At 40.5% G+C, this 60948-nt stretch overlaps 4 protein-coding genes across 5 annotated transcripts in view; 2 read left to right on the top strand and 2 right to left on the bottom strand.

Moving 5' to 3' along the window:
- Nucleotides 1-13464: 13464 nt before the first annotated feature.
- LOC134621207 (L-rhamnose-binding lectin SML-like) lies at nt 13465-17613 on the top strand (the record flags this gene model as incomplete). The annotated part of the gene is made up of 9 exons (XM_063467638.1): nt 13465-13537; nt 13746-13778; nt 13871-13921; nt 14596-14731; nt 15277-15383; nt 15477-15521; nt 15613-15745; nt 17232-17335; nt 17606-17613. Coding segments are annotated over 9 exons (690 nt in total), but the record flags the coding sequence as incomplete, so codon positions are not given.
- Nucleotides 17614-20636: 3023 nt separating this feature from the next.
- LOC134620608 (uncharacterized) lies at nt 20637-37626 on the bottom strand. The gene is made up of 14 exons (XM_063466827.1): nt 37254-37626; nt 36203-36643; nt 34800-35243; nt 29455-29862; nt 26974-27405; nt 26174-26575; nt 24249-24683; nt 23842-24096; nt 23503-23751; nt 23109-23366; nt 22732-23034; nt 22362-22631; nt 22157-22240; nt 20637-22010 (listed from the first exon to the last, which is right to left on the bottom strand). Exons 1-14 carry the CDS (start codon nt 37490-37492, stop codon nt 21944-21946), a joined length of 4287 nt encoding a protein of 1428 aa, XP_063322897.1. The 5' UTR covers nt 37493-37626; the 3' UTR covers nt 20637-21943.
- Nucleotides 37627-52556: 14930 nt separating this feature from the next.
- Nucleotides 52557-57593, top strand: ephx2 (epoxide hydrolase 2, cytoplasmic). The gene is made up of 18 exons (XM_063467375.1): nt 52557-52744; nt 53498-53576; nt 53656-53818; nt 54190-54380; nt 54475-54597; nt 54718-54789; nt 54874-54969; nt 55255-55333; nt 55609-55643; nt 55741-55767; nt 55842-55927; nt 56011-56122; nt 56207-56281; nt 56392-56434; nt 56541-56643; nt 56953-57022; nt 57277-57357; nt 57444-57593. The coding sequence occupies exons 1-18, from the start codon at nt 52641-52643 to the stop codon at nt 57588-57590; spliced, it is 1686 nt and encodes a 561-aa protein (XP_063323445.1). The 5' UTR covers nt 52557-52640; the 3' UTR covers nt 57591-57593.
- Nucleotides 57594-57946: 353 nt separating this feature from the next.
- The window catches only part of plaat1l (phospholipase A and acyltransferase 1-like), a 5782-nt gene continuing 2780 nt past the window's right edge, over nt 57947-60948 (bottom strand). The window contains exons 3-6 of one of the 2 annotated variants that reach the window (XM_063467377.1): nt 60668-60756; nt 58781-58945; nt 58626-58696; nt 57947-58042 (exon numbers count right to left, since the gene is read on the bottom strand). In XM_063467377.1, the coding sequence (XP_063323447.1) occupies nt 58631-58696; nt 58781-58945; nt 60668-60756 (320 nt within the window). In that variant the 3' untranslated portion in view covers nt 57947-58042; nt 58626-58630. The other variant, XM_063467376.1, reaches the window with a different exon arrangement.

Genomic DNA, 60948 nt, shown 5'->3' with positions numbered 1-60948 from the left:
AAATTTATTTTGAGCGAAGAAAAGCTAAATTTGAGTGAACAAAATTCATTGCTGCGTGCAAAAAATGTATTTCAGTGTTTGCTATTATCCACACACACAGACACACACAATAGCAGCCCCTCTCGCTCAGTTTTTGCATTTGCGCTTGCTCGCAATGTGTTGCTTGCGCTCTCAACATTTCTGCACGTGCGCGTTCAACTCTTTCTGTACACCGTTATATTTGTGCCACAAAACCAGCCAATCACAGACTTGGATGCAAAAAAATGTGATTGGCTGTTTTGGTCTCCAATCAGCTCGAAATGACGAAATGCAATATCCCAGAATCCATTTCGTCCAAAACTCAAACGAGGCAGTCTGTCCATCCTCTCCCTGCTCTCTCCTCTCCTCAGCCTCTCTTTGCTGCCTCCTCTCTGAGGTCTAGCAGCTTATCATCTCTATCCCTTCGCCTCTTTCTCCCTGTTGTGGGTGGCTCACTCTTCCTCATTGCTGTCGTTTTGGTCACCCACTGCTGTGCTTGGCCCTGGAGTGTCCTCAGGGAGAGAGGAAATTAGGACAGGAGGCTTAATGGAAGGCATCTGTCCTATCACCTCATCCATGAGGGCAAACCAGTGCCAAGTAGCAGCAGTGGGCTTCCCACACACACCCTCTCCTGAGCCTGGATACTTGCAATCCTAAAGGCAGAGGAAATCAAAAATGACAGTAGACAAATAAAAACAACACAACAACTCTTAGTAATTGCACATTTATTAACTTGTGTTCTTAAGAATTATCTTCTTGATAACACACATACGTACTTTGTATTTTTTTAAGTTATCCCATTTCTTCTGGCCTGCAAGGGGGTGACTTTCCCCTGCAGGCCCATCTTCTCCAGAATTGTCCTGATCACACACAACAAATAAGAGAAGAAAGGAAACCATGGCAACTATGTTAATCCCTAAATCCAAAAGTTTTCACAGCAGAACACCAGAGGAATACCGTCTGGACATCACAGGTTCTGTACAGCAGCTGTCCGTGAGTCATTTGGTACCGGGCCATGAGAGTTAAGGCTCCGGTGTGAAATTTATGGTTTTCAGGGTTTTTATTGTTAACTCGGTTTCCCTGAGTCTTTCCCTTGTTGTAGTTGTGTGTCTTATTTTGAAAGAAATATTTACACGTTACTGGAGAGCATTAAGCGGCAGAGAGGCGCATTTTCAGGAGGACGCTGCTAATAAAGTTACACAATTACACAGTACATTCACGTTTATTATTATATTTACAAAATACCACAGTTTTTGTCTTGGTAAGATCATTTTATGTGGTTGTATTTATCCGCGACACCTTAAAGGCTCCGTGTCTGACATAAACCGGTCTGTGACGCAAAAAAGGTTGGGGACCGCTGCTGTACAGCATGAGAGTTAATAGAACCGTATTCATATGAATATGATGTGTAAATTGATTTATTCTTGTACCTCCACGCCATAGCGGCCCAATTCTTCACCCCAGTGAAGAGGTGATCGTTTTCTCCTTGTTTTAATAAATTAAGCCGTTTGGTCTTTGTTCCCCACAACATATAACCAATTTGAAAAAATCAAAATTAGCTGTATGTAAGCGGCAATACATGAAAAATCGCAGGACCCGCGATACAAGCTGGTTTATGGTTATTTAAATTAAAAAAAAAAAACAAAAAACATGTCTATGCAGATGCCCAAAGCTTAGCAACACAACCGCTATAACAATTTAACTTTTGTACAACCAGATTTTCATATATTTACATTTGAAAGTGTTTTCCTCTCCCGCTTCGACCACCATCGTTATCAGAAAAAATCTCCTGTATGAGCCGCAATGAATCCTGGGATATGGTAGGACACGAAGGATACATCGGACCCATCCTTAAAATTTGGGGAAAAGTAGGATGCATTTGTCGCCACATTTTGAGCACTAATTCGGACAGCCTTCGTCGCGTTGCTGTGACGTCATTGCCTCCGAATATGGCATTGAAGCATCATTCCCCTGAATTTGGACACAACTAACCCTCAAATTCGTGGAAAAGTAGGACGCATTTGTCACCACATTTTGAGTAGTCTTTGGCTGTGTCCCAATCCAGCGACCGCACGCTTCGGAGTACGCATTTTGAGACCTATTACTTCACAGCGACGCGACGACAGCTGTCCCAATCCGAAGTGTACTCCAAATGCTAGTGATGTGTGGATCGATACTGAAATATTGATTCCTCCGATACCAGTCATTTATGTTCTAGAATCGATTCTAGAACATAAATGAAAACCGATCATATGTTGGCAAACCAACTTTACTAACTAGCTTAGTCAACAATCCAGCATTGAATGAATGTCTTCCTCCGGCTTAAATGGCTGATGACCAAATCTCTCACAGGTGTGGTAATCAACCCAGGTGCAGATAGGCTGAGACATGCCTTTGCAAAGCAAGGTGTGGCTAGAGACAACAGATAGAGAGGGGTAGAGAGACAGCGAGAGAGACTACACAGAAACTAAGGACCAGAAAAACGTCTGATTGTGTTTTTCCTGCGTGACAATCTGCTGTAGGCCAAAGTTTCAGAATTCAGGTTTGCTTATGTAAACTTGATTGCTTTATAGAAGTAAATCATAGTATATATCATATGTTAAGGTATATGTGTTTTTGTTATCATCCTGAGGGTTGAAGTCTTTTCCATAACTGCTCACCAGGTGATTTTTCTCCAGTTTACTTTTGCATTAGGGGAGCATGAGTGTTCTTTCTCTGTGTTACAAACCAAAAGTGAAACCAAAATAAGAAGGGAGCTGTGTAGTAGTGCACAGTTTCTGGGAACCAGTGTTGGCTTCAGTCACAAAAGACTGGGACCAAAGGTCAAATGTTTACCTTTAAAGTGCTGTCAGTCCTATACAAAGTTGTAACCCACACAAACCTGCTTCACCAACACTTAAAATCTCGACCATGACACCAGAATACCTGCAGCCTGCAAGCTGCCAGAGTCTGAAAGAGCTGCACAAACTAACCCACAATGTGATTATTTCCACTGGAACATCTGCCATCCTCTGAGCTCTGCTGTGTTTGGATCCAACTTTCTGTCCTCCAGGCAGAGAAGGAGGAGCAGATTCTTAAGATCCGGTCTTGTCACTGTGAGGATCTGGTGTCTCTATTGGGCCACTTTCCAAACAAGAAAGAGCTGGAGGACTGGATCTCTTCCAAGTCAAAGGAAATCAGCAGCACCGGGGACAAACTTACAAAGCTCAAGTTAGTAACATTTATGTAGAAAACAATGCTTTAAGATGGATCTTTCCCCAACACTGACCACTGTTACATTGTGGTTTTCATCTCAGAATGGACTTGGCATCAAATGAGCAGAACAAAAGCCACATTGCTGCTGAGCTGCTGAAGAAGGAGCTGCAGTTAGCCACAGATGAAGAGAGGTTCTTGAATGTTTGCAGCAGTCGAGATCTGGAGCAGGACATGAGCAACCTGCAGAGAGATCTGGGCGAGATATTCAAGACAAAAGGTAAATGGTCTCAAACAGGAAGAGTGGTAGCTTCTTTGGACCTGACCTGGTTGCTCAAAGCTTCTTGCGATCAGTTGTATGTGGGAACTATTTTCTTTCTACTGTCTTCATCCACCAACCAAAAGAATCCTGCAGCTATGTGACATTAGGTCATCTGGGAGGTGCAGCATGAACCTTTACATCCTGTCACGCTGTCAGAAGCTCTCGTCACAGTTGATGCACACTTCCTTCTGCAGAGGTAGTCAGAGAGGTAGAAAGAAAATAGTTTCTATTTACTCACAAAAATGTTAGTTTTTTGTCATGATACACTGCTTCTAAATTATTATTATTATTATTATTTATATGAAGCTCTGAGCACCACAGGACAAGCACCATTTAGAAGAGAACTGCTTCTTTAAGCATCCTAATGTAGTATCCATATGAATGAACATGATTCCTGTTTCCTTCTTTCTCCTTCTGTCCTGGTTTAGCTCTGCTAGCTGGAACTGAAGTGGTGTACACCCAGTTCATCAGCGAGCTGAGCGAGCAGAGGGAGCCCTGCTGCCCCGTGTGCCGGCGATCGTTTCCCTCAGAGTCTGAGGTGCAGGAAGTCATCAGAGACTTGCAGTCTAAACTACATCTGGTGCCAGAGAAACTGAAGATCACTGAGCAGGTCCTGGAGAGAACGGAGAGGAGGAGAGAGGAGATAGTGGCTCTCAGGCCTGTGAGGTACAGTGTCAGAGACGTTTGTGTCAAACCAACAGAAGTCCAGTCTGTCCTCATTTCTTTGTAAGCGATAAAAACAAAGGATCCACTGTCGATTCATTGATTTTTCTCTTTCATGTCTCTCAGGGAGGCCATTGTGCAGTTTCAGGAAAATGAGCTGCCAGCGTTGAGGAAGCAGCTGCAGACTGTAGACAGAAAAGCTGAGAGGCTGAAGGGTGATGAGGAGGAGCAGGAGGCTCTGCTCGCCGTCCTGAGGTCTGAGGAGGAAAAAGCCAAAGCCTGCCTCCAGGATCTTTCCCTCATGGAGTCATACCAGGTACCAAACATCTGTCTGTCTCAGTCTTTCTCAACACATGTGCATCTTCCTAACACAGACACAGCCAGGACCTGCACACAGCTGTCCTTTTTTCCATGACACAGAATCAAGTTTAGAAAATACATAAAAAGTGATGAGATCTGCATTTCCTTCTCTGTAGAGAGACCTTGAAGAGGTGGAAAGGAAAATCGATCAGCAGGCAGTCAAACTCCAGGAAGTAGACCTGGACAACACATTTCAGCAGCTCAATCAGGAGAAACAAGAAACTCGGGACCAGCTCGACACCAGTAAGATGACCAGCTCTGTTTCCAGCCCTGATTTTAACTCTGAGCCTCGATTTCTCCCATGTGCGCAGCACCTACAGGGGTCAAGGTGCATCTCACTGACCCTCCCAGAGAAAAGTCAGCTCAGTGAATGAAGACGTGCTCGTATCAATGACACTACAGCAGAGTGTGATCGAGACCTCTCAGACACATTTTAGACGTCTGATCACCAGAAAACTGCTCAATGGGTAAATGTGAGTGTTTGGTCTTCACCTCGTGTCTCCTCTGCAGATATCGAGTACATCGAAATCAGGTCTGAGGTGGAGGAGAGGTCAGAGGGGCGAAGGAGCTACAACTACAAAGTAGTGATGATGAGAGGAGATGCAGACGTGGATATGAGAGGGCACTGCAGTGCCGGTCAGAAGGTATTTAAAGGATTTTCTGTGTCAGCGCCTCCGTCACTTAAACTCTTGTTTAGTTGGATGGATTGATCCTGTTTGTGTTTAGGTGCTGGCATCCCTGATCATCCGGCTCGCTCTGGTAGAGGTCTTCTGTCTCGACTGTGGAATCCTGGCCCTGGATGAGCCCACCACCAACCTGGACTGGGAGAACATCGAGTCCCCGGCAAACGCTCTCATAGAGTCAGTACGTGCATACGATGTGTTACCCACCCTCTGATCTCAGCTGACCACCGAGCAGCATTGCATGATCCACAGTTCAAAATAATCCTTCATCTTACACTGGGTCTTAGTGCAACCTTTCAGTTCATCCTCTGTCTTAAACGAACTCTTTTAGGTCCTCCTCCTTTAAGCCAACTTTCCTCTGATTGGCTGGTTCGCACCAACAGACGGTTTTCACAGCAGGTGGGGCCTGATACCTGCTGTGTGCAGATATCTGCTCTCTAAAACAAAGTTTTGTGAGTAGAAAAAACTGCTCAGCTCAGTTTTACAAACGTGCCAGTTGAGCTTAAAGCTGGAGCAGGATTAGTTGAGTCCAAGCTGTATCTGTGCACACGCTGGATCAGCTTGCACAGCTCAGTGTGGGAGGATTTGACCGTGGTGCTTCAGGAGTCCTGCAGCAGCCCTCACCGTTCCACAAAAAGCCAGAGAAATCTAATATGTTTGTTCAGCCTAAAGCCGAACCTCTGACTTTGTGACTTTCCCTAAAGCAGCCGGTGGAGATAAAAGCTCACAGCTTCAAAGTATAAACTTATAATAAATGGATGAAGATCTCAAAGATAACCTGACATGACAAGCATTAAACACACGCAGCATGTTTCCAGAGCTTACAGAGTCGTATCTGTTGCATTATTCAGGGTGCTTCATGAATCCACTTCTCCATCTCCTCTGTCCTCTCCAGGATCATTAAAACTCGCTCTCAGCAGCGTCACTTCCAGCTGCTGATCATCACTCATGACGAGGACTTTGTGCAGCTGCTGGTTCGGTCCGGGTGCATCCAGCACTTCTACCGCATCAGCAAGAACCAGGACCAGAACTTAGAGATCACAAAGCACAGCACGGCCTTCCTGTCTGTGTGACACCTTTACACCTCAGCAGCTCTGAAATCACTTCATGGTTCACCCTCTCACACATGGCCACGTGAGCTGCTCACCCAGCATCAGGAGTAACTTTCGCTATCTCAGCTGATGACACCTCAGAAGGTGAAAGGCTGTGGACCAGGCCCGTGCAGGGAGGGGAAGGAGCTTGAGCACCTGCCCCTTTAAACATCTCTGCACAGCCCTGCTGTGGACTAGAGGACACAACCTGCTCACAGATCAGAGGCAACTCCACAGTTTATATTTATATTTCCACATTTCCTCTGAGAGGACAGTGTTCTCTTGTTAAATATTTTCATGGGACAAAGGGGCGTGAGTGGTGTGTGCACATATTTAGTTTTTTTTACATATTTTCCGGTTCCTCTAAAGGGCATCCAGGACTGTTTAGAACATCAGCAGCTGTTAAAGAACCAGATGTGACTCTATCTGTCAGAGTTAACTGTATGCATTAAATTATCTTAATGCATGAAGGAAATCCTTTTTCCTGTTAGGGTGGCTCCATTTTTAGTTTGTTTTATTTATATTTTTCTTCACTTTTGTTTCTTCCTTTACAAATATTTACTGCTGGACTTAGTAGAATAATGCACATTTGTCAGCACTCCCTCACATACACACCGCATGTAATACCGCCAACACTCAGTTCAGTGCTTCAGTATTATTCTAGTCTTCTGTTAAATCAGGAAGAAGAAACCTGTAACAGGTGATGTCTGAGAGGTTTTCATGGTAACAAAGACTAAATGGCTGCTTTTTGATGCTTTGATGAAAGCTCTTTGGCTCACACTGCAGCAGGTGCTGGTGTTTTTATAGGACAGCTGAGGGGTCACCTGCTATTGAAGGCATGTTTGAACTGTGTGAATGTGACACATCACTTTATTCAGGTTTGTGTAAACATAAATTTATTTTATTTATAACCTCATCATAAATAACACTGTATGCAGTCTATTTAACAACATCAAAAATAAATTACTATTAAAAAACAGAAAGAAACTCATTGTTACTACATCTGATCTGATAATTCGATCATTATGAGAACAGCAGCTTTCTCCCCTCTAGCGGACACAAGTGGAAACTACAAAAAACAGTAAAGGTTGAAAAGATCAAAAAATCACGCACAAACACTAATTCCTTTTAGCGATTTTTATATATGCAAGTTGTTTTCAACCAAAGTACTACAGCTCGGCTGTTTTTAACATTAATGTGTGACGATGGGCTGAAGATATTAATAAGAGAGGCTATTTTATGTGGAAAACTTGTCTATTGGCAGGCTAAGCTAGGTTTGGCCAACTACTGTAAGCTAACTCAAAGACTCAGAGAATAACAGTAGAAGCCGAGCTGTAACTAGTACTAGCGAGCTTCACTGCTACCTCAGATTACTTTGTGTAGCAGTGTTAGTAAAGTTTAAAGGCTGACTTCATGTACGAGGATCAGAACGGGAGTTTCCCTGCCCTCTAGTGGACACATGCTGGAACTGCAACGTAATGGTCACGGTGGAGGAATTACACATAGAAATAACATCTCAGAACAACTTCCAAGCTAAAGGAGTTACACAACACCAGCAGCAACCAAACTTCTTCCAGCTCTTCAGTTTTTGGTGTCAAGTTCTTTTCAGCAAACTGTGGCTTCTGTGGCAGGAATTTCACAGCCTGCGCAGTTAAGTTCAAAGAGAAATGTCTGAAGAACAGACGGATGACAATGTTGATTTCAAACCCTGAAAAATATCAGGCTTTGTGATTATGTTTTTTTTTTAAACTTTAAAACAAATTCTTTTCCTTCATAAATTTTATTACACTAAATTCTAATTTCAGCACCATGGACAGCACGCTCAGTTTTCACAATGATCTCATGAGCTGTGATCGCACACGTGACTGTTTTTAGTGGTGGACCTGAGCAAGTTCAGCTGTACATGAGCTCCAGATCACAAAGTGAAAAGATGTATGTTTTCTGAATACAAAAATATTACATACACAATGTCTTCACAGTCCTACATCAGAGCCTGACAGTCACTGAACCCTGTTTCCATTATTATGACTCTCTCTGCCAGACTGCATCACAGGCCGACATGTAACGTACATGTGTGGGAACTTTATTTATAAGCTTTTCTGGTCACAGTGAACAAACTGTGCCTGTCCTCTTAGTAAATTACCTGCAACTGGATATCACCTGTTAGTTTGTGACCTTGCTCTAAATTGTGTGGCTTTTGACTGATTGTGCATGTCATATAGAAATGAACTGAGTGGGCTTGTAGTGTATACCTGTAGTAAGATAGCTCAGACTGGTCAGAGTCTGCTTTTAATGGTTGAGGGTTTGATCAGTGATCAGCTAACATACATGCTCCCACCATACAGATAGAGGAGAGGACACTATGGTAGATGATTACATGCATGCTGAACTGGCTTTGGCCTCAGTTCTTCCTGTTTCAGAGGACGTCATGAGTGTTACTTTGTTACACACAGTGGTTTTCATGCACTGATTCTGGTTTAGTTTATTTTGAATCTCACACGGAAAACAACACTGAGCTGTTTATATCACACAGCTCTGTCTGCTGGATGTTTATGCTCATCAGTTTATCAGCAATGTCTTTCTCATCAGGCATTTCAAAATAAAAGAAGACAGATGGTAGTTACGGGCAGAAACCACTAGAGGGGGTGTTTTCTCCTGATTAAACAGATGCTGGAGTGTCTGTGTTGAAATGAGCCAATAAATACTGACAGTAATGGATTATCCACAGTTTATTTTAAAAAGAACAAATATTCAAACAGAATGATTTCAAACTTATAAAAAACAACACAGACGGTAAAATACTCACAGACTGTTTTGAAAGCAGAAAGGCCACAAATAACAAAAACACATATATTCCAGCATCAGGCTTATCAACCAGGAGCTTCAGAACAAGAACAGCAGTAAGAGTGGTGATTACATGTAGAGGTAAATGTCTGATTTTTTACAGTAATAGGGTGGAAAACTTTAGTGGTGTTTATTCTTGAAGACATGTCCTTCAGCATGTAGCCCAGAAAGCACAATAAAGGTGATATTTGCTTTGAGCCTCACAGGAAGCATCGACCTGCAGCAAACACCTTTTTTCTTCAGAAGGAGAAACGTAATGGAGAAAAATGAGGACCAAAACTTTGACCCAGAGTTTCTATAAAAAATCCAGGAAGGTTTGTAGTTACCTGAACTTTACTCAAGAAGGATGAGGTCAGGTCCTCGTCCTGGCTTTCACTGAGAACAGCCTGCAGCTGCTCAAAACTCTCTGTGCTCAGACTGCAGATGAAAAATAAACCAGTTCTTCATCTGCAGAGAAAATGTTTATTTGAAGAGTTTCAGTCAGTTTCAGAGCTCATCACAGCACAGAAACACCTTTAGTGACAGTTACAAATGATCTTCTTATGGCCTCTGACAGTGGACTCATCTCTGTGCTCTGTGACCTCAGTGCAGCGCTCGATACTGTTGACCATAATATCCTATTACAGTGATTAGAGCATGCTGTAGGTATTAAAAGTGCTGCACTGCAGTGGTTTGAATCACATCTATCTAATAGACTCTAATAGACTGGGGAGGGTTTAGGAGAGGTGTGCTCACAGGTTGGTGCCACACGCTTGGCCCTTCTGGCAGCTGTAAATAAACTCAGTGGCAGTGCATCTGATAGCACACTAACTATCCAGCTTGTTGGCAAAGTTAAACTTAAAGATGTTCAAAGGATGGCTGAAGTGCAAACAAGTGCAGGACTGTTTTGCCCACCATGTGGGCATTCCCAGTAGCTCTGGCGTTGTATAAAGACAATGGCTATAAGATGCCTGATCGCTGAAACTGAAACAGTTAGTGTTGTTGGCTCCTTCATCAGAACTTTCACATGCTCTGGTTTTTGCCGTCACCTCACCTTTGTCTCTTCTCTGCGCAGGAATTGTGCTTGTGTCTGAGTGAGCTACTGAGAGAGTTTTCCCCTGTGCATAGAAAATTTGTTGGTCTGTTTATACTGGAGCCCTGGACCCACTAACTAACACTCCTCCTTTTATCAGCCTCATTCTTTATCACACTGTAAATAAACACGCTGTAACTGACCTTTCTGAATCCTGCATTTTGAGGCCTGTTTGCACCGTTGACTATGGCAGCAAAGAAGCATCAAATTAACATCTTAAACCCAGCAACATTACATTTTATGATTTTTATGATTTATCACAGCTGGTTAATAATTCAGTATAACTATGGATAACTTTGTGTTGTTTGAAAAGTAACATTTGAAGAATTCATGTTGTGTGTTTGGTGCATGGGTACATACAGCTGGAGGTTTCAAGTCCAATCCAGTCAAACTGTCTCACATTGAGAACTTACAATGAATAGTTCAGTAATAAATATCTTTATAAATGACCATTATTAGAATACTTGCTGGAATACTTACCAGCATGCTTCGTATATTGTTGCAGTATCTGGGTTCAAATTAGTGTCTCTTCACCCAGGTGACCTCCAGCCAAAGTTATCAGAGGCCACAAAGATGCTGGCTCAGAGTTACTGAAAATGATGCATGCTTACTGTGTGTGTGCTTGCGTGTGTGTGTGTGGTTTGCAAGGATCTGATTTACTGAAAATGATGCATGCTACTATGTGTGTGTGTGTGTGTGTGTGTGTGTGTGTGTGTGTGTGTGTGTGTGTGTGTGTGTGTGTGTGTGTGTGTGTGTGCGTGTGTGTTTGTGTGTGTGTGTGTGTGCGGTTGTTCACCTGTATCTGTCCTTAGCTTATCTGGTGTTATCAGGTATTTTTTGCCTAATTTGTTTTTCTGTTTCATAACTTGCTTTTCTGTCTTATCTCATGGCTGATGTCTGACAAAATTATATATTTATACATTATACATAACAAGTTGCCCAGATTTTTCAAATCATTAAGCACTTACAGTGAAGCGTTTCCAGTGTTTCTTCATTCATCAACACCATGTACTGACCCCTCCAAAGCATACTAGCAACTGACTAGAAAGTCTGCCATTTGTTGGCATAGACCTTTGATAAGAATGAAGCTGCTGGAACAAACTTTATGTTTTGTATCTCCTTGGGAAATGATATTAAAGGCCAACAAAGCAGCCACCTCAAGTTTTTTTTTTTTTCAGAGATATTCCAGATGTTGTCACTGATTTAAGATTTGTTTAAATAGAGGTGTGTTTGGGCCCATTGGCTTGTTCAGGTTAAGGGTGATCAGGTGTAACCATGATCTGTTCACACAGAAGGCCTTCTTAATATTTCACAAAATTAAAATCCACAGATGTCTTCATTACTTGCTAATGCTAGCTCGATTTCTACACAAGGCGCAGATTGAAACAGATCTCAGAGCAGTGACAGGAAAACCAATAGTTTATGCACAATGCACATTTGCTAACAAGAAACAAAAAGCTGCTGGCTTCTCAGTTTGACAAGCTCCAACTGTTGTTAACAGGACACAGACACACCCATGAAACTCAAACAAGCTAATGAGTTTAGTGGAATGACGGGCATGCAGGGTAAACCCTGCTTCCAGAGACAACAGCCAAATGTGGCCACAAGATGGCAGTATTTCAAAAGATGGTTGCAAATAGGCATTACAGAAGCTTCATGGCAGAAGACTGTTAGAGAAGAAAGGAGAGAGGTCACTTTCACTTTAGTACTCTTTAATTAATTTTTGTTTTTAAGTTTCACTATTTTTATGTTTCAGCAGCAAGGCATACTTGCCTTGCATGCTCTGACCGAATGCCACTGGTATCTGGCATTGCTAGCTGTGCTACATGCAGTTGTCCCAGATCTGGTAAAATTAAGAAAATATTGAAAAAGATTAAACACAAATTCAGTTAAATTTAAAAAACAAAAACAGATTAAGGGCCAGATTTACTGAACAATGCCAAATAGTGTGTGAGCACAATCCCCAAATGGTGCTGATATATGTGGTCAGATTTACACAATCCAATGTCACGGCAAAGCGTGTAATGGACATGCCGGTCCACTGTGTCCATTTCATGCTTTTCATGCTTTCATGCTTTCATGCCTCTCCAAAATGTGGAATGGACACTCATGCAGAAGTTGCAGTACCAGCAGGGGGAGCTAATATATTTAAAGTCAAGAAGTTGCTAGTGACCAAAGCAGGTATGAAGTAAATTCCAGTGTCCTTCTACATCAGAAATGATTAAGTTAGGTGGCTTATATGTATTTACATGTAAATGTGTTAGTAATGTCGGTTTAAACACTTTCCCATAATTATTCCTGTTTGCTTTAATTAAAATATCTCCCTCTAGTGGTACTGCAGTTTACTGCAACTTCTGCATGCATGTCCATTCCATGCTTTGGAGGGGCAAAACTTTGCCACGATACTGAGTTTGAATTACAAGGGATTTACAAGATTTGCGTTGGTTTCTAAACACAGTGTAGTCAGTTAGGTTCAATATCAAGCGCAATAAATAAAATGTTTGTTTTTTTTCATTAAATGTCAGCGTAATTAACTGTAAATTTCATGTCACAAGGGTTATTTAGTTTGTGTGCTTGATTTAAGTAACCTGCTCCCTATATTTTGCACACCTAGAAAAGGGAACTCCCAGAAACGCATATGCAGCAGGGTCAGTTGAAATAATCTCTGAATTCCCACCTCTTACATGCAATCTCGTCACATCACTCAGTTGTAAATACAGACTGCATTTTTTTGTTTTTAATGCTAAAACCCGTGTTAGTAAATCTGACCCTCATTAGATACAATAGTGCAACATAATGGTTGGCTGATGTTAGCTCAGACACAGCATGCAGCAGGAGCTGTGTGCAAACATGAGCAACACTAGAGTTCATTTAAAATCCGGGATTTCTTTATTAAATAAAGGTTTTCTGAATTACACAAAAGTTTAATGTTTGCTGCACTTACAACTAAAAATCAAACAATTGCAGCTTTAACCTTTAAATTCTCCAAAAATGTGTATTTATCATACTGAACCACCTAATTTCCCTCAGGCAGAAGCTCCTGTATGTGACAAATATGGATACAGGTGATGAATCAGAACTGTAGTATAACATTTTTTTATTTTTGTGTAAATTGATCAAACTTCTGGGGTCACTGCCTGACCACTTGTGTAGACTTTGATCCAGATGAAAGTTTGCTTGAGATAAAAGTGCACTGTGATTCATCCACATGCATAAATACACAGTGTGTCTACTGCAGCCACCAGTCTCACTGTGTCCTCTGTAAGCATGCTGCACTTCAGCACCGCGCTCTGTGAGTATGCTGATCAGTTTAAATATTTACTGATGCTGTTTTCTTACTAAATAATTCATTTGATGGTTTAATGAAGACAGAAGAACAGATGATAGAATTTAATTTATTTAAGACCAGCACAGAAATTCATTTCTAACTTTATACAGATTTTCATATTTAACTAAAATTTATGAGCACTCCCTCTGTTTTCTTTTTCTTCTTTTTCCAGTGTTGGCAGCAGCCTGTCTGGTTGTTAGCACAGGTAAATATCTGTTTGTGTGTTTTTACAAGTATACTTACATTTTCACATGTTTGTCTTTTTGTTAAACCAATGCTTCCATATGTGTTTTAAAGCTGCACACAAAGCTACCACATGTGGGAACCATGTTCACCGTCTGAGCTGTGGTAAGTTTTCCTACAGCTGTTTGTCCTCAACATTTTGGAGAATATTCAGGCCTCAGTTTTGTCTTTAATCTGATCCAGACATTTGAATTTGATGCTCAGGATGCACTTTTTTTTTTTTTAGGTTAAATTAATTACCCATTTGTATAGAGCCAAGCAAATAACGTAAACTATACCACAGACCCCAAAAAGTTGATTCTGTTCGTCTGGATGTTGCGTTTTCAGTGGAAGAAACGTCGCCACTCATCTAACTGACTTCTTCAGTCTCAGCTGACTGCAGGTTTCTCCAACCTTATGAACAGTACATTTGCACAATGAGTGAAACTAGCACCACCGGTGAACAATGGGCTGTATCATGACCATTGATCAACAACCACTGATCAAAGACCACCAATCAATGACATTTGATCACTGATCTGTGGCAATAAGTTTCTTTTCTTATCACCAGTTTGGAGTAAGATTTGAAAAACTGTGTTTATAATTTTTTTTTTACACAGAAATTAAATCAGCTTGAGAAAACAAATTTACAGTAATGTTGGTACTTATACAGACCCAAATGATATTCCGTTGATAGTGAGACCTTTGCGGGCTGCTGGGGATTTGCAGACTTTTCCCAGTTGTTGAGTGAGCCTTGCTCCTTTGTTTGTTTCTGATTTCTTGCCTCTGTGGTCTAACAGAAACCGGAGTGATCCTTGTGCAGGAATCCCTGTACGGACGTGCAGACACGCAGACATGTGCTGGAGGAAAAGCTGAAAGTGAGGTCACTAACACTGAGTGCTCTCTGCAGGGCGCTGATGACATCATTAAGACTAGGTATACATCTTGAATAAGCCTGCCTTTATGTCTAATATGAATGTCACTGAACTGATGCACTTTTGTAGTCATTTGTTTTTATGGTGATGCAGCATGTAAACAAGTCTGTATATAAAAAACAGAAGTAGCCTCCACCCATGAAAAGTGAAGCACTCTTGTTGAGTGCTTGCTCAGAGGGGGTCGTCTGGTTGTTGGGTTTTTCTCTGTAAAATATAAAGCACCATGAGGCCACTGTTGTTGTGATTTGTTGCTATATAAATAAAACTGAATCAAACTGAATTATATTGAACTGAAAAAATGCCTTCTTTCAATTGGCCAGCAGAGAGCGACTCCATGTTCAGGTGTAGTTGTAGAAAATAACCTGATGAATCAATGAATGATTTTGTTTTGGTTAGTTAAAAACAAGAAAGAAAGTAAAAAAGGACTTTTGTTATGGTTGTTATCAGGATGAGAAGCATACGGTCCTAAGCCGTGACTGTAAAACCTCCTTCAGCTCTGTTATGATTTCTCCCGGTCCTAAGTGCTCTTTCTGTCTATTTCTGCAGGTGTAATGGCAAGAAGGTGTGTGAAGTCACCCCGGCTATCTTTACAACAGATCCCTGCAGCGAGACGTTTAAGTACCTGGAGACCAGCTACTCCTGTGTGCCAGCAAGTGAGTCACATGTCTGCTTTACAGAGTGATACATCAAGCATCAGTTTAGCTTCATAAGTGCTCGAGCTAATCTGACTCCTGTTACTTTGACAGCTCACCTCATAACATGCGAGCATTCCCTGGCACATCTGAAATGCGGTAAAATCCCATATGATGTGACACACTTAAACAGACGACCAGCTTCCTTTTCCAGCAACAGTCTGACATAATGCTCTTCTCTCTTTGACAGATGATGGGCAAGTTATACATGTCTACCAAGCTGATTTTGGGCGTCGTGATCCAAACATATGCTCCTTCCGACGGGATAACCAGCGGCTCCAAAATGTCAAGTGTTCACTTCCCACTGACAAGGTTGCTGAACGGTACAGTGACCTTCTCTTTGTACACTATGTTTTAATATTATTCTCTTGGTAATGACAGAATAAATTTTAATGATTACATCCAGTAAAACAAACAAACAAACAAACAAAACACACAGAGATTTTAAATATTGACACTTTGACAAATATTATCAAAGACTGATAAAAGAAAAAAAATGTCACATCAGAGCACTTTGCTCTCAGACTGCGGGTTTACTTGTGGTTTCTAGAGTACTTAAAATTAGAGCTTTCAGCTTTCAGGCCCCTCTTCTGTGGAACCAGCTCCTAGCTTGGATTCAGAAGACAGACACTATCTCTACTTTTAAGCTAAGCCTTAAACGTTCCTTCTTGATAAAGCTTTTAGTTAGGGCTGGGTCAGGTGAAGTTGAAGCCCCTCTTGGTTATGCTGGAATAGGACTAGGCTGCAGGCAGCTTCCAATGATGCCCCGAGTGTTTCCTCCTCATTCATCTCTTATGACTCCCTGTGAGTTTACACACCACTGCTGTATTTAATCATTAGTTATTAATGAACTCTGGCTGTATATATATATAGTTTGTCTTTTGTCCTGTCTCCCTCCTGTCACCCCCGACTGGTCACAGCAGATGGCTGCCCTTCCCTGAGCCTGGTTCTGCCTTATGTTTGTTATAGTTAAAAGGGAGTTTTTCCTTCCCACTGTCGCCAATGGCTTCCCTTCCAGTATTGCAGTCTTTACCTTACAATACAAAACTTCTTGAGGCGACTAGTTTTGGGTGTTTGGGACATTAAAAACAAAAATTAAAGCGAATATTGAAAATACAGAAAATTCATAGTGAGGAAATGTTTTAACAAATATACATATCTGTACCAGATACAGTAGAAGTAAAAAATTAACATAACTTAGAAATACTTACTTGGAGTAGCATGCAACTACTGCATCTCTGTAAAGTACTGAAGTGAATGTACTAAGGCTACATCCACACATGCCCATATAGTTCAGTAATTATAACTTTTTCTATCCATTTTGGCCTTTCGTCCGCATATAAATGTAGTTTTGGATCACTGAGAAACACAAAATCTGCTGTCAGAGTGAAGATTTTCAAATACTCAGTTTCTTTGTTGAGACCTGGAAGACGAAAATGGAGATGTTGTCTTGTAAAGTAAATGTTGTGCACTTTATGACAGCACAATGTGCACTTTTGATTATATGTTATAATATTTCTCCCAGGTTAGGGTTACATCACCACCTGTTGCTTTGACATGCTCTCGACAGGACTTGAGGTTTTTTGTATTTTCTCATAGTTGGAGATATTTTTCAAAACAAACTCAGAAAAATACCACTTTTTTAAAAAATACCTGTGTACGTGTGGATGTGGCTTATATTACACTGTGCCACTGGTCATATCCGTCCTCTCCTGTCATGTAGCTGGAGCGTATCTCCTTACAGTTAAACCTGGACTGTGGATTTATTTGTTCCTCTGCACGTGCGCTCACATTGCTCTGCATCCACAGTTGTAATGGGAGAAACAGCTGCAGCATGAGAGCAGCTCCCTCAGTGTTCGGTGACTCTTGCCCCAACACCTACAAGTACCTGGAGCTGACTTACACCTGTCGCAGTAAGTAGCTCGACAGAGAATATCACATGATGTGTGATACAAGGAGAGGAAAAAAGAAAAGTGATATTGAGACACAGCTTCTCAAACATTCATTAATATTACCAATAACATGCTGCATCCCTGAAATGTAGAACAAGGCTAATGCTTTCATCTGATTAGTGTCAATTTAATCCATTCTTGAGTTTAACTGTGACAGAATATTAAGACAGCTGAACATTTCATACTGTTAAATATTCCATCTGATCTCATGTGTTTCATGTTCTTTTGCAGGTCCTTAAGAAGACTACATATACTGCAATGAGAGTATCTCAAACAGAATAAAATTCATTAAATCTGAAAAAAAGTAGATGTCTCTTTGTGACTGTGAGTCATGGATGTTTCAGTTTTCTATTTCAGGTTTATTTTTTATGTGCAGGGATGCAAACGTTCATCAGTCCAGCAAATGCTGTTTCATTTATTTATAACACTGACTCATGTTGGGACCCTGCAGAAGTCACCTGTACACAATCTGAAAGAAAAAATCATGAAGTAAAAAACGAGCTGTTTCCACATTTGAACTATGACTGTAGTTGTAGTAGCACTCTGACAACTGAATTATCTCAGCAGGAGCAGAATTGCTGTGTTTCTGATTTCACCTTTAGTGTCACACATTTGTGTTAATCCCTCACAGCCTTCAAACAAAAGCTCTTGTTAGGATGGAACACACACACACACACACACACACACACACACACACACACACACACACACACACACACACACACACACACTACAGATAAATCAAGCTGGATTCACCTATGATGACTATGCAGTCTTGAGGATCTTGATTAGGGGAAAATCTGTATTGATAATGGAAACCAGTAACACTGACTGAACCAGTGAAGATTTCAAGGGAGCAAAGTTTGACCCTATCAAGAGGTTATGTTAGAGGCTGAGGAATTTGACTGAGAAATCACTAAAGCACTAAAAATAATAAGAAAGGTGGTAAAAGGAGACTGACAAAGCAACAACCGCAATCTCACGTCATTTACTGCTTAAAGGAGTTCTGCACACTGAACTTTTCTATTCTAGCACAACAATTACAATATAATTCAGCTTCAAAGGGCTGAGTTTACTCATTTGATGATGGATTTTATTGGTTTTTACCAAAAAGCTGGAATAGTTTGTCTTCCAAAAAATTATTTTTGATTTCTGACTGAACAAAATGGAGTCAGTGTCCAGGAGTCCAAGATCTCCAGCAGGGTGAGTGGACACATTATAAGGGTTCTACTAGATGTTTAAGCTACAGTTATAACTTGTGAACCAAAGCCTAACTTTTTAAATACAGAATACATTTTCCTTATGAATTGATTTTAGCTCTGCAAATATTTATGCTGTTATTTTACACTCCACTGATTAAAAATAGACACCTTTTATGAATAAGATTGATGGCACAGGGGCATGATGGGAAATATATTACCTGTACTTCCTGACCTTGATCTCTGTCATATGTACAAAATGCCCAAGGACCTGTTGGCAGGATCAATACAACACCAGGACTCTGAGCAGTGTTGTAGCACAAGGACAAAGTTCTGATGGTTGAATGGTTTGTGATTTTGTAAAGGACTGAAACATTGTTACCACCTAAATCTAGAAAATATATCCTCCTACTGTAATGTGTGTGTGTGTGTGTGTGTGTGTGTGTGTGTGTGTGTGTGTGTGTGTGTGTGTGTGTGTGTGTGTGTGTGTGTGTGTGTGTGTGAGATACATCTAGAAGCACGTCCATTAGAAACGATTGCTGATTGAGGATCTCTATAAAAGACTTTGGTTGTTGGTACATCCAGTGAGGCTATGAGGACCTGTGGTTAATGGACTTACTGACATACAGTTGTCTTTGTGTTATCCTAGCACGGCTGGATCTGTTTCTGGCTTGTGATAGCCTGGTTGAAGAAGATAATGTGAGGTTATAGTATAAACTGACAGCAGTTGCTGTCCATGGTGCTCACCAAAGGCTGCAATGATGCTATTCATATTACTGATTATTGCTATAAATTATTTTTGCACTTAAAATGTGTGTTTGAGGGAAAGGGAGAAAATGTGAGATTCTGTGTTTGCTCAAGTAGAACGTGGCAGTAAAGGCCAGCAGAACATCTTGGTGTTCATCACAGAGTTTTTAAGTCTGAGACAGGGATATAGACTAATATCACTCTTTCTAGCTACACACTTTACTGTGTGTGTGAGGTGTTAGTGTTTGTACACTCGACAGGAAACTTCTAACATGTGTCCACATTATTCTGCAGATTCTTTCCTTCGGCCACTGTTCAGGGGCTGAAATCAGCTTACAAAAGAGCATTAGTTATGATTCTGCCATGAAATCAGGTTTGTTTCACTTCAGTACTTTGAATAATTTTCCAGAATGTTTGACCTTTTGAGCCTGACATGGAATATGCTGTGTTGGTTATGTTACAGGCCCCACTATGGTGGGCGCGTAGCCAGATTACGATCCTGTAAAACAGGACAGAAAGTGAACACAGGAGACACGCTGCCGTTCGCCTGGTCAGTCTTGCCAGAATGGAAAACTTACGGCAGCTATGCACCCGACTCAGTTCCCAAAGCACGCTGCTGCCCCCTACTGTCCAAAGTGTTATACACTCTCCTGGCAACAGGAAACTTACATGACATTGTGGATTTAAATTACACCAATAAACCAGCAAAATAAAACATGCATAATAATCTCCATATATCACGACACTTAACTCACAACTGTGACCACATATCTGTGTGGATCACAGTTACATGGCATCACTGTAATGCAAATAAATGATTGTAAACAAAGGTTGTAAAAAATATAGAACTGAAAAGTGATTTTAAAGTATAGCAAGAAGACTAAAGTAACAGTAAAAGTGAAAAATTATAACTGTACAGGGGGCTTAAAGGTAAATTAGGGTCTTCCTGTTGGTGTCCTTTGGTATGTGTGGCCAAGCGATCCAAAAGCTTAATGCTCTGATGTTACACTGTCAAAGAGAAAATGATGTGATGTGACTTTGTGGTTGTTTAGGAGATCCTGGTTCCTCTGTGTGACTGTGCCAGCTGTACTGACACATCCGAGTCTGCTGGATATTTGATCTAAATGAGACTGACATACTCGCTAAGTATTTCCTGAATGATACAATCTCCCCATCCCTCTCAAACTGGCATTTTGTTTCTGTACAAATTTCCTGAATTACTGATGCTGTATAATGACTGACTTTGTATAACTACAATCACTGAAACAGAATCATGTTGATTACAGACATCCGAACTTTTATTATTTATTCCCCGAGTCTATATGAAGCTCTACATTAATATGGTAAAAAAAAAAAAAAAGTTACATTTAAAAACCTGAAATGCATTAAAGGATAAATTCTTGCATAGTGTTTTTGTACACTCCTGTACACTTTACACAACATGCCTCATCCACACATTCATACAGGCACTTTCTCTGTGCTTAACTTGAGGTTAGTATCTTGACTGAGGATATCTGGCATGGAGGCTGGAGCAGCCAGGGATCAAACCAGCAATCTTTATATTAGTAGTTGACCTGCTCTACCCCCTGAGCTACAGCCACCCCTCATTATAAATGAGGGCCATTAATGAGGAAAATTTCATAACAGTGTCACATTAAGAGGACAGAAAATGATCATTACCACGTGTATCTCTTAACATGAAATACAAGCTAAAAATGATTTACATGTTTATGATCATTTCTTCCAGTTATGTTAAAGTACCAAACATGGTTTTATCCTGATTGCTCACTTATTGCATCATAACTCTGAGACATCATTATAGAGTCTCTCTACTTTGTCCTGTCTGAAACATGTAGACCAGAATAAATACCGTTATCACAAAAGTACAAATAATAAATATGACCGACTCCCTGCACTGATAAAACAGTGATGGCTTCTGTGTTTTGTCTCAATAATATTATAACAGAATCACAATTATTACAGAAATATCAGATATGTAAACATCAAGATGATCATCTGTCAAGTTTCAGCAGGGCCAATATGCAGGACTCTCAGGTTTAACAGGTAAATACAAAAGTGGGCAAAGTAAGGGAGTGAGACACAGCTGAAACCAATCAGGACAAGCAAACATAAATACAAGGCACAGAGACAAATGACTATCAAAATAAAACAGGAAGTAACTGCATGGGGAAATAAAGACTTGAAATCCAAAAGATTAGACCGAGAATGCAAAACTCAAAATTGTGGGTCTAAGACACAGGACTGTGACATCATCACATGACCAATTAGACATCTGACCTCAATCAAAGAAAAATCTGCAGTAGCTCAGAAACAAAAGAAACAGTGGGAAATTGAAACAAACACTGTTGGCTGCTCTTTGTCTCCATATAAACTGTCTTCAAGTCATTGTAGAAAAAAGAAACAAAAAATTAAGATGGTCTTCAAAACTCATCTGATCTAATGTCAATGTGTCGTACACTGCGACATTACACTGAGTCCATGAACACAGTATCAGTGCTCCCACTCCATCCAATATTTTCATGTAATGATGACAAGAACAGAGGAAACCAGTGAATCCCTGATGATGATGATGTTCATGATGACGATGATGATGATGAGTGCTTCACCAGACCTCAAACTGCTTGTGTTCCTTGAAGGCTGCTCTGTGCACGATGTTGTTGCTGTAGAGTCTAGAAAGATACCAAAGCAAAGAGAGCAGACGTCACTCATTCACACAGAACAACATGAATCCATGTGAGCTCAGACTGTGAATGATTCCTCTGAGAGTCTGAGGAGAAACTCCTTCACTGATGGGGACTGATTCATGTTGGCTCACCGCACACAGTCGATGGAGGGGTTGATGGAGAGCAGCTGCAGTAACGCATCAGTCGAAGCATCAGTGATCTGATTGTGACTCAGACTGTAACACAAACACAACAAGTGGCTCTAAGTGATCGCTGCACATTATATTATTGTAGTGTGTGTGAACAGGCTGATGGTTATTGGAGCCTCCCAGAGAAGGATCAGTGTGTGACACTCACTCCAGGACTTGGACTTTGTGCAGATGTGTGATGAGAGGGAGCAGCAGCTGGTCAGTGAGCTGACAGTGACTGAGGTCCAGCTCTGTCAGCCCTTCACACGAGTCCAGCATCTGGACCAAAGCCCCACAGGCCCTCTGATCCAGCGTGCTGTGACTGAGATCCAGCTCTCCACCCAGGGCTCTACACAGAGACACCGCCCTTCTCACTGTGTCCCTCTCACTGTTCACAGGAACCAGAGACAGCAGCTGGAGGAGGACAGTTTTACTGACTCTAAACAGGACAAACAGAGCAAAGAGAAACTGTCAGGATGCATCAACACCAGTGTGAACGAGCTTCTCTCTGGTTTAGAGTCTTCAGTGGTCTTTCCCACCTGAGGCGGACCCTGTGGAGGACAGGAAACAGCAGGTCCAGCACGCTGTCCTCCACCTCACAGTCTCGCAGGTCGAGCTGTGTGTCCCGGCTGCTGTGTGTCAGGATGGTGGAGACGGCCCTGCAGTCATCAGCAGTCAGATTCAGAGGCTCAGGCTGATCCTCCTCTGGTAGCTCCACACAGGAGGAGCAGGACAGATCCAAGCTGTGCTGCAGAGTCCTCAGCAGGCCTAACGCTGCCTCCTGCTGGACGACACAGGCAGCACAGCAGTGGATGAACCTCAGCAGCTGATTCCTGTCAACACTGCAAAGAAAACACATGCAGAAATGAACCAGCTGATGACTCTGAGTTGAGAGAAACGAGCTCTAATATCTGACCTGAGATGAGAAACTTTGTCCAGCATGAAGAGGATGGACTCTACTCCCTCTGCTGGTATGGAGGTCCACAGGAGGTTCAGTTTGACTCCGTCTCCGTGTTTGAGGATGAAGATCAGAGCGGCACAGTCCACTGAGTCCAGCTCTCTGCTGCTCAGGTTGATCACATGACCAAGTGACCTCAGTAAACTGGGTGCAGCGTGACTGTCATGAGCTCTGAAGAGCTCTCTGATGGAGCTCATCACAAAGCTGGGACTGGGCCTGAAAACAAACAGTTTATTTCTAACTTTGTTTAAAGGATCCATAAACTGCTGATTAAAGATGAGACAGCATTTCAAATCCTCCTGATTAAACAGCAGAAACTGTGTTTGGTAAAAGATCAAACTACATTCAGCACCTTTTAAACACAATCCTGTCCAGAAAGGGAAGCAGACGTGTGGTTTCCTCCTGTAAGAAGAGGTTCTTCCTCAGGTCCACAGTGATGGTCTGAGCTGACGACTGCTGCAGCAGATAGTGAAGAAGCTCCCAGTTCAGACAGCAGGAGGTCAGGTCTCCACCAACCTTACTCAAGACGGACAACGTCAAGTCCTTATCCTGGATTTCATGGAGGAGACACAGAAGCTGCTGGAAGCTCTCTTCACTCAGTCTGCAAAAAATAAAGAGAGAGAAAAACAAGTTAATCTGTTTTTAAAAACTACATTTTATTTGGACTGTGATGTTCAGGAAAGACATTTACTTGACTGTTAGAGGACCATCATGGAGCAGCAGTGTAATGAGACCCTGAGCAGGGATGCAGGTCTCAGTCAGGTCTAACCGTCCGACTGTCCAGTATCTCAGCAGGGAAGCCAAACTACTGACAGCCCTCAACAATACTCTGTGTGATGGTCGGGCTTTCTTAGGCACAAGAGAAAGCTCTTCAACAGCCAGCGGACAGACCACTCTGCCTCTTCTTACCCACTGAAACAGGAGCAAGGACATGTCGATGGAAAGTCTGAAGATCAAAAGAGACAAAAGAGCAGAAATGATGAACACCAAGAACTAAAGATTCAAAGTGAACAGTAGATAAATGGTTTTTATAAGAACAAGAGAGAATCATGATTTCACTTCCTGTGAAGCTGTTTCCAGAACATCAGTTTCATTTACCTGAGTTGTGAGATATAAGGCAGACACTGAAGGAAACTCCTCAATTCACGCTCTTCATCTGACCAAGCTATGAGACTCAGTTGTTTCTTCTCTGATTGGAGTTTCAGCACTTCCAGGAGGATGGAGGTCTTTCTCTCTGAGAGGTTTATGGACCAGACTGCAGGAGCTGACTGGAAAACTGACTGTAATGATGGAAGGACACTCAAGCCTGTTTTAGTCTCACAGTCCTTCACGTTGGTGTATAGATTTAGCAGGAAATCACACTGATAGTCATCATCCACATATCTCTCATTAAACGGGAATGTTTGATATGTGCACACTGATGATAACAGCTCCAGTATCTTCTCTCCTGTCTGCTGTTCTCTATCTGCTGCTGCACAGAACAGATTCACAAAGAACCTGACTGCTTCTTCATCTGACATCTCAGGATCAACACTGGAACAACAAGAAGAAATATTTACACATATGTAGGTCATCTGAGCAGCAATGAAAAGCCAATAACATATCACATAACAAATACCAGTTTAAACTTATACCAATATTCTGATTTTTCATGGGGCATTGCAGCCTTTCTTCATGAATTTTACAATGACTGAGTTATTGTCATTAAATTAGTGTTCTGATTATTAGTAAGTTTACTTTTTACTAAATACATGAGATTGTAAATTCATTATACCTATAAAAATAACAACCAAAATCAGCACTCTGCTAAGAACAGTGTGTAATTTGGTTGTTGTTCTTTAATCCATAATAACAGCTCACTTTCATGAACTCATACATGTATATAAAATACAGTATTAGACTTCAAAGCAACACACAACTGACAAAGTCCAACACAGCGGTGAACACGTTTCCGTATGAAATGGAGTAAAGTTACATTTAACTGACATATAATCCTGTGTGGATGAAATCACAGTGGGTAAATATAATACTGGTGACAGTGATATATATAATTATTTAAAAGAGTAATGCAGCCAGGTGGAAGGTCGGTACTATGGGACATGCCACTGGCTGGCGCTGTTTCTTTTGGGGTACCCCTGGGAGCGCAAGGGATGATGGGGATCTACAGAGACATTCACAGAAGTGCTAGCTTGCATTGGTGTAACATCGGTGTTCAACGCTGTGTTTTCACTGCATGGTCTGTTTAAGCGCAAAGGGTGGAATAGTTAAGGCACCAGGTGATGCTGTGACTGACTTCGCTAATCATCTCAGGGGGAGCTGTACTCTCTTTTTCTGCTGGATTAATGCACTGTATGTATTTGAGTTCACACCTGTATTGTAATATTTTCATGTGTAAGAGGGAAAATGTACTGTGGTTAACTGTTTAATTTTGGCTCTGTAATTTAGCAGGAGAAGCCACTAGAGTTATTTTTGCACTGCTAAGTTTGTTTTGTTTCTGGATGGGTTTATATCAGTCACACATTGACATTAGACATCTTTGGGTTCCAGACCCTGAAAAGTTGGGATAATACCAGTGCACAAAACTGTTACTTGATGAGAACTGTGTGTAGCAATTTTATTTCCTTATTTTTACAACCTTTCATCTGGACGCTTACTTTATAATTCAGATTAAAAGAACCCCAAAGATAATCTGTGTTTTGGGCTGGTTAATTTAGCCAGGCTACAGTTAAATAATATTTAGATTTGCAGGTCTTAAAATATTGTTGTTATATCTTTTTTTCCCAGAATTTATCTGTTCTTATATAAAGCTAATCATGTAAAGTAGAAAAAGAGTGAAGACCTATATGATTAAATATTAATCAAGGCAGATAAAATAGAAGGACGAGGGTCTAATTACATGTGTGTTATTAGCTATGATGATTTCAGATTAGATTAACAAAAAAAAATGCTTAAATACATTATTAGACTGTAAATTAAAAATTGCTTTCAAAGTCACCTGGTAACTAAGCATTAGTTTCATTTACCTGAGCTGTGAGATATAAGGCAGACACTGCAGGAAACTCCTCACTTCACTCTCTTCAAGTGAGCAGCCTGTCAGCTCCACCTGTTTCTTCTCTGGTTGGAGTTTCAGCACTTCCAGGAGGATGGAGGTCTTTCTCTCTGAGAGGTTTATGGACCAGACTGCAGGAGCTGACTGGAAAACTGACTGTAATGATGGAAGGACACTCAAGCCTGTTTTGATCTCATAAGAGTACAGGTCCATCAGGAAATCACACCATTTCTCTTTAAGGGGCAATCGTTCATATCTGCACACTGATGATAACAGCTCCAGTATCTTCTCTCCTGTCTGCTGTTCTCTCTCTGCTGCTGCACAGAACAGATTCACAAAGGTTGTAACTTCTTCATCTCGCCTCCGAGAAGCAACACTGGAACAATGAGAGGGAAACATTTAGTGATGCTAACTGTCTGCTAACTGCTTCCGTCAAAAGTTCTCTGATGACTCAGCAGTTGTTGGCCTCATCACCAATGGGGCCAACAAAAAGACAGAGAGCAGAGAACTGACTGAGGACTTTGTCGATTGGTGCCAGTGGAATTGCCTCCAGAAGCATCTGGGGCAATAAACTGGACTGGACTAACAATACAAAGGCCATGGACACAGACATAAATAATATTATTAAAATTAAAGTGAAAGCCATATATATGGTATCCTAAAACAAATCAGCCAGGAAACCAGGAAAGTCTGGCAAAATATAAAGAAATGAGGGATTGATCCCAGTCTTTCACAAAACCATAGAGTTAACCATTTAAAATACAGTTCATTTACCTGAGCTGTGAGATGTAAGGCAGACATTCAAGGAAACTCCTCACTTCACTCTCTTCATGTGAGCAGCCTGTCAGTTTAACTTGTTTCTTCTCTGGTTGGAGTTTCAGCACTTCCAGGAGGATGGAGGTCTTTCTTATTGAGAGGTTTATGAACCAGACTGCAGGAGCTGACTGGAAAACTGACTGTAATGATGGAAGGACACTCAAGCCTGTTTCAATCTCACAGTCCTTCACATGGGAGTACAGATCCAACAGGAAATCACACTGATATTGAAGATCTATATATGTGTCATTAACAGGGAATGTTTGATATCTGCACACTGATGATAACAGCTCCAGTATCTTCTCTCCTGTCTGCTGTTCTCTCTCTGCTGCTGCACAGAACAGATTCCCAAAAAACCTTCCTCCTTCATCTGCCCATAAAGTAAAAAAACTGGAACAAGAAAAAGGAAAAAAAAAGAGTAGTGATATTATTATTCCATGAAAACACATGGCACATTTTTAATGTAGTGACAGTATCCCCACAGTTCAGTGATTGTATATTAGTAGAGTTTTTCCTCATGGATGAGACTGCTGCTTTCTTGCACCATTAGGGTTGAAAACTGGGTCATGATTGTCATTTGTGTGTATGCTGCATATGATACAGAGCACCCAGCTCTTTAAATTATACATTTGGTATGCCCTCTATCTTGTGACTATTATACTGGTGACTTTAACTCTTATATTTAATTAAATATAAATACATAAAAATACTGTAGTTTTACCTTTGAATCCCTCTTGGTAAAGCATCTCGCGTAGATAAAGTCATGGTATAAATATAATAATGATGATAAGTAAATATTACAATTTAAACTAGTACAACAATGGTTTTATGGAAAAAAATTATTACTTAATGTTGCAGAAATAATTATGGAACCATCAACCAAAATATCACAGAACTTTGCTGTTTTTATAACTACTGAATTTAAAATGTTTGAGGCACAGCCTAATTAAAAATATTCTCCATTATATTGGTTTCAGCTTTCTCTTCACCACGGAAATGATTCTGCGATCAACGACCACTGTTGTCGTCCGTGAAAGTCCAGGTCTTTTTGCTGAGTTCAACAGTGCTTTCTTTTCTTCAGGATGTACCAAACCGTAGGTTTCTTTCACCACTCCTAATATTGTAACAATTTCTCAGATGGGTTTTTTCTCTTGTCACAGATTAAGAATGGCTTGTTTCACCTGCATGGAGAGCTCATTTGACTGCAGGCAATCTACTGAGAGCCAAATCTTTCACATGCAAGCAACTCAAATCAGCTCCGGGACTTTTATCTTCTTAATTCATAATTACATAACAAAGAAACCTGCCCATGAAATAACCTTGGAATCAATTGTCCAATTACTTTTGGTCCCTTTAAACAGAGGGTGGCACATGTTAAAGAGCTGAAACGCCTAAACCCTTCATCCAGTTTGAATGTGGATTTCCTCAAATGAAAACTGAGAGTTTACACATTATGTCCATGTCCATAATGCAACTATAATTGGGATATGTTTCAGTAAACATGTAAAAAAAAAAAAAAAATGTGTCAGTGTCCAAATATATTTGGACATAACTGTATTTCTCACGTTGTCTTTGGTTAAAGCATGTTTATTTGTTGGCTTTAGTTTGTCTTTTCTTCTTATGGACATTCTACTGTGGGCTTCATATCAACAGTTATTACAGGTGCATTTTCATTTCACTTTTGCCTGTCTTCCAATCTGCATTTGGGTAATTATACTGCAAAACACTATAGTAGTCTAGTACTCTGGCTAGTAATGCACCCAGCAATCACTTATGGGAAGCCACTTGAGCACTTGGAGCCCTGAACATACAGAAGCAATGTTGACAATTTGGGGGGAGGCTTCAGAAAAGTTCTGATTTATTTACCTTTGGCAAGAGTAGATGAGGGACTGCAACTACCTTGGACTCTACTCTCTACCCATTGGTCACAGCTGCCACTTCGTCTGAGAGGAAATGGCGTTGTCACATTCCTCACCTAAGGTCACTGTTGCAGCCAGCCCGAGCCTTGTCCAAGCTGTTGTTTCTATGTCTAAATCTAAGCTGGCTCCATAGAGACTGTTTATCGTGTCCCTGAGTCTGAGTGTCCTAAGCCACCCAAGCCAGCTGACCCCAAAGCTGAGCATATGTTTTCCAAACATGTGCATTTCGACTGCGAGACTGCCTCCTTGCAGAAATGGAAATTACACAATGATTTAAGAATGTTTTCTCAGCATTGAGTGATTCTATATGAATCTAATCTATCTGGAAAAAAGAACTGCCATTAATTAAAATAAATGTTTTATTTTGAACTAGGTATTATCAAGCCAGAATCTTTGGGTATTTAAAAAATAGCTTTGTGCCCTGAAAGTGTTTCCATTCCATAATTGCCATAGTTTTTGTGGTTCTCTCAGAGCAGCTCTGCTGATGCAGAATTCAACATGTAAAGTAGAATTAATTTACCTGAGCTGTGAGATATAAGGCAGACATTCAAGGAAACTCCTCACTTCACTCTCTTCATGTGAGCAGCCTGTCAGCTTCACTTGTTTCTTCTCTGGTTGGAGTTTCAGCACTTCCAGGAGGATGGAGGTCTTTCTCTCTGAGAGGTTTATGAACCAGACTGCAGGAGCTGACTGGAAAACTGACTGTAATGATGGTAAGATGCTCACGCCTGTTTTGGTCTCATAAGAGCACAGGTCCATAAGAAAATCACACCATTTCTCTTTAAGAGGAAATCTTTCATATGTGCACACTGATGATAACAGCTCCAGTATCTCCTCTCCTGTCTGCTGTTCTCCCTCTGCTGCTGCACAGAACAGATTCCCAAAGAACTTAGCTTCTTCACAAAAATCTGAATTCTCAGGATCAACACTGAAACATCAAAAAAACAAACATTTAGTGGAGATTTGATCTGAGCTGCATAAATACAACCACACACTACTGATGGACTCCATCTTGTCCATGTGTGTCCTGTATATAATGAAAGTCCATTTTAAAGCCATCTTCCATCAGAGCAGCTGAACATTGTTTTTAGACTGTTACTGACTCACAATTCAATTAAATTCAGTTTTATTTATATAGCGCCAAATCACAACAACAGTCGCCTCAAGGCGTTTTATATTGTACAGTAGATCGTACAATAATAGATACAGAGAAAAACCCAACAATCATATGACCCCCTATGAGCAAGCACTTTGGCGACAGTGGGAAGGAAAAACTCCCTTTTAACAGGAAGAAACCTCCGGCAGAACCAGGCTCAGGGAGGGGCGGCCATCTGCTGCGACCGGTTGGGGTGAAAGAAGGAAAACAGGATGAAAGACATGCTGTGGAAGAGAGACAGAGATTAATAACAGATATGATTCAATGCAGAGAGGTCTATTAACACATACTGAGTGAGAAAGGTGACTGCAAAGGAAAAACTCAATGCATCATGGGAATCCCCCGGCAGCCTACGTCTATTGCAGCATAACTAAGGGAGGATTCAGGGTCACCTGGTCCAGCCCTAACTATATGCTTTAGCAAAAAGGAAAGTTTTAAGCCTAATCTTAAAAGTAGAGATAGTGTCTGTCTCCTGAATCCAAACTGGAAGCTGGTTCCACAGAAGAGGGGCCTGAAAACTGAAGGCTCTCCCTCCCATTCTACTTTTAAATACTCTAGGAACAACAAGTAAGCCTGCAGTGTGAGAGCGAAGTGCTCTAACACAAACACTAATCCTGTATGTGAAATCACTGCGCACTGAACTGTAGCTGTTTGTGGTTTGTGAGGAACATGAGTGGAACAACAACACTTCATATCTTGTACAACAGTAGCTTCACCTTCCTGCTGAAATGACATGTGTAACTCAGTTTCTGAATTAAGTTGGAAGGGGTGTTTACTATTTTAACTTGTGCATTCATTGATGCCTTATAATTTCCTTTTTCAATCACTGGATTGTTAAACTGAAACAGTTAGTTGTAACCTTGGCCTCGACTGCATTGTGCTCTGCCTGTGCTGTTGCAGATTTTGACCGTCTATTTCCCTATGCACAGTTTTTTGGAATTTCTCCTGTGGTGTCATGAGCCTGACCCTGAGTGTGAAAGAGTGAGAGCACTGTGGACTTTGGACACTTTGGATCCCCTGCCCAGAGTGCCTTTTCCCCCTGCACATTGTTGAGATTGTTGTAAATATTTTTGGCACTGTAAATAAACACATTGTTGAGCTCCTCCAACTGTACGTCTGAATCCACCCACTTGTTAGCCTTGACACTAAGGCTACGTTCACACTGCAGGTCTTAATGCTCAATTCCGATTTTTTGATCAAATCCAATTTTTTTCTCTGCTTGTTCACACTACAAATAAAATGTGACAGCAAACGCGGTCTAGTGTGAACCCTCAAAGCGGCCTGCATGCGCAAAAGACGACGTCACACACAACGCGCTCTGTTTAGACTCAGACCAAACAGTATTGTTTAACTGATGGCCCTTAATATAAAGACTTGTTTTGGACTTTATGTTTCCCAATTTTGCTTTAAGTTATAAAGTTATTTTGTTATTTACATATGGCCTAATAATTATCCTTATTGCTGTTTTAGAGAGGAGCGGTGCTTCAAAGGATAGTTGCAGATTTCTGTCAGAATCTGCAGATTATACAGTACAAATAAAATGTTCACGTTTCTCCAACGTTGTCTTCCCAACAGTTTCACTAACATCTACACGGGATGGCCAGGAAGTGTTCACGATGTCTTCTCCGGCGCTGATAATTGGCGTCTGTCTTGTGTCAGTGACGTAAAAGACGGATTTAATGCGACATGACCGTTCAAACAGCAGTCGCTTTCTAAAACATCAGATATGTATCGGATTCAGTACCACATACGAAAGTGACCCAGATCGGATTTGAAAATATCGGATTTGAGCTGTTCACACTGTCATACCATGATCGGATATGGGTCGCACAGGGTCAAAAAAGTCAGATTTGATCAGTGTTGGGCAAGTTACTTTGAAAAAGTAATTCAATTATAGTTACTAGTTACTTCTTCAAAAAAGTAACTGAGTTACAATATTCTAAAAGTAATTAATTACTTGAAAAGTAACTATTGCATTACTTTAAAAAAAAACGTTTAACCCTCTTGGGTCCAGGGTATAATTGGCCATTTTTAACTACTTTTGATTTTCCCTCCACATTTTACCTTTAAAAACTGTTTACTTTGCCTTGTTTGGTATCATCCTTTTCAGCACAACCTCACGTGCCTGAATTTACAGTCATGTTTTCATGTTGACATACTGTATTAACACAATTGATCTAAAATCAGACAAAAACCATAACATCAGAGTAGAAAAAGCTATATTTTTTACTGTAACAACTATAAACATCTTTAATGAATCATATTTCATAACTTTAAATGCAACTATAAATTGTCAATTTTAAAATCCTATGCACAAGTTTTGCAAACAACAAAGTTATTTGCATCCATTTACCTTTTACCCTTTTTTAAAATAACCATTTCAAACTATTTACAGAACAATCAGCTGTTCTTCAATAAGATGCCACACAAATTATTTGTGCCACTCCAAAAACATAATGTCTGTCCACTATAAAGGAGAACATCACAGCCTGATACCTGCAGGTCTGACAGCAGCAGGTGTATCACTCCTGTTTCTACCTGGAGACAGCAGTCGCCTCATTGTTCTGACACACAACACAAAACTATCCACAACACTACACACTAACTACACAAGACAACACATTAACTACACACTCCAAACATACTAAACATCACAAATCTCTCACATCTCAAAACTCGCTCTCTCTTTTTCTGCTCTCTCTCTCTCTCTCTCTTTCTCTCGCCATCACTCCTAAAACTTCCCCCTGTTTTTTTTTTGCTCATAAGCAGAGAGTGCTTGCTAGCACTAACGTGACGAAACTATAGGGCTTTGGAGCGTGATGTCACGGGAGCGGGGCCACGCCCCCTCACGCCATGACAGTAGGCCAAAGAAAGCACACGGAAGCGTCAGCTATGGTTCGTACGTGCTGTGTTGCAACGTTAGATCACACGATAAGGAAGGCAAGAAGCTGGAAAATGGGCTCTCTTTTCATCGTTTCCCCTCCTGGAGGCAACGGGAGGGATCTCATGTATCCGATATTACTAAACGAAGACGTCAGGCTTGGATTGCAGCGGTCAGACGCGGATATCGAGTTCTCTGCCAACCCCAATTTTTTGTTGGTTTGCTCGCGGCATTTTCTTTACGGTGAGTTCTAAATAAATTCATATCTCTCTTAATAGGCTTTTAGTGTTATTTTGAAAGCGCTGAGGTCATAGATAATTAGATAAAACATCCTAATGTGTGATGCTGCAGAACCACGTAATGTTGACGGAGTAGCGTATTATTTGGCATTATTGCAGGCAAACCAGCATATGAAATATGAAACAGAAAAGAAAAGTATGTTTATTTTTTTTATTCAAAATCTGTTCACATGTACTTAGCAAGTACATACACATGAAATGCAAACTATTTACATGGCAACGCACAGCTGGCAACCCCTGGCTGTATCTTGGTCATATGGTCAACGCACTCACAACGTGGAGGCTTAAAAACGGCCAAATCTTGTACCCAACCGTTTGTGAATTAGATGTGCGCCTCCAGGAATTTATAATTCCGAAAATGATTCGCCGTGTATGCGCTGACTCCACAGACAAGGTACGCGAAGATATCGGGATAGGACAACGGCGGTAGGCCGTCTGGGTTTCCACTCCACTGCCTTTTTTCATACGGGTCCACATTACCGATGCACGCTATTTTTTCCATGTACCGTTTCTTGGCGTGTGGGCGTAGTCGGTCGCGATACAGCCCTTTGTCGTTTGCGCTGATTTTAAGCGTGGTTCTGGCAGTCCTGCTATCAACACAGTGTGTTTGTTTTGATTTGTGGCCTTCTGACATGGCGCCGCAATCCCACAATGCACTGCGGCGTGACGTCAACTCCAAAGCCCTATTGAGGGAAAAACGCCGCGTATATATTGTTTATCATGACTCTGGTTTTACGTGGCCTATCAACACAATTTAAAAACTGGTATATATCACCTTGTTACTTTGTCTTTAAGTGGTCATGTGATTGGCTTACCACGACTACTTTATTCTTCCTCAGTCAAACAGCAGCACTCATGCGATTGTTTTGCCCCTTTAGCTCCAGGTCTTGTGCTAGAAAGTGATCGTGATTGCCGTCCGCCGTGCGCGCACAGCTGCTTAAAGCTGTAGCGTATGTACTTACGTAGTCAGCTACTTCCGTGCAACTGATATAAGATGCAGTAAGCTGAACACAGCTTCAACCGTCTGTTTGTTGAAAAATAGTAACGGACTGCATTTTCTTGTTAGTAACTGTAACGGCGTTGTAACGATAGGAATAGTAATTAGTTAGATTACTCGTTACTGAAAAAAGTAACGCCGTTATTCCCATCACTGGATTTGATGCGCTTTCGCCTGCAGTGTGAACGTAGACTTTCAGGCTGTGTTAAAAAGGTTGTTAGAATTTTACAAACTGTTTCTGCCCTCTATGCTGCATTTCTATGTGTGTTTGCACATGTTTCAGCTGAAGAAAAGGTCTAATAAACACAGTTGTTTACAGGGCACAATGTTTCCCTCTTAAATAAGGGAAGAACTGAAATAAAACTGAAATATGGCAACATACAAATGAAGTCACAAATATCGTTTCAATAATGATGAAAAAAATATCACTATTGGATTTTGTAAAAATAATTTTTGGATTTGTTTAGCTTAAAATATTCCAGCAATGCATTTCTGAACAGATATGTAGTAATAGAAACGATGATTTATTTACCTGAGCTGTGAGATATAAGGCAGACACTGGAGGAAACTCCTCACTTCACTCTCTTCACATGAGCAACCTGTCAGCTCCACATGTTTCTTCTCTGGTTGGAGTTTCAGCACTTCCAGGAGGATGGAGGTCTTTCTCTCTGAGAGGTTTATGGACCAGACTGCAGGAGCTGACTGGAAAACTGACTGTAATGATGGAAGGACACTCAAGCCTGTTTTAGTCTCACAGTCCTTCACATGGGAGTACAGATCCAATAGAAAGTCAGACTGATATTCATTTTCTTCAACACCCATGTCTCTGTTATTTAGAGGGAATGTTTCAAAGCTGCATGCTGATGATAACAGCTCCAGTATCTTCTCTCCTGTCTGCTTTTCCCTCTCTGCTGCTGCACAGAACAGATTCCCAAAGAAGCTGGCTTCTTTATAAAATTCTACTGGAGGATGAACACTGGAACAATGAGAAGGAAACACTTAGTGATGATTTGATGTTAGCTACATAAATACAACCTACTTATGGACTCCATCTTGTTCATATTTCTAACTGTATTCCTTACTCATAACTGTAGTGAGAAGTTCTTTGTGGTAAGTATTTCACTTTGGAGTAGTGCTTGTAAATACAACCACTTCTCCAAATCTCCTCTAACCTTATAATAAGGGGTGCCTGTAGCCCACTGTCTAGTCTCTCATGGCATTTTGCTCTCATCTTGGTTGCAGATGGCAGTGACGGGCACAGGTATGTGGAAAATGGAGATAATATCTGTAGATTAGCTTTCAGAGCACATCTGGGGATTCCTTTACTAGTGTTTGTGGACCAGGTTTATTTTCCCTGGTGGTTGCTTCATTGTTTAATTCTTAATAATGGTAGTTATACTACCAATAAAAAGCACACAGGCTTATTATTGACAAGGCAATGGTGTTGCAAATTAATTACAAAACTTGTGCTGTAGAAGTTAAACCGCAGGGTAAGAACAATAACATTCAGTTAATTGTTGCTTGATTATTATTATTATTCACTACCACAATGTAATTAAAATAGCAGTAATCAAAATAGCAGTTCAGGCAACCAAAAAATTCATACAATGATGGGCCACTTGGTTAAGCAATCTGCAGGGACGAGCGACCAAAGGTGCTACCAGTTATTCACTGAATGAGCCTCACTACAATCATCAAAACAGTGTCTTGTACTTGTGCAGTAGTGCTTTCATACACACACTTGAATGTCGAGGGAGGACTCACCAAGGGTTGTTAGTTTCAATCGTTATGCAAATGTACTGTATTCAGCTGCAGTCAGCTGAGACTGAAGAAGTCACTTGGATGAGTGATGAAATATTTCGCCCACAAAAAAGCTACATCAAGACAGACAGAATCAGCTTTTGAGATTAATGATGTAAAGTAGAATTTATTTACCTAAGCTGTGAGATATAAGGCAGACATTCAAGGAAACTCTTTACTTCACTCTCTTCATGTGAGCAGCCTCTCAGCTCCACTTGTTTCTTCTCTGGTTGGAGTTTCAGCACTTCCAGGAGGATGGGGGTCTTTCTCTCTGAGAAGTTTATGGACCAGACTGCAGGAGCTGACTGGAAAACTGACTGTAATGATGGAAGGACACTTAAGCCTGTTTTGGTCTCATAGTCCTTCATATGGGAGTACAGATCCAACAAGAAGTCACACTGATATTCATCAGAAATGTCTCTGTCATTAAAAGGGAATGTTTGATATGCGCACACTGATGATAACAGCTCCAGTATCTTTTCTCCTGTCTGCTGTTCTCTCTCTGCTGCTGCACAGAACAGATTAATCAAGGTTCTTTTGGTTCCTTCATAAAGATCTGACCACCAAGGAACAACACTGGAACAATAAGAAGGAAACATTTAGTGATGATTTGATCTGAGCTGCATAAATATGACCACACTGCCAAACTGGCTATTCTGTTATTCACTTTTGAAAGGTGTCATTTATTGAATTGGAGGATTGAAGTCTGAAGAAACAAGACATATTGGCAGTTTAACAATTGATTCATTTAATAAACAGGTGCTTCAGTAGCACCTCGCAGAACCATACACAACGACAGCAACCTGGTACCTCCTCCTGGTTGGGCTGGTCACCAGCTTGGTCACACACTGCCTTGGGATGGCATAACATTCTTGCAAGTCAGCCAATGTAGCTGTGTTGTTGACTCTGCCATGAACAGAATACCTAAGCTGATCCCTCAAGTGTTCAACCCACAAAGCATTTTCCTTACTTGTAATACACAGGCTTTCCAACAGTATGAGATTTATAGCTAAGAAGCAAACAAAGAAATAATCAACTAAAGATAAAATTTCTTACTTTTTGTGCTGCATTTATATGAATACTTAAACCGTACAATAATACCAGACTTTTTGGCTTAAACTACATCTATAAATCATTTTCAAAGCATCTGATGTAGCATTAATGATGCAAAGTACAATTTGCTTACCCGAGTTTTGAGATATAAGGCAGACATTCAAGGAAATTCCTCACTTCACTCTCTTCATGTGAGCAGCCTGTCAGCTTCACTTGTTTCTTGTCTGGTTGGAGTTTCAGCACTTCCAGGAGGATGGAGGTCTTTTTCAGAGAGAGGTTTATGGACCAGACTGCAGGAGCTGACTGGAAAACTGACTGTAATGAATGAAGAATACTCGATCCTGTTTTGGTCTCATAAGAGTACAGATCCATAAGAAAATCACACAATTTCTGTTTGACAGGAAATCCTTTGTATCTGCACACTGATGATAACAGCTCCAGTATCTTCTCTCCTGTCTGCTGTTCTCTCTCTGCTGCTGCACAGAACAGATTCACAAAGAACCTGATTTCTTCATCTAACTTCCACGGAATAACACTGGAACAAAAAGGAAGAAACATTTTGAGCCTGCGGTCAATGAGTAACTTCAAGCAGCTATATAAAGTTTATGGAGATGCATTTTAGAGTCTTTGGCAATTTTAGCATATGTGAGAGCACTACAAAACTTTGAAAACTCACTCTGATATATTATACTATTGTCTAGGTGTAATGATTCTACTCTGATTCCTTCCCAAATATCTGACCTCACACACCCACCCTTTGGATGAAGATTATTTCTGCCATTTGTATATGTGATGTCAATCTTTCTGTCTCTACCCAGAGTTCATGACCATAGATGAGGGTTGGGATGTAAATTGACCAGTAAATTGACAGCTTTGCTTTTACACTCAATATGTCTGATGTGTCAATCTCCCTCTTGCCTCACTCATGATCAAGACCCCAAGATACTTGAAATCCATTTGGGGCAACAAAACGTCTCTAACCAACAGTGGAAGCTCCACTCCTTTCCAACCAAGAACCATGGCCTCAAATTTCGGGATGCTTCTCATTCTCACTACTTTATACTTGGCTTAAAACCACTCTACTGCAAACCATCTAATGAAGCCAACAGAACCACAACATCTGCAAAACGCAGAAATAAGATCCACTTCTAGGTAAGTGACCTCCACCTAGCCTCCTTGTAGGTGGCTAGGTGGACGACCCAGTAGTCCAACACCCAGTAGAAATTATTCTGACTTTTTGCTGGCAATCAAGCGCTTACTGTGGCTGTGCAGGTACTGAAAAGCTCATAACAACAGGCCTGATAGCCTGTACTGCTAAAGCACCCAATAAAGGAATCCCAGAGGAACAGTTTAATGCCTTCTCTAAGTCCACCAAATACATGTGGACTGCTTGAACAAACTCACATGTCCCTTCAAGAGGATGAAGAGTTGGTCCATTGTTCCAAAATCAGAACGAAAACTCTACTGTTCCTCCTAAAACCAAGGTGAAGAGGCACTGGCTCAGATCTCTGCATGATGTCCACCAAAAGTCTTGTTCCATGGTGTCATTGAACTCATTCCACAAGTTTTTCCTTCAGTTACTGTTGAAGTCATACTCCAGCAGTAGCTGTCAGTTGCCTCTGCAGTCCCACAGGCTGACCAAGCTTGTTAAGACTCTTTCTTCAGCTTGACCGCTCCCTTCAGGAGTCCACCATCTGGTTTGAGGCCTTCCAATAGCCTCCAGTTCTCTAATTTTCTTTAACAAAATATTTTGACTTGTTTTGGAGCAGCCATTTTAATGGTGTAGGCAGGATTATGATCTAAGATATTTAAAAGTATCAGCACAAAAAGAGATCTTCCATAACATTAATTTCTAATTTTGCCAGCTCCTTCCAATACTGTTGAAACCTGGCCGCATAACCGTACAATCGTTTCTTTAAGTTAACTTATGTGTTTTACTGGCTTGTGACCCCGTGATAACGTAAAAAAGTATCTCAAACGCTGTTCCCAAATTCTTTTTTTTCTTTTATGTCACCTACTTAGTCTACTTTGCACGTCATAAGTAGGATGAACATGCCGCTGCACGTCACTGCCATATGAGCGATCAAGACTCATGCTTGCCCTTTTATTTATGAATATTTCAAAAGTCTATTAATATCAAAGTCCCACAACACTATCACCCATGCATTGCTTGCGATGGTTCCACAAAAACTTTTGTGTTTGGTATTTTTATTTATCAGCTCAACTTGGTAAACTGCATTTGTCCAGTTATAAGTTCATAATATGTACAAGTCAATACAAGTATTGACAATTATTCTATGGTTCTTATGAAAATCAAATAGTGGCTGCAAAAAATATAACTTGGAGAGCTTTTATGTAGAGTTAATCATGTAAAGTGCAGTACATTTACCTGAGCTGTGAGATATAAGGCAGACACTGGAGTAAACTCTTCACTTCACTCTCTTCATGTGAGCAGTCTGTCAGCTCCACTTGTTTCTTCTCTGGTTGGAGTTTCAGCACTTCCAGGAGGATGGAGGTCTTTCTCTCTGAGAGGTTTATGGACCAGACTGCAGGAGCTGACTGGAAAACTGACTGTAATGATGGAAGGACACTCAAGCCTGTTTTATTCTCATAAGAGTACAGGTCCATAAGAAAATCACACCATTTCCATTTCAGAGGGAATGTTTTGTATATGCACACTGATGATAACAGTTCCAGTATCTTCTCTCCTGTCTGCTGCTCTCTCTCTGCTGCTGCACAGAACAGATTCCCAAAGAACCTGGTTTCTTTATCTGAACAGCTAGGGTCAACACTGGAACAATGAGAAGGAAACATTTAGTGAGTATTTGATCTGAGCTTCATAAATCCAACCACACACTACTGATAGACTGCATCTTGTAATGAACAGACATCCCAACAGTGTCTCAACTTCCCAAGAGTTCTCAGGAGGAACAAATTGGAAGAGAAGCTATTGCTGATGTTCAACCGCTCCACCACATAGAGTATGCTGACATACTCAGTCTCTGTGTGACATGCCACATAATAGGACATTGACCCTTTAGTCTTTTTTCACTTGTCTCCATTATTTTACCAATAAGTACTTTGTTCATAATCACTTTGATCCTTTGTTCGTATGAGGGCTGTTTGCTTGTTGCCAGCTCTGAGCCCTGGATAGCTTTCTCTTTAGTCACTTTTCTTTTGTTAGTTTCCTTAAAATGGCCATTCAGGCAGTTCAAAAAACGTTGAGCTGGGTAAGTGATTTAAACTAAGTTTCAGTCCATCAGCTAGCTTAAAATTGACCCTCTAAAAATGGTGGATGATGTAAAACACAACGTCAGGAGCTCATTTTTCTCATAATCCATCACATTTCACAGATTGTTCTACTGTATGATGTTAGTTTGTTTGTAAGTTGTATTGCAAAAGCTCAAGACAAACTGTTATATTCAGGATAAATTAATTACTTTTCACTAAAAATCTGTAGGAGAGGTTGTGGTTCTTATGAAAATCAAAAAGTGGTTGCAAAAAACTATAATTTGGAGAGATTTTATGTAGAGTTAATCATGTAAAGTACAATTCATTTACCTGAGCTGTGAGATATAAGGCAGACACTGCAGGAAACTCCTCACTTCACTCTCTTCATGTGAGCAGCCTGTCAGCTTCACTTGTTTCTTCTCTGGTTGGAGTTTCAGCACTTCCAGGAGGATGGAGGTCTTTCTCTCTAAGAGGTTTATGGACCAAACTGCAGGAGTTGACTGAAAACACGGCCTCAGTGTTTCAAAGTTAACTGAAAATCCTCTGCTTTTAATATGTTGATATAAATCAAGAAGGATGTTTTCTAACTCAGTTTTAACAAGAAACAATGAAAGAAGCTTCTTCGCAACGTTGTAAAATTTTGCTCCGTTATAAAGTGCTGCTTTCAGGCATAAATCCATGAACAGATTCTCCTGCTCCTTCTCCAGTGTCCCATGGTATTTCTCCTGGCTCCAAAAAACTGGACATCTGAAGCTGAATAAGAGAATTTAAGAACTGATCAGACACATTTCTGTTGCACATTCTGTAAAACCTGAATGTATTCAGCACAAATCTTGATACATTACATGCTAGTGCTACACATATAGACTTGTTGTGCACAATGTCTGTGATTCCAAAGGAGAAGAATAAAAAAAAGACATCAGAATTTTAAATTCAACAAGATAAACACCAGCCTGGGGCCTGTCGGATTCTGTATCATGGAATTATTAACTTAATTAGACTCCTTACGGGAATGGAGAATGGATGGAAGGATGAATGAGTGGTTGGATAGATGGACGGGCTCCTTAGATTGAGCACTAGAAGGACTCAACTTTAAATGAGTTGTTCAACTATTCTGCTAAAATGTTAAATTCTGATATATTGTTGTTAAAAAAGTCACAAACAGAGGTATTTTAACTTTACCATCAAAAGACTGGATAAAACCAAGCAGACTATTTAATATGCAAGAGCCAAAGCTACATACCTGAGTGAGCTGATGAATGGCAAAGCCTCTAACAGAGACTCACACAGACTCTGACAGGCAGGAGTTTCTCTGTCCCAGTAGAGGCAGACATTAACCTTTGTAGACATCCACTGCATGACTTCTGCAGCTCTTTCAAACAGCTGCTTTTCACCTTGAGTTGGAAGGTGTAACTGATTTTCATCAAGACTGAGTAAGGTTACGAAGTCCATCTGCTCTTCGCTGAGAAGGAAAGCTTTCCAAAGCTGTTGAGGCAGAAGGTCACACCTGTAATTGAAAGAAGAGATCATTATGAAACTAACCAGCATTAAAGTTCTCACTATGTGTTGAAACCAAAAAAAAAGAAAAACAACCAAATTCATACCACTCAACATTTTCAAGGCATCCAAAGAGCTGTCTCATTCCTTGTTCTAATATCATCACGTCCTCGAGGTTCAGCCTTATTTTTCTTTCCTTTGACTGAGTGACCACATATGCCACAGCACAGCAAGGGTAAGGATCCAGACTCTCTCCACTGAGATCAAGATGGTAGTCCAGTTTGTCTAGAAGGTAGATGCATGCTTCAGGACTCTGGGACTCATACAAGCACTGGCATAAGAACAGTATGTCAACATGGAGCCCACTGTCCTCAGTATCAGCCTCTTCTTGCTCACACAGATGAGGAAAAAATATGTTTATCAGCTCCTTGAAGAACCAGTTAGATGTATTCTTCAGGTCCTGATCTGGAATCAGATGCTTCATCAAACTTGGGCTCTTCTCATTCAACAGTCGACACATGAAGGGGATCAGATGTTTCATGTGTTTCTTCTCCTCTGTGAGGCACTGCTGAAAAACATCTCTGATTTTATCAGGATTCTTCAGGAGCCACAGTGCTGCAAAAAACTCCTGCACTGTGTAATGGAGAAATGCATATGTGGTTATCGTTTCAGTCACGGCCTCCTTGATGAGAAGTGGTTTCAGGAAGGACAGGACACAGCTGTCTTTACAGGTCAGGTTTGTCAGGTTCACAGATTTTTGTTGAGTTGCAAGAAAAGCAGCTTCAGCCAGAGACAGAATTTCTTCTGTCTTGGTTTTGATGAAGGAATTTAGATCTTTTTTCTTTGTTTTGCTGTTTATCTGAAGGCAGAATCGAACAATATTGATGTAGATCTCAGTTATTGTACATGGCTGTGGTACATGTTTTGATGAAAAACAAGCAGCCACCATCAGTGCATACATGGGGACATGACAAAGAGTTATCAGTTCCAAGTTACTCAAAACTTTCTTCTGATCTTCACCGAGTGTTGCAGATAAGTATGTTTTTATAGTCTGCTCACTAAAGCCTTTCACCTCCACTCTGTAAAAGTCCCCAGAAAACAAGTCTTCATCCTCATCATCTGGTCTGCATGTTATGATGATCTTTGCAAGAGGCAGTAGGTCTTTGTTCAGAAGTTTCTCCACCACTGATGAAGAGAGATCTGTCAGTCCATCAAAAATGATTGTCACGTTATCAGAGTGTCTCTTTATATCCTGTAAGACCTCATCTTTGCCTTCATCTGGTTCACTGAACACAGTGAAAAGCAGATCCTCCAAGTTTTTACATTCATGATGTGTGCTTTCTCCCTCATGTCAAAGTAAAACATGTAATCAAGCTCACCGCTTTCCCTTTCTGCCCAGAGTCTCAGCATTTCATGAGTCAGCGCTGTCTTTCCAATTCCAGGTTTTCCAACCAAGAGTATGTTTTTATCCATTTTCAGCAGCTCACAGAGAGAAATGTCTGGTTTCTCTTCAGGGATGTATGTCTTCAGCTTTTTAGGGCGACTCAGCTTGGTTTTCTTTTTCTTCAGTTTCTTTATTTTAGTTGGAGAAGCATTGCTCTGTGTTTCCAATATAAGAGAAATGTACAACAGGTCAGGCTTCTTGTTTTCTTCAAACAGGTTTTTACTTGCTGCCCAAAAGTCATTTAATATTTTCTTTACTTTTAATTTTAACTTTTCCTGATATCTGTGGCATGGCCTCGGTCCTACAAAACAGAAATAAACAAATTTACAACCTTAATTTTAAAAAGCTGGAACACTAAGTAAAATGTAAACAAAAAAACGAAATGCAATGATTGGCACAGCTCAAAATTTTTTTATTTACAGTAGAACATATACCTAAAGAAGTGGCTGGTGAGTGTATCTAATGAAGTAGCTGGTGTTCAACTGATCTACTGGGATTTTCACAGCCTAGCTGAGTCCATTGCTTTATGAAGATAGTGATGGCTGCGTCCAGTGAGAATACACAGCATGTCAAATAAAGTAACTGGTTTGACTATGGCAAGTAGTTCACCGTACTCAAATAGTCTCCACAGTCAGAACCCAATCCAACAAAGTACCTTTGGGCTGTCCAGAGCTGGGAGATTTACATCATGGACGTACAGCTGACAAATCTGCAGCAACTATGTGATGGCATCATGTCAAAATGGACCAAAATATCTATGGAATGTTTCGAGCACCTTGTTGAATCTGTGCCACAAAGAGGCAGTTTTGAAGACAAAAGGAGAGACTGAAAATGATAAATTTGTTATTTTTAGCTCATCTTGATTTGACAGCAATGACAGTCTCAACAGGTGCATTTTTCCCCATTGTGTAGCATCCCCTCTTCTTTAAACAACACTGAACATAGATTTTTGGGAACTAAGGAGACCAGTTGCTGAACTTTTGTAGGGGGAATGTTGTCCCATTTGTGTCTGATGTAGGATTCTATGTACTCAGTCCTGGGTCTTCTTTGTCATATCTTTGGTTTCATGTACCAACTGTTTTAAGCTGGCGAAAGGTTTGGACTGCAGACCAGCCAGCTCAGCACCAAAACTCTTCTACCACAAAGCCATCAATGTAACTGCAGCCGTCTTCAGTTTAGCATCTTATTGCCAAAATATGCAAGGCCTTCCCTGAAAAGGTTGTCGTCTGGATGTGGGCATATGCTGCTCTAAAACCTATATATACACCTTTCAGCACTGATGGTGCCTTCCCAGATGTGCAAGGTGCCAATTCGATAGGCACTGAAGCATCTCCATACTATCAAAGATACAGGCTCCTTAAGTGAGAACTGATAACAAGGACATGATGTCCATGATGACCAAAAAGAATTTCACCTTTCAATTCTTCTAACCTCAGAATGGTTTTGCACCCTGCCTCAGTCCATAAATTTGCTTTTGTCCCAAAGAAGACAGCAGCATTTCTCTTTGTGTTCAAATATGGTTTCTTTGCATGATAGAGCATTAATTGCCATTTGTGGACGGCATGGAGAACTGTGTTCACAGGCAGTGATATGTAGAAGTATTTCTGAGTGCATGCAGGCATTTCCATGACAGAATCATGCCCGTTTTTAATCCAGTGCTGCCTGAGGACAAAAAACGATAAAGTTTTTCGGCCTTGACCCTTGCATATATAGATTTTCTGAATCATTGCATTATGCACTGCAGATGATGAGATATTCAATGTCTTTATGGTTTTAGGTTAAGGAACATTATCCTAAAACTGTTCCAGATTTAGTGGTAAAATCTTTCTCCAGCTGTTTGTTTTAGCATCACTTACTTTTCCAGGATATATTTACTTATTTTCAACATTTGGTATCTTTTCTGTTTTCTGTGTTTAGTTGTGAATAAAATCAGTTTTTATAAGATTTGCAAATCTTATTAATCTTAAAATTAATTACACTTTACCTAGCATCTCAACTTTTTTTGGAATTGGGGTTATACTATGAATTAAATGGAGTTGTCTTGCAAACTCATAAATACATATTTCCACTGGCACATTTTTATAGAATTAGTGCATTGAAGAAACTAAATAATGAAAAATGTAACAAGTGACAACCAGACTTTTGTCCCAAAATACCTTGTAAGTAGTTCCTGTCCATTTGTGGTTCTTCCTTGAAAGAAAAGCAGCTGATCCAGTGGTGCAGGTCAAACTTGGTCTCTGTGGAAGTTTCATTCTTTTTCTCAGAAAGAAAAGGAAGCCTCCCTAAAGTCCTCTTCCTCGTCATGTCTATAATCTTGAGTAACTCATAGCAGGCTTCTTCGCCTTTCTTAATGACTGAGTCCAGTATTATTCTTCTTTTGTCTTCATTAGTTTTCTCTGCCTGTATTAAGCTGACCTCTTCCTCACCAAGAACCCCTTTCTGATTCAAATTCTGCACAATCACAGACAGATTCTTCAATTCTCTCACAAGATGGACTCTGGCAGTCTTGACATAATCTTTGGCAGACTGTGATGTACAAGCCATGTTTTCTGAGTTCAGTGTGTCCTTCACTCTGAACCAGGTTAACGGATCTGCAAAACAAGATACTAGTTTGAAAATGTTAATTTAATTATTATACTTATGATGAATTATGTTTTATGTAAAATTCAAACTGAATTTATTTTACAGTAAGCTTTTCTGCAGGGTGAGAAACCTAGAGTTAAAGAAGTCTGAAAATAGTTCAGGAAGAAAACTAAGCAGGCAAAGATAAACCTCAACACTGGAATTTTCATGATGCTTGGCAAGGTCTAAACCTCATGGTCAGAAAACAGTGTCAGCTGGTTATGCTCAGCTGTCTTATCGCCAGCTCAATAGATTCTTTATCTACTTTGGCAATCCCTCCAATACCAACTTTTGTTCAATTGTCACCACAGAAGAGCAGTCGATAATCTCAATCTTGAGTGGAGTCAACACCATTTGCACTCAACTCCATACCTATGGAATCACCAATATAAATCCACTACAAAAATACAACCTCCACACATGAATTCTGAAATCACAGATTTGAGCCCAGGACCATCTCACTGTGGGGTAACATCGCTGCCCCACAGTGCTAACACCCGCAGCAACATGTTGCCCCAACCCCAGCTAATCTAAATAAAATGATTTAAAAAAAAAAACTGCACAATTTGTCAAATGCTCCAAATCCCAAAAGCGCAGCAAAATCCAGCACACGTTTAGTCTAAATTTGAAAACTCTGTGTTTTTTCTCTCTCATTAACCTCATTTACAAAAACAAACTGTTCTAATAACGAGCTTTTTTCTGCCATTTAAAAAACCAAAAAGTCTCCCACACAACAACAGATACAAAAGTTTTTCCTTATTTTAATTCTTTTCTCTCGCTTCTACTCACAAGTCCGTCTAGCATCGTAATCCGGTAATCCGGTCCGTGTTTTCCGGTTGTTTCTGTCAGCTGGAGGTGCCTGTTCCGTAAACAAGACAAGAACGGTAAGACGAGTTGTGAGTCCAGATGTTGCAGGATGAAGATGTTTTGAAGGTCAGCAGCACCTGCCGTCAACTTTTTCGACCAAACAGTTTTGGACAACCTCTTCCTAAACTCCTGCCTGCCTTCCGTTTGCTGTCCACCGCGCTCCACAATCGGCTGACATCTGCTGCGGGTTTATGAGCGTGCATGTTGGCGCCAACCGGAAAAAAGCGAATGCCTTGCAGGCGTGTTTATATAGGCGTTTCTTGACAAGGTAAACGAAAATAGATGTGGGTTTTTTGGCCCTTCCCATATATAACCCTAATTTAAAAAAGGCGTGGAGGTAGATAATGTGAACATGATTCATTAATTCATGTTCTCTGTAATAAGTTACAGTTCAGCTGAGAACAGAATTTTTGGTTTCTTTACCATCAGATCACCTACAAAAACACAAACCGCATCTTATTGCGAGTGTGTGTAAATGCATCAGGAAAACTTTCCTCCACAGCTGTTAACCTCAGTGTTTTAGCAATGGGAAGGCCCAAAAGTGTGAGCCTGTCATTCCTTTGCCTGCATATCTCATATGGAAACAGCAATAAAGTGAAGTTTCTACATTTTAAAAACCGCCCAGCTCTTCTTGATGAATCTTACCTGTATGGCACTGCGTTCAGATATCACACAGACTGTTTTGTTTTCTGCGTGTGTCCACGCGTTGGTGACTTTAGGAAAAATGCCGCCAGTCATGTCGTTACTCCCAGTTTTCATAAGAACGTATCCTGTAAAAAGCGGAACTCTTAATGCCTGGAGGGTCCACTGGATGCCGCCATTGGACCAGAAAACGTCAAAACTAGTCATCTTAAGTCCAGACGCTTCTTTTTCCAAGCTCCTTAAACTACGATGACCTGGATGACTGAGAACCTTCACAGACATAGTCCTCTTATGTTTACCAAGCAGTGTACACAATGCACCAATATACTATACTACTTCAAATAATAGTTTCTATGTATATTTTTATATAGATTTTTTCTTCTTTTGATTATTGAAAAAAAACTGTACAAATGAAGCAAACAACATGATACACGTTAAGTACTTTAACAATGAACTTATCATTTCAGAAGTATTTAAGATGAATCAAGTCTAAAATTAGACTTTAAAAAATATTTTATGTTAAGTCCAGTAAACCAGATTTTAGATGAAACTTAATATTTCTTATTAAAACATAGTGTTAACATGGTCCCTGTGTCTTTAAGCTTTGGGGATGTTTTGGGTTTTCTTTGATCATCTTTGTTTTATAGTTTTGTATTCTGTTTTGATTATATGTTAATATCTCTGTTATTTCTTAGTGTCTTCATGTCTTATTATTTCCTTATACCTTTGGTGTTGTGGTTTCATGTCTTTAGTTCTCAGTTTCTAATTCTTTAGGTTAACCCCCTCTTGTGTTCCCATTCTGTTCCCTCAGTCTTGTGTGTTTTGTCTTCTGTCTCTGTGTCAGACTCGTCAGTCTAAGTCTTAGTCCTGGTCTCAGTGTTATTTATTTCCTGTCTTATGTTGTTGTTATTCTGTGTTTGTGTGTATTCGCTCAGTCGCCACTCATCCTTTGACATGTTTTTTCTTGTGGCTGTGTCCTGCTACATTGTCTGTTTCCCAAGAAGAATAAAAGTTTTGGATATTTTGTTTCTGTTCTGCTTTAGTTTGTATTATGTTAAACCTCAGCAATAAAGTTGCTTTTAAGCTTATTTCTCATTTCTTGGGCCCTTTATTTTGAATCCAACTCCTGTCTGCTGCAAAGCTGCCTTGACAGGTGTAGAAGCCATCATTTGTGTTACTATTGTTATATTGATTAGAGTGAAAATCTTCTGTGTCAGGTCAAACGTGTATGTAGATCAATTGCTATTGCAACCCTTTTGGAAATAAGGTAGCACCTAAAAGTACAGAAAGATTCCTAATCATGTATATAAGCTAGTGAATCACTGCTCAGTCAGTGTGTGGACCAGTCTTTGGTGGTGAGATTTAGTGGCATATTCTGCATATGTTAACAAAACTTGGTGTTTTCTTTGAGCTGCTGGTGAGTAGCAGGTATCTACTGGCAGCAGAAGTGTACCTTTAATTTGGTAAACCATTTCTTTTGTCTTTCCTTAGGATATTTTAGTTTGTGGATGACTTTTGTTTAGTTGAAATAGCAGTGTTGCCATTTCTTTGAGTTGAGTCCTTTTTACTAAAAACCTTGAGTTTCACACTTTGCTCTGTTTGCCTTTTTCTTTTCTAGTCTCCCCTCATTTCGAGCACGTATTCATTGAGGCGTAACACTAGTTGTTGTCCTGCCTCCACCTGGTGTGGAACTGTGAGTTGCCTGGGTAAAGGAGAAATCTCAAACTGCCACTCAGATATTTGCTGAGTCAGACCATCTACAAAAGAAAAGACAAAAGCAAAACATTTATAAAGCAAATAAAGCATATGAAACAAAAATGAAAGAAGCATGTTTTTTTTCTTTTTTGCACTTTTGGAAATAAATTAACAAATAAATACATTTAAAAATAAACTTTGAAAATGTTAAATTCTGATATATTGTTGTAAAAAAAGTACTATTTAGTATACAAGAGCCAAAGCTACATACCTGAGTGAGCTAATGAATGACAAAGCCTCTAACAGAGACTCACACAGACTCTGACAGGAGTTTCTCTGTCCCAGTAGAGGCAGACATTAACATTTGTAGACATCCACTGCATGACTTCTACAGCTCTTTCAAACAGCTGCTTTTCACCTTGAGTTGGAAGGTGTAACTGATTTTCATCAAGACTGAGTAAGGTTAGGAGAAGGAAAGGTTCTCTCCAGGTACTCCAGCTTCCTCCCACAGTCCAAAGACATGCTAATAGTGGGGTTGGGTTATTTGGTGATACTAAATTGCCCATAGGTGTGAATGTGAGTGTAAATGGCTGTCTGTCTGATAGCCCTGCGGCAGACTGGTGATATGTCCAGGGTGTACTCCACCTCTTACCCTGAGCAGCTGGCATAGTGCTCCACCACACGTGCTCTCATGTTCTAAACCCAGTTGTGGCAGCAGCAATGTGGCAGGTTACAAAACCTGAGGGGTGCCAAAAAGTGATTTACCGTGTTTGATTAAAAAAGGATTTTCAGTATTTAAATTGTCATGAATGACTTGTTGGTCCTTAATCTGTCGTCCAATTTTATTTCACATATATCCCTCATGAATGTCACAAAGTAGAAGTTGCAATCAGTTTTTGGCCTTTATTTATCTGTGTAAAAAGTCTCACTGACATTAAAAATGTAGAGTACACTAGATATGACCATTGGACCAGGAAAACAGATTTCTCCTTTTCTGATGTTTACCAACCAAGTGCATCAGTTTATTACCACGAGGATCACTACTGAAAATACTAAAATAACACATGTATTTATTTTTTAATGGAAGACTTCTACCTTCATCTAAATTTATTTTGCCAAGAACTTGTATTTTAAGACAAAGTGTGTGTTTCTACCAGACCACCAGGAAAAAATTGCCCCTCCAGGAATCTGTGTCTCCATGAGAAGTGAGACGTCTATGGGTAAATTTGAAACCTTTGAAAAGGAACACCAGACTGGCCGTGATAGGTGGGAATGAAATAATGTTTTTGATGTTTTTCTGTACAATTATCTGCACCAAATCCACAATTTAGACTGCCATATGTACATTATGTACCAACTTTCCAAAAGACAACACATTTGATTGCATATATTTTCCTCATTAATGTTTATCTTAACATTGTATTGACATATATTGTATTTACAGTAGCGGTTTTTGATTTGGGTGACACGGGCAGTTGCCCAGGGCGGCATCGTGGTGGGGGCGGCGGATTCTTTGGCTGGCTGGAGCAGCATCTGTTCGCCCAGGGCACCAAACAGGCTAAGACCGCCCCTGTGTATTTATTTAAAACCTCCACCTAAGTTCATTTGAGGTCAGTTTAGTTACTAAAGTACAATCATTAATCTCTTTATCCCTCAGATTTTAAGAAAACTAAAACTAATTGTACCATGAATTACATTATAATTTTAATATCACTTATTTTCTATCCAGTGCCCAGCAGGAAAGAAAGAACTTCCCCATGCAGTGCCGTGCCCATCAGTATTGAGCAATCTATGGATAAACCTGAGAACTTCAGAAGAACATTTGGTGTTGAAGATTTTATTCTAAATTATTCAAATTAATATGTTCCAATTGATCTATGCATTTGTGTGTATACATATATATATATTTTCACTGTTTGCTTGTTTTCAACTCTGACTTCTAAATTAATCTGTTTTTTTTCTTGTTTTCTAATCAGATGACTGTGAGCACAAACTGGACCAAAACAGCACAGATACATCTCTTCCTGTTTGACAACAATAGGACTGCAATACTGCTGAGTGAGGGGAAGCCATATCTTCATCATCCAGAGCGATATGAAGCTTGGCCCCAGTCGCGACATAGAATTGGTCTGACTGGAGGCTGTTACTGGGAGGTTGAATGGGAAAGAAAGGTCAACATAGCAGTAACTTACAAAGATATTGAAAATTATCATAGTGTACTCCTGGAGCTTGTATTGTTGTGAAGATGGTTACTACTCCTTGCATAATAAAATCATGAGACCTATAAATTCTCCTCACAGCTGGTCCTCCAACTAAGTCGGAGTGTATTTGGACTGGAATGCTGGCACTTTGTCTTTCTACAAAGTCTCCTCAGACCCACCAATCCACCTCCACACCTTCTACACAACATTCACTGACTCTGTTTGTGCAGGATTTGATTCTGGGAAGGGCCTGGCTCCTCAGTGTCTCTCTGCCAGCTCTAGTTTGATGGGAGTCCGCTTGTCTTAATAGACAGTTTGCCAGCACTTGCTTTTTTGATAATCTTTTAAAACTGTGCATCACATACACATTAGAAGTGGCAGTCATGGAGTAAACAAAACATACTACTGTATCATGATATGTGGTCTAAAATAGTAAAGATGTCAGTGTCATGGTACAGAAGTTCAGCAATACTTGACATATTAGAAGGGAATCAGCTACAGTACATAAATATGTCTGTGTAGCAGAAGGAAAACGATGCCCAACAACATTCTTATTTTTAATTAACTTATTCACCAGATTTGTCCATTTAAATAATTTGTTCATCTCATTTCATTATTGGTGTGATTTGCTGTGTCTGATGTTTCCTTCTTTACTTGCTGCTTTTTATTTTGTTTGGTTCAATTTGATTTATATTTTGTCACATGAAAATTTTTCATATTTATAGAAGATTGCTAAAAAAACCTCTTCCTGACACATTGCAAATATGAGTCAACTATGTTAACAGCTGCTCAAAACTTGTAAAGTAGAAGCACTGACTTGAAGTGATGAAGCTACAGAGAACTGTATCCTGTAGTCACTGCCTTTAAAAACATAATGATGATAATAATAATAATAATAATAATAAAATTATAATAATAATAATATAGTAATATTATATATGACAGTAGCATTTTACAACTTTAAAAGAAATGTTTCATTTGTAGATCGTTGTCATACGGACACTAAAAAGTTGTGAATCGTTTTTTTAAATTGTTGTTTAACTTACTTTTTATTATCATTATTAAACATAAAGAGGACATGTCTGGTCTCTTATTCATCGAACTGGTTTCAACAAAAATTTTTGGTTTTTTACGAGAAGTCACGTACATGTCTGGTCTCGCCACTGTTTCTCAGTTAAGTATGAGCTCACTGGGTAAGTGGGTGGAGCTGCAGTGAGTCTATTAGGGCAAAGTTTACCCTGTACACGGGTGCAGCAGCAGCAGCAGCAGAGATCCTGAATACCGTTTGGAGACCCCGAAAGCAAAAAGAACCGATCGAGAGATGGCTGATAAGAAAGCCATCCTGTTCAACTTCTGGGGAGTCGCCGTCTCTGCCCGACCTGCTGCCATTTTTAAAAAGCTGGAAGAGTTGCACAACCTACCGGGGTAAGAAGTGACGGTTTTGCAACATCTCTGCACCGCACAGACGTGTCGTATGGAGACCGCTTTGTCTTTATATTTGATTATATTAACAAACAAACAAAAAACAATGAAATACCCAGCTGCTGCACGAATTTGTGATTGTTTATTTACAGTGTGAGTGAGTGCGGATATCAGATCTGCGCTTCAAGCTGGATAATTATTACCACAGCAAATAAATATTTGACTTAACTGCTGGAAATGAGCAGGTGCACGTACTACATGGCCAAAAGTATGTGGACATACTTGGCAACTTTTTGTTAACAACAATGTTAATTTTAGACAACAACAACAAAAAAGTTTTGTCCATAACATTTTGAAATTATGGCAAGTATTGATCATGTTGATGAGATAGAGGTCTCAGAAACTCATGTATCAAATATGATAAAAAGGGCAATAAATGGTTAAACAGTTACAGCAGGGATTTTCTGGATTACCTCTCAGTGTTAAATTAACATCTCTGCCTTTTCGTTCCCGGTTGTAGAATGTGGTTTGTAAAGCTGATTGTATAACTTTTATTCTGACTTGCAAAAACTTGTAACTTCCTCAAAGTCTTTGCAGGAACTTCTAGCTGATTCTGTTTTATCTCAGACCTGATCTAAGAGTTCAGTAAACATTTGCCTGAGAGCTGAGTGTTATAGATAGAAACCACCAAGGCTCGCCCATCTCAGTGTTTCTCATCACGCTCATTAATCTGAGGTTTTGTGCTCTGTTTCTCAGAGGTTTTCTCTCCAGTGTGGTGTCCAAAGACGACAGCGCCTTGAGGCAGGCTGAGAGAGGAGCCATGACACTTACACAGGTGGCCGAAGACATTTACAGTTTCACTTCATGCCTTTTGTTGCTTTTTCACTGACGTACAGCTGTGTGTCTGTGTGCAGATGATCCCAGCTTTGGAGGCCGAGTGTGTGCAGGAAGCCCGGGACAGGAGTGTGACTCTGCCGTCTGATTGGTCAGTTAAAGGCCTGCTGGACAAACTCACAGAGGCGATGATGGACGTCCAAGCAGCCGTGCTGAAGACAGCTGCTGGCCTGCGACGCAGCGGTACACAAAACACTCTTTAAAGAAGCAAACTTACAGAGGAGTTGGAGCCAGAGGAGTCAAAAGAAAGCAGGTTTAAGCCACGTCCACATTGGCTTCCCCTGCATAAAGAAATAAGTAGAAAAAATGGAAAAAAATTCAGATCTGGTTGAAAAACCTTGTTTAATTTCTCTCACTGCAAAATATTTCTGTTCTGAATTCCTGTGTCCCTCATTCTTTGAAGGAGACAGTCTACATCACCTTTATTTCAGCACGATATCTGCGTAAAGTGAACATTGTCACTGCTACCTGCTTGTTTAAATGCATTGTGGGAAAAAAGTAGGTCACTACCATTTAAATGATGTCTAATTTTTACATCAACCTCTGATCTAAAGGGTTACTGACAGCTGTGCTGGCCAATCACTGGGTAGATGACAGAGCGGCTGGAGATGGCACAGGTCGCCTTCTCTCTCTGCTGGGAGGCCATTTTGACCTGGTCCTCCAGTCCTGCCACTTAGGTCACAGGGTCCCTGAGCCCGCCATGTTCAGCTCTGCCCTGCAGCGCCTGGGAGTGACGCCCAAACAGGTAGAGGGTTTTGTGATGTAGACAATAAATAAGCAGCATCACTGAGATTAAATTCTTGTATATCAGATGTTATGAGTCATCTGTCTCTATTCAGGCGTTGTGGCTGGATGCTGATGTTGAGGGTGTAAAAGCCGCAGAGGGAGCAGGGATGAAGGCCGTCTTGGTGGAAAATCTGGATGCTGCTCTGGAGAAACTGTCTGAATTTACTGGCTTTCAGGTTTGTGTCACTCTGAGTATCTTCTCTGATGCAGTGGATTTAAAGACCCTCACATTTAGATCTAACTACAACAAAGAAAATGATTACATTAATAACATTTGTATACGTTTGAATTTCCAGGCTGTTGAAACAGTGAGCCCCCCACCATCCTGCATCCCTGATGAAGTGTCCCATGGCTACATCACCATAAAAGTATTAATATCTATCAGTGTCAGCAACCTGTTGAATTATGAAAACACAACACAGAGCTGAAATGCTGCTGGCTGTCTTTTCCAGCCTGGTGTGAGGACTCATTACGTGGAAATGGGCTCCGGTCCACCGGTGCTACTGTGTCACGGTTTCCCGGAGAGCTGGTACTCCTGGAGGTACCAGGTAACCTGTTTCCATTGGATATGTTGGAACGAACAAAATAGTCACCTTCCAAAGTGTATTCAGAGGCTGTTTGAGATTAGATCCAGTTAGAGATACACTAAGAGTCAGAGATATACCTTTTTAGATTTATAGTTTGTCTTGTTTTCCATTTAATTCAAGTCTTTGTTGTCATTTATTTAAGTTTGCACTTATATTTATTTGTTGTTGGTGGTGTTTTTTTTTTGTTTTTTTTAATCCTGAAATAAAAGCCATGATCATTAAACAACCCTCTCACCCCTGTGCTAGATCCCAGCCTTGGCTGCAGCAGGATTCAGGGTTTTAGCTCTGGACATGAAAGGATATGGAGAGTCCACAGCGCCCCCTGGTAGGGTGAAATACTGAAAGACCGAAAATATAGACTGTACTTAAAAGATGTATGTAGCTTCCCAGTATAAATTCTTTATAATGAACAGCAGGGATATGTCACTTCCCCTAGCCCTTAATGCCCAGTATCAAGACCTAAAATGCTCAGCTTGAGGCTTAACTACCACACTTTTACCAGTGTGTGACATCAGAGAAGCCACAATCATCCTTTATATACAGTCTTTGTGTGGAGTCAGCTCAGTGTTGGTGTAATTCCTGCCATATTGACTCTCACAGACATAGAGGAATATTCTCATGAGGAGCTTTGTAAGGTACACATTACAAAAATATTAAATACAAATCTACACATCTACAGAATTAGTATTGTTTTAAAATGTTTTTCTGAATCATATTTCTCTCTTTTTTCAGGAGTTAGTCGTATTTTTGGATAAAATGGTGAGTATCAACACTGTCATTGAATAGTATGACAACTTAAAGTTTACACAAAAGCTTCTGGTCCCCTGTTCCAGTCCATACCACAGGTCACCCTGGTGGGTCACGACTGGGGCGGCTCCCTGGTGTGGGCCATGGCCCGCTTCTATCCCGAGAGAATCAGGTGAACACACACACACACACAGACACACACAGTCCCCCAGAGCCTGTACAGTGAAGTTAAAGTGCTTTTCCATGTGCGTGAAGGGCTGTGGCATCATTGAACACCCCAATGTTCAAGTTGAATCCTTCGGTTCCTGCTTTCGAGAGACTGAAGGCTATTCCAATATTCGACTATCAGGTCTACTTCCAAACACCAGTAAGTGTTATATATATATTTTTTTTAATGTTTGTTTCTGTCACAGAAAAAACTGCAGCTTTGTAAGCAGGGTTTGTGTTTCAGGGTGTGGCGGAGGCCGAGCTGGAGAAGGATTTGGAGAGGACGTTCAAGATTTTCTTTTCCAGCAGTAGTGAAGCGGTGCGTGGATCGAATGTACACACACACCCCAGCATTGCAGTGTGCAGTTTCAGAACTAAACAGGTGGAAAAATCACCCACACGTGATGAATGTTTTTCTCTTTACCACAGAAGGGTCGTCCCCCTCTCAGCACCGCAGGAGTGTGCGCTCGAGGTGACGTTTCCTGCTGGTTATCAGTGTTTGCTGTGAATGCTGAAGATTTTTAAATCGGGCCTCTTCATTCACAGATCTCATGCTGTGTGTGTGCGCTTTATCACAGGTGGCCTGTTTGTGGGTCTGCCGGAGCAGATTCCCAGGAGCTCCATGCTGACAGAAGCTGACCTGCAGTACTACGTCAGCCAGTACAAAGAAAGAGGCTTCAGGTTGCAGATTTTCCAGCTTCCTGTAGATTGTGTTTCTGTGTGCTCAGCCAACAAATAATATTTATGTTTATTACATGAAAGCATCCACTATGATGGGTGATTCTTACACAGCTTTTTGTTAAAATTAGCATTTTAATTACATCCTGCAGTTCCTGCTTTTCTGTTTGTGGCACTAAAATGAGTATTTTGCAGATTGTAGACAGCTGGTGAGAAGAAATTTGATGTCATAAGCAAATATTCCTGAACAGTCAGTTAAATTATCCAGTTCTGTGAAGAGTCACTGAGTAACCTTTGGGCTTTATTTTACAGGGGGCCCTTGAACTGGTATCGAAACAGTGATGCAAACTGGAAGTGGATGTGTTCCCGGCCCTTTGAGAAGGTTTGGTGCAGTCTCACAAACGTATTACAGGCTGTAAATTAAAGCTGTAACTTTGGGGTCCCAATATTGAAGTAAATGCAGAATTGCTTTAAACCTGCATTCTTCCTAATGACCAGCAGGAGACACCTCTGGAACCATAATCATAATCAGAATACTTTTTTGATATAATGAAGGATAAATCAGACTTGTTGACTTGGCAGTCACATCTTGTTATCAAGCTTTCTGATTCACAGTCAGATGTTTGCGTGTTTTAGCTGCTAATGCCGACAATGATGCTGACAGCGGGTAAAGACCCCGTACTGCTGCCGTCCTTTACCAAGGGAATGGAGGACTCTGTAAGAAACAACAGCATTGACACAGTCAGATGAGCAATTATTGGTTATTGGAAGTGAATCTGATATTTGTTATTTATTAACTGAAGATGCCAAACCTGACCAGAGGACACATCGAAGAGTGTGGACACTGGACACAGATGGAAAAGCCGGCAGAGACCAACAAAATCCTGATATCCTGGCTTAAAGAGGCGCACAAGAAGACTGAAGGTGGTACTGTGGCTCCCAAACTGTGAGGAAGGAAGGAAGGAAGGAAGGAAGGAAGGAAGGAAGGATTCTAACAAGATTTTCAATGTGGCACATAAAAGTTTATTTAGAACAACTTAGACACTCACAGGCAGTTTTAAGAGTGAATGAGCCTCCCATGAAAAATATATTCAGACAGAAACTGATGTGCAACCAACAGGGAGGAAAATGTTCTGCTAAAAAAGGGAAAAACTGTACTACAAGTAACAAAAATAAGAAATATCACAGTTCAAGATAAAGATTATATTTTAACAAAATGTATAAAATCTCATCATTTTAATGAAACAGCATGAACATTTTCTCTTTATTTTGGAGAACGAAAGTGCCATTATTAAACACTTTTAAGGTCCTAATGTATCTGTTTTATGGTTGTTGTTTTTTTGCTTTGTTTTCAGTTTGGTAATTGCTTTTTTTTTTTCTTGCACAAGTACTTCTTTTTTTCCTGTAAATGAAATTGAGATTTTAAAAATCAGTGCATATACATGAACACATTTAACAAATAATATAATATTAGTAAAAAAAAATTACAAATACAAATAATGATAATTATTCAGGAAATCAGGAACAAAACTAATGGGTGGGGGGAGGGGTTTAGAAAGGAAATGAACGAGGGATATAAGGTTAATGGAAAGGAGGTAAATAAGGAAGTAAGGAGGTAATATGAAGGAAAGGGAGGAATTAAGGGATGGGATAAATGAAGAAATGATGGCAGGAAGGAAGGGGTAGGGGAAGAATAAGGAAACAGGAAGGAAGAAATGTAAAGAAATAGAAGTGAGGATATGATAAAAAGGAAAGGTGGTGGGAAAGTAAGTAAATAAGAAGGGAAGGAATGATGACAGAAAAAAAGGGAGGATGTGAGGAATGGAAGAAAGGGTGACACAAGATAGAGAAGGGGAGGAGGTGTAAAAAGGGACTAAGGTAAGGGTAGAAACCGAGGAGAAGGATTCTTTTTAAACTTCCTCCAAACTTCATGCAGCTGATTCAGAGAAGAACAGCACCCCCTGGTGGTGAAGATGAGCGCACACCTGGTTTACAGCTGTTTCTCCTTGAACAGTTTCTTCCAGGCTGGCATGATGTACTCGTAGATCTCATCAATCTGCAGCACGCACACACAAACACACCAGCTTTAAGCATGCTTCACAGCAAATAAACAGAAGGTGGCACTCTTCCCTTGGCTCACCTGTTCAGACTTCTTTACTCCGTATCTGAAAAGTGTCGCCTGATGCTCGCTGTTGTGAAACAGGATGTCAAAGGTCACCTCGCGGCCCATCATGTCCTCGATGGCGGGCTTCACCACACCGTGGAAGTCCCGCGGAGGGTGCGTGTCATCCAGCATGTTGTTGACCTGTTTTAAAACACACTTGAAGTCGCTGTCTTTAACAAACTCATCATATACAGTCAGGTCCATAAATATTGGGACATCGACACAATTCTAACATTTTTGGCTCTATACACCACCACAATGGATTCCAAATGAAACGAACAAGACATGCTTTAACTGCAGAGTGTCAGCTTTTATTTGAGGGTATTTACATCCAAATCAGGTGAACGGTGTAGGAATTACAACAGTTTGCAAATGTGCCTCCCACTTCTTGAGGGACCAAAAGTAATGGGACAGAATAAGAACCATAAATCAAACATTCATTTTTTAATACTTGGTTGCAAATCCTTTACAGTCAATCACAGCCTGAAGTCTGGAACACATAGACATCACCAGACGCCGGGTTTCATCCCTGGTGATGCTCTGCCAGGCCTCTACTGCAACAGTCTTCAGTTCCTGCTTGTTCTTGGGGCATTTTCCCTTCAGTTTTGTCTTCAGCAAGTGAAATACATGCTCAATCGGATTCAGGTCAGGTGATTGACTTGGCCATTGCAAAACAGTCCACTTCTTTCCCTTCAAAAACTCTTTGGTTGCTTTTGCAGTATGCTTTGGGTTGTTGTCCACCTGCACTGTGAAGCGCCGTCCAATGAGTTTTGAAGCATTTGTCTGAATATGAGCAGATAATATTGCACGAAACACTTCAGAATTCATTGTGCTGCTTTTGTCAGCAGTCACATCATCAATAAATACAAGAGAACCAGTTCCACTGGCAGCCATACATGCCCACGCCATGACACTTCCACCACAATGCTTCACTGATGAGGTGGTATGCTTAGGATCATGAGCAGTTCCTTTCCTTCTCCATACTCTTCTCTTCCCATCACTCTGGTACAAGTTGATGTTGGTCTCATCTGTCCATAGGATGTTGTTCCAGAACTGTGACGGCTTTTTCAGATGTCGTTTGGCAAACTCTAATCTGGCCTGCCTGTTTTTGGGGCTCACCAAAGGTTTACATCTTGTGGTGAACCCTCTGTATTCACACTGGTGGAGTCTTCTCTTGATTGTTGACTCTGACGCACATACACCTACCTCCTAGAGAGTGTTCTTGATCTGGCCAACTGTTGTGAAGGGTGTTTTCTTCACCAGGGAAAGGATTCTTCGGTCATCCACCACAGTTGTGTCCCGTGGTCTTCCTAGTTTTTTGGTGTTGCTGAGCTCACCAGTGCGTTCCTTCTTTTTGGGAATGTTCTAAACAGTTGTTTTGGCCACGCCTGATGTTTTTGCAATCTCTCTGATGGGTTTGTTTTGTTTTTTCAGCCTAATGATGGCTTGCTTCACTGATAGTGACAGCTCTTTGGATCTCATCCTGGCAGTTGACAGCAACAGGTTCAAAAAGCAAACAGCACACTTGAAATGAACTCTGGACCTTTTATTTGTTCATTGTAATTGGGGTAGTGAGGGAATAACACACACCTGGCCATGGAACAGCTGAGAAGCCAATTGTCCCATTACTTTTGGTCCCTTAAGAAGTGGGAGGCACATATACAAACTGTCATAATTCCTATACTGTTCACCTGATTTGGATGTAAATACCCTCAAATAAAAGCTGACAGTCTGCAGTTAAAGCATGTCTTGTTCGTTTCATTTGGAATCCATTGTGGTTGTGTATAGAGCCAAAAATGTTAGAATTGTGTCGATGTCCCAATATTTATGGACCTGACTGTATGTTTAAACCACTCATGCTACCTTGTATTTCTTCCCCAAAAGCTCCAGAGGGTCCAGTTTGACCTCTGACCTGAGAGCTCGGCCGTACAGCAGCAGTTTGGTGTCTGAATCTGACAGACAAAGACAAGAAATCAAATTATTTTAAGAGGCAGATTTCCAGAGGAAGGATCAAGAAAAATAAAGTTTATCTGTCATATTATGATCTTTGTTACATGAACTGGTAGGAAACCTTTTTTTTTCTGTGTTAAAGAGTTGTTATATGGAAAACCGAGCCGATTCTTGTAGGTGTACATGTCGTCCAT

This window comes from Pelmatolapia mariae, linkage group LG23, assembly GCF_036321145.2.
Source record: "Pelmatolapia mariae isolate MD_Pm_ZW linkage group LG23, Pm_UMD_F_2, whole genome shotgun sequence".
In the NCBI taxonomy this organism is placed as follows: Eukaryota; Metazoa; Chordata; class Actinopteri; order Cichliformes; family Cichlidae; genus Pelmatolapia; species Pelmatolapia mariae.
This window is presented reverse-complemented; position numbering and strand designations above follow the sequence as displayed.

Excerpts from the sequence above, each read along its gene's own strand:
- LOC134620608 (XM_063466827.1), bottom strand. The coding sequence starts at position 37,492 with ATGGATCTGTACTCTTATGAGACCAAAACAGGATCGAGTATTCTTCAT. Across the intron at positions 36,644-37,253 it reads CCTTATATCTCAAAACTCGG|TGTTGTTCCTTGGTGGTCAG; the intron begins GTAAGCAAATTG and ends TTATTGTTCCAG. Across the intron at positions 29,863-34,799 it reads CCTTATATCTCACAGCTCAG|TGTTGATCCTGAGAATTCAG; the intron begins GTAAATAAATCA and ends TTGATGTTTCAG.
- ephx2 (XM_063467375.1), top strand. The coding sequence starts at position 52,641 with ATGGCTGATAAGAAAGCCATCCTGTTCAACTTCTGGGGAGTCGCCGTC. Across the intron at positions 55,928-56,010 it reads TTCTATCCCGAGAGAATCAG|GGCTGTGGCATCATTGAACA; the intron begins GTGAACACACAC and ends ATGTGCGTGAAG. Across the intron at positions 56,282-56,391 it reads TTTCCAGCAGTAGTGAAGCG|AAGGGTCGTCCCCCTCTCAG; the intron begins GTGCGTGGATCG and ends TCTTTACCACAG.